Source organism: Humulus lupulus, chromosome 7 (assembly GCF_963169125.1).
Source record: "Humulus lupulus chromosome 7, drHumLupu1.1, whole genome shotgun sequence".
NCBI lineage: Eukaryota > Viridiplantae > Streptophyta > Magnoliopsida > Rosales > Cannabaceae > Humulus > Humulus lupulus.
This window is the reverse complement of record NC_084799.1, coordinates 3,812,647-3,884,735: the sequence shown is the minus strand read 5'-3', so window position 1 is coordinate 3,884,735 and position 72,089 is coordinate 3,812,647. Positions and strand designations below refer to the sequence as shown.

The following is a 72,089-nucleotide window of genomic DNA, read 5'->3' as shown; positions in this document are numbered from 1 at the left end:
AAAATGTTGGTAAGTACACATAAATTTTGACTTACCTTATTTCTTTTCCAGAAGTGATGTGCAAGAAAGAAGGGAAGGGAAGCTAACTCGTCTTTCGTTGCCAATCTATAGCCTTGCCATCTTATTCTACCAAATCTGTCAAGAAGGAATATATATCTGCAGTGTGGGCAACATTGACAATGGTATTTCTTAATATAATCATTTTGCTCTTTCATTAAAATCACTGAAGTGAGAAACAAGAGAATGGTGTTCTACCCGGTCAGAAGGTTAAGTATAAGAAGTTCTTTTTCGAAAGTAATAGTGATCACCAAAAGAATACACAAGCCGCCTCTTAAGTGCATCTTCACTTCCATCATCATTCGATTTCTTCATAATCCAAAGGAGAAGCTGCTTCATTGGAGTCTGGCGTAAGAGCCACGAGTCTATGAACGATACCTAAATACCAAAATGATTAGACAACATTAACTGCTGAATGGCAAAATTTGAATTGGGATGATGCCTCCTAAATAGAGAACCAAATAAGTTCTTCTGACAATAAAGGGTGTTAAACAAATTTAGAGGCTCTTGCAGGTTCCGTTCGTGAGCTGCAACTAAGCGCATAAAAGTACTTTACCTCGTACAGATTGAAACCCGTTGAGCTACGAAAAGTATCAAGAAAAGGTAGACTCCACGAACTAATCGTAGACTGTCAAGAAAAAAGAGCATTACATTATTCAAAGGTTTTCTTAATATGCTGAAATGAATTTAACAAAAATTAGATAACCAAAAGGCTATTAGCAAATGGTTCTGAATCTTATACTAATTTCTTCCCTATAATCTGTTTAAATATAAATCCTGTTACAGCTTAATATAACAAAGCACAACAACTTAGAATTTTGGTTATCTAAGCACAACATCTGTTATATATCAAAACAAATCTACCCATAACAATTGACAAAATCTACTTCAGCCCATGATATATCAGCTAACGATAAACAAACTATCAGAACAATTAAAATAGCTCAGCTTTTCTCAATCGTTTCCACTATGAATATTGCATATAAAATCATCAACTCATCCAAGTAAAGGGAACACATCTCAAAAATTACCAAAAACCCATAATTAAACATACATAAGCAACCATTTCTATACACAGTAAAAGTAGCCCAAAACAAACAGATTGGAGTGCGTATGAAGTATATGATGAGTAAATATACCTGCTTATTAAGCTTCACACCAATAGTGCGCTTGGTGATGTTCCACACACGCCCAGTGCAGCTATGGTAGAACTTATGGGGCATACCCTTGTGAATGGCGCCACATACGCCCAGTGCAGCCATGGTAGAACTTGTAGGGCATACCCTTGTGAATGGTGCCATATACACCCTGTGCAACCATGTTTTTAGAAAAGAATGAAACCCATTAAGATCCCTATGGCCATGTTTTAGGAAAAGAACAAAACCCATTAAGATCCCTATCTCTCGTATCAATGGCACTGGTTCAGGACTCAAAGCTTTATTATTCCATTGATACCAACTAAGATTTTTGCATTAAAATAAACAGAGGGTTTCTTTCTTTTCCTGAAACATGGCCTGAGCTCTACACTGCAGCCTTGCAACAATTTCCAAAATCTTCATTCAAGAGCTTCAGCTTATGATCACAATCATATATAAGATTTTTACAGAGATAATCATTTATCTACATCCACTGTATGTAGCAATGTACATGATTTCAGCAGTCTATACCATTAGATAATGAAATGCAATGAATGAACTTGGAACCAACAATGAAAATTAGAGTGGAATTTTGCATACTAATACACATGAGATACTGAATATCTTTTTCCCATAACTTAGGCGAAGAGAAAAAACCTAGCCATGTCTTAGTTTACTGGAAATTTCTTCCCTCCTTAACAGCCATTAATGGTTGGAGAAATATGAATATAAATATATTTACATAATTACTGTTCTAGAAGCCGAGGAACCTTTGGGAAGAAGAGTAGTAATGTGATTCGAGTTCTTTGAGGGCAGCGGCAGCGTCGTCCCCAATTCGAGCAAGCAAACGATCAGTGTTTTGAGCTTGCTGGTTGAACTCAGCAGTTCTCTGATCGACATGGTCGTTGAGTGAAGCAAAGCCTGCGAAGATAGCCGTTTGCTTGAGCTCCGAAACAAGTTTGAGCAGAGAATCGGCAGCCATGACCATCCTTGCAGCCCGCATTTCAGCCATGAAAGCTTCTTGGGTGTTCCTGACAGTTGGTTCGTTGACCCTAGAGACATTGACTAAGTGACTGAAATTGTCGACAATGTGGCCTATGTCCGTTTCCACTCTCTGCATCAACGCTTTCTGCTTTTGAGCCGCCGCAGCCGCAGCAGCCGCTGTGGGTCCGCTTCCTCCAACACCTCCTGCTCCGCCACCTGCCCCTCCACTGCCTCCCGCTTTATTCATCTCTTTCTATTGTTCAGGTCAAGTCTGCTTGAAAAATAGTAACAACTAATTAGCTAAGGAATTTGTATTTTTAAAAATGTTTTTTCAGTGTTTTTGTTAAGTTTTTTTTTCAGTGTTTCACTCGCATAGAAAATTCTCTTTATAATATGTACCAATAGATATAACCCAAGCACATCATTCTATTTTTCACTTTTTAAAAAAAAAAAAAAAGTTGTACCCCAAGCTCAAATTCAAAATAAAGGACGGTCATATTATAAACTCATTTTCTAACACTTTTGATGAAATCCCGAAAGATATAGTATAAAAGTATAATAGTGTATGCAATGAGCCACAATTTGATCTACAACCCTAAATAGAAATAATTCTCCACAGAGAAAATAGAATCTGTAAAAAAAAACATGTACTTATTAAACAGAATTAAGTAGTTTTCATTGAAAAAATGGAAGTGAACCAGGAAAGAATGTGCCATTGAAGAAAAGATAAAAGAATATGAACAAGAAACATAACCCTACAATCCAAGGACATCCCTCATAACACATTCAGGCCTCTTTACAAAACCAACAAAGCAGAGCAAATAGAACAACACACTATACTACTACTGCAATCCAAAGTTTTTCAGCCCCAAAAAAGTTGCCCTTACCCTCTACCAAAACCAACATTAAACTCAGAAATGAATGACCCGTATGATCAAAAACATCAAAAAAACTTGTTCATTTTACGAACAACACTAGCATACCACAACTAACACACATACAAAGAAAACAAAAATTGGTCTTAAAAAACAAAATTAAGCATACCCATTTGTACTAAAATCATGATAAGAGCCAGCCTGATTAAGAACAACAAAAGCAGATCAAAACATGCACAAAAATACATAAGCAAACCCCTTACACTTTTCCGATAAACAGAAACATCAGCCATGAGTAAAAAATATCAAACAAACAGTACAGTCCAAGAACAGCGAAACCCTTGACAGAGGAAACAGCCAATTACCCTGTCTAAAGTAGAACACACCACCACCGGAGACACGCCACGCACACCAAAGGCGAGCAAGAGTACTTTGAAAAACCAAGGTGGTTCACTATCTGATAGGACAGTGATAAAAACAAAAGGAAACGAAGAGATAGAGGATGCCACAGACCGAGTGAGGACGACAGCGAGATGGAGAGAGTAGCGGAGTCAGGAGAACGGCAAGATAAAGATGGTTCAGGAGTAAGGGAGATGGTGGAAAAGAAAGGGTGGCCGATTGAGATCTGATTTTTTTTTTGGAGAAATGGCCGTGTAAGAGAAATGGTGTTAAAAGAATCCCTAATAAAATGTGGGCTTCGGCTTAGCATTGTTTTGGTACTCCACTAAATTTTTTATTTTTTTTTGCTGAAGTGAACCCGTACAAGTCAGGGACACACTGAGTATATTGAAACCAATTAAAAGTCACAAGAAGACCATGGACAATTACAGCAACAACATAGAGAAAAACACCAAACAACTGAAACATAACAACACAGCTGATAAGTCCTAAGGAGCAACTTAAAACGGTGGTGCATCACACCACCAACACCACTCCAGAAAGGAAAAAAAAAACTATGAAAATATACCCAAATTAGTGAAATTTCTTCAAGAGACAATTTATCAAACACTTTGCAACCAAATTTATTTGAGACTTTTAAGAACAAGCAATACATTCTGAAAAGAAAATCAGAGATAAAAAAAAATTGTTCTTAACTGAAAGTGCAATAATAATTGCGAAGTCAAAGAACAAAATCATAAAACAACTCATGTGTAATAAATCTACACAAACCCAGAAATCACACACCAAAAAAGAAAAGGCAAAAAGAAATAAAGAAAGAGCGAATGAATGAATGTTTAGAAGAAAACAAACATACAGAAAGAGAACTCATACCTTTGAGCGATAATGAATCAAGCCATAAACCTTGCAGGAGAATAATTGATAGAAAAAAGAGAGAGAAACTTACATCGTTCAATTGAAAGAGAGAACAAACAATAGAGAAGAGAAAAAAAAAAGAATATTTATTTAAAAAGTTAATCGAGTATTAAGTTATTCAGATATAGGTATAGTTTTTATCATTGATTAGTTCATTAAATTTTTGTATAATATTAATTTTAAAAATTATTTATATGTACCAAAAAATAAAAACTAATAAACAATAAGAGAAATCAATCACCTTTGTTAGAGAATGAACATTAAACTCATATTAGTCTTGATCATAAGCATTTTATTTCGACAATGGACAAAAACCATAGAAACTTCGATGAGAATGACAAATTTTCTAAACAATTTCAATTCAATAGAGATCAAACCCAAATAATTGATTAGAATTAATTCCACTCTATCGTCCTAAATCTTCAAAACTCGAAAAACTAAACCCAAAAAAATTAAAGCAATTGAACCAAATTGAACGAGCCCAAACAATAAATAAACCTCAATTTCACAACTTCATATCCAAATTACACTGCCAGAAACCAGTTCAAAAGAAATCGAAACAAAAGAAGTTTAAAAAAAAAAATCAAACTTTTTCCACCACACTTGGGAGATAAAAAAAACTGAAAAGCACACATACCCAACTCAAGGAGAAGCGCAGATCGCGGCGGAGGGAAGACAAATCACGACGGAGAAGAGGAAAGTGAAGAGAGAGATATGACGTCTTAATATTAAAATTACATATCACACAAAAAAGTAATTAATATTATATTTAGCTTAATATTTAAAATTATGATATAATGTATAAGATGTAAATTAATTAAAAAAAATAACAATTTCTTTAATAATTATTGATAATATACAAAATGTAATATTTTTTCATTTTTTATTGTAAAAAAAATAAATAAATAAGTAATATAATTAGTCACTAATTATTAATTAATAAGTTATAATAATTAATATTAATATGGTAAATAAAACAATCATATATATTATTGTGCTAAATTTGACATACTTTTTATAACATCATTAAAGTAATTATTTTGGTAAAATGTGATAAATATAGCAATGAACTACTTTTTTATATATATATATATTTTATTGGATATTCTCCAATAAAAGTTATATAATTATAAAAAAAAGATAAATGCGACAAAATTACCTAAAATTTAACAAAACTTGTGATTTACTACCCAATTCTTTTTTTGTGTGTGTCCATTGGCACACTTCCATTAAATGTTGATTGGGTATATATACATAGACATAAGTGGTCCACTTCATTATATTTTTAAAAAATTAGATTAAATTCAACTTATACTTTTTTGTATTATATATAAATTATTTATTTTAAAAAAGCTAAAAAAAAATACAAAAATAAATTATAAGCTCAAACCGTAGCAAATCTTGATCTTTTTTTTTTACAATGAAACATTTCATTGAAAATAATCAGAGTGCAACACATTAAATAAGAATGATGGAAAGTCATCCAACCATGCAAGTTCACTGTCCACCCTGAGTGCTTACGCCACTAATTCACGAGCGGCCTTATTAGTCGAACGACGAACGTGAATTAGGGATGCCTCATGAAAATTGGATAATAGACTTGATATATCCTCTAACAAATATCATAACTCCAATATAGCACTGCTACTGCTTCTGTCAGAATGATAGAAAAACTTCCTACATAAAACAATATAGCACTCTATAAGAGCATGCAACTGAACGAGAACCACAGGCAAGAAACAAGAATAATGGACAAGACCAATGAACCAAAAGCTTAAGAATCTTTCCCATTAAACTTGAAGAAACTCGTATTAATTAATTTTTTTATCCCATTTCAAATAAATTTAAAATCAAAATTTGAGTCTACTATTAGCAAAAAGGCATCGGTTTTCTTTTTTTTGATTTAAAATATATCATAAAACAAAATGGGAAGAATAAACTTTCTTCTTCTCTAACAACACCATGACCAATGACCAATGAATGCTAAGATTTATTTTCCACGAACTTCTGGTAGAAAGCCTCTAGGGCCTTGGCAATGCTCTCACGAATGGCATATATTTGAGAGGTGTGACCTCCTCCCTTTATTTGGATCCTCACGTCCACACCGGAGAAACAATGTTTTTCAACAATAGGAATGTAGGATCGACTCCACCACCTTGAACCTTAGGATCTTTGGTTCCACTAGATTGATTGGGCAATCATCGATCTTGATTCAGACCCATAGTAGGTTACTGCCATTATCATCTTCTTACGCCCGAAGCATCGCACAGACTCCTTTGGGTTTGGAAATGGGTTTGTTCTCTCCGAGGGTTCTAGCTTTGGAAACGAGTTTGTTCTCTTGAGGAGCTTTTTGGAATTGAAAAGGTTATTGACGTCAAATTCATAATTAGATTATGAATTAACTTTCACTAGTAAAGTTAATAGTACACTAGGAATCAAGATATAATTAAAATGGTAAAACGGTAATTTTATTATCACTTAATTATGAATCATCAATAGATGGTTAATTTATATATAATGATTATATCAATGGAAATTTTATGGTTACAATAAAGTACTCACTAAATATATGTCTTTAATTATCAAGTGTGTAGTCTCATATTTATAGTGGAGTAATTATGCATGCGATTAATAAATATGATTATCAAATCAAAGAGTTTTGGTTAATAATTTTTTATTTATTGGAGTTTGGAATTATTGGTCCATAGATCCCCGAGGCGACTCTATCAATACTATTTAAGGTAAGAGTTGATACAATGGTCAAACTGTGAATGTGTTATGTGAGAGAATATTTATTCTTCGGGATAAATATGCAATTATGTGATAATTGAAGTCACACAATTTATTACTGCAATTTTCGAAATTGTGTAGAAATAAAAGAAGTTGTTTTTAATCAATTATTTTATTTAAGTGATAAATGATAAAATATGAATAGTCAAAATTGATTTTGATTATTATATTTATTTAATTAATAATAAGATGATAATGGATATTCAAATTTTGAATTTTAAAATTTAGGTTGTTATCTTTTCCTTAAAAATATGATACCTTATTTGAATTTCTAATTATTAATTAATTAAAATAAAAATGCATGAAAAATAAAATCCAATTTTTCAGGGAAGTGCTCCACACATAGGGTTTCTTGGACTGCCATATGCGTGTACTACTACTGATGGTGATCAGTTATTAGTTTTTTATTTTTATTTAATTAATTAATAAAACATTTTGAAAATGTTTTTTATAATGGAATGTAATACTTTGTCTTTAATTATCATTTATTTATTATTATTAAGATGATCAATTTTATTATTATTATGATAATAATATCTATATATTCTATATGATAGAAAATAAGGAGATAACAATTTTACAATAGAAATCAGAAGAGAAAAGCTGATCATCTTTTTTTCACAAAAGATAAGTCTTTCTCTCTAGCCTATAATCAGAAGTCTCATGTGTTGAGAATACTTTTGATTCACAATATTGATTCTTGTTCTCTATGTGCCCACCCACATCTTGAGGTGTAGAGAACGTCTTGAAAGATCTAGGTGTGAGTACTCTAGCGAGTATAAGAATATCGAAATATATACGAAAATATTAAATGATTATTGATAGACTACAAGAGGTATATCGTTTCGTATTATTTTTACATATACATATTATATTGATTAACATATTGTCTATTAAATGATCCTCGTATAAATTTGTTAATATGAAATTTTTTTGTTGTATACGATACTACCATTACCGCAATTTTCGCTGCGCACTAGGAACTATTCCTAACAAATGCCACATAGCCTCCTATGTAACAAAAATTAAGTCAAAGTCCCCATTTGTCTCCTCCTTAGGGGCCGAGCCCTATTCATAATCACATTAACACAACAGATAACTAATTACTGATAAACATACTTGAGATAATACATGTATGCATAATCACATTAACACAACAGATAACCAGTTACTGATAAACATACTTCAGATAATACATGTATGCATACAAATTAATCATATATCTCAGCCAACTAAATACAAACACAGTAATGACCATGTTCCTTAACGGGGCCGAGCCTTAACCACACAGATAATCACATTTAACACGTATTTGGTGTAGTTTTCTTACCTTAGGTCTGAGTGCAATGTATAATAAGAACAACCCTCGAGCACGATCTCGGTTCCGAGCCCCTATTGATAACCTAGTCACAACCATAATATAGAATCTTGTCAATAAAAAGCGAATAAAGGCTTACGAATCGAGTCCTAGCCTCCGGGACGTCGAATTCTACTAAACCGGGTAGTAGAATCGATCCCAAGCCCTTAGGTTTGAGTTCCCGCACTCAAGACCTTCCCGGGGCTCAAAAGCCCTTAAAGCGCTGCAGCCCGCCTCAAGTCAGAGAGCCCAAGGGCTCTCCTCTAGACCACACGCGCTGCGACCTGCCCCTTTAAGCGCCGCAACCCAATTGGAGGTTCAACACCTCCTTCTCCCTGTCGTTCATGAGAGCCGCCAATCGACACAAAAACCTAGTTTTTTCCCTCGTTTCTTTAAGACAAATATCACCAACAACCTATCCAAACATAGCCAAACCCCTAAAACAAAGTTCCCAATCAACTCAGCACTTAAACACCAACAAAACCCAAGCTTAAACTTGGCCAAAATCTCATCAAATATCCAAATTCAAATTGAGTTTTCAAAACTCTAAAACTTAACTAAAACCAGGGAAAATATTGGGAATCAAGGCTAGAAATTAATACCTCTGCTGCCCAAATTGATGTTAAGCCTTTCCCCAAGTAATCCCGAGCCTAAGCTAGCTTCGTTTCCCCTTAGATCGCAAGAAATTCCCAAGGAATTGAGAGGGAGAGTATACACGAGAGAGAGAGAGTGTGTTTGCTGAGTGTTTCTCCTTTGTTTTTCTATTTTGTGTGGTTTACTTAGGGTTCAAGTAACATTAAGCAAATCCCGAGGCTTGGGGTACCAAAACGTCCCCGAAGGTAAAATGGTCAAAATCCCCGGACTTCCCTCATAATCTCACTAACTTTGAATATATCATCAAATATTTATTCCCATTACTCGATGTCCAGGTAATGCGCTAAATACCCAAAATACCCCTTGACTCACCCCGAGTCGAGTATTTGGTCCCGTTGTGACTCTCCCGCTAACTTGCTCCCTAGAATCGCCTCGTGCCAAGTAACCCAAATATATCTACATAATAATGTGGTCTCAAACATATATCACATATATTCCAAATATACGCATAACATGCCAAATTATGAAAATTGTCATTATAATAAGAAACGAACCCACATGCATATTTAATACACCTTAACATGCATATCTAGTCATATTATAATATAACTCACATAATCATATAATGATACACATATATATAACATAAACACATATTTCATAATTAAATCACATAATTTTCCATCCTAGCCCCATAATCAAGGCCTTGGGACGTTACAAGTAATATTGAGTTTGTTTGGAAAAAAAATATACTCACCCTAACATGTTAATAAGTTCAAGATATTCAAAGAAATTAAGATCCTATAATATTAATTTATTTTGGTCGTGTTATGATATATCTTTTGTGTTAATCATATAAGAGAAAAGAGAAAAAAAAATGAAATTATGATACTTTATATAGTTCTTCATTTTTATAATGTAAAATTTATAAAAAAATATTAATAGATTGAAAAAAAAAATTGAAACAACATTAAATGGTGATCTAATTTATTAGAATATACACGAAAATTATAATTTTCTATTATTATAAAAAAATTATAACTTTCTTACTCATATTATATATATATATTAAATATTATAAAATAATCAAATAAATATAATTTTGTATTATTATAAAACCGCACAAAGTGCGACTATATTTTTTAGTTATAATATAATGTTCATATATTTTATAATAATGATGCGATAAGTGTATTAATAAATCTATAATATGTTAGAATTTTATATGGACTAATATAATTACAAGCATAATTCCATTATCACAATCATTTTCTAGAGTGCCTACGAATAGTTAAAGACCATAAGGGGATGGTTAATATTAATTTAATCGCAATTGAGGCACATGGTAGCACCCTAAATACTATAGGTTGGCCCATTAAACCATAGTGCACCATATCTGATAATATAGGCCCAATATACCCCTTAGGGTAAGAGGGCATATGAGACATATATATTGAACATATATGTTGTTGGGAAAAGACTGACAGATGTGATTTGGTAAGGGGCTGCTCTCCATAATTTCTCTCTTGCATTGTTCTTCTAATATTTTTTATATAGATCATGAGAGATTCAAAGATGAACATTGATAACTCAATGTCAGGTATGTTTTCATCTATATATATTCAATTCAATGCTCTAAATAAAATGTGTTCCTGGATTATTGTTTGAGCATGTAATGTTATTTTGAATCTGATTTATTGATAATGCTCATAGTATTGTTTATTAAATTCAGCATAATATGGTTCCATAAGATAAAAATGAATTAATTTTTTTAATATACGAAGCTATTTATTTTGTAGGAACATAGAAAATGAAAATAAAAATAAAAATTTTAACCATATATTAAAAGCAATAGGAATAAATTATCAATAAATTTGTTTAGAAGATTCAAATTCATGTAAATTCAAAGAAATTGACTGAGAACAATTAAATATTTAAATGTCTTGTCTCTTGAGGCAAAAAAAAAAAAAAAGAGAAGAAAAAAAATGGCTCATCATTTTAGAATCAAAATTATCTCATAAATGTAAATAACTAAGAGCACTCGCAATGAATGTTCTACTCTATTTTTTCAAATATATTATCAAAACCTTACTTTTTTTTTTATTTTACATCAAATATTTACATTACACCATACATCAACTTCTCTATATTTTCTCTACATCATTTAAATATATTTTTATTTATTAACATACTAAAAAAGGAGAGAGAAAGAAACAAAATAAAATAAAATATATTTAATATAAAAAGAGAAAGAAAGAAAAAAATAATAAAATATTTTTAACTAATGAATAGTTGTAGAGTAATGCTATTCATTAAGGTAAAAAAAATGTTAAATAGTTCAAATTTAGCTCACCCAGTGGAAGCTCATTTTTACTATTTTTCAATATTTTATAGAAAATTAGCTAGTTTACCTCATTCGTTGTGAGTGTTCTAAGGACTCATTCCGTAACTCATTTTTAAACAATTTTCTAATTAAATAATTAAAAATATGAAAATAAAGTCAAAAAAATGCGTTCGATAAATCTACTTTTACTTTTTATTACTTTAAATTTTAATTAAAATTACAAAATTAAAAAGAAGCATGATATATTTATTGAATAATTGATATCTTTCCTCCACTATATAATATATACTTTAGTTAAATCAATGCATATACCTAAAAATTACTAGACCGAGAGTTAATGTAGCGGTACACGTCTCCTTAACACAAACACATCAGTGATATTTTAATTTTTTTATATATTTATTTTTGGCAAAATTCAACGATGTCTTATAAACTATACTTCACTTTTTATGATTGTACGAATTAACAAAAGGGAAATATATATGGAAAAATTACACTCACAATTCTAAATTTAAAAAAAAATTGAAAAATACGGAATTTTACAAAAATTAAAAAAATACAGATAATAGTTATGTAATCGCTTGTTACAATTTTCTATTTAGTCTGTAAATGTTGATCGTTATAAATTTGTAAATTTTGATTACAAATTTGTAAACTTTGGTTATAAAAAAACTGTATTGTTATAAATTTGTAAACTTTATTTAAAAAAAAATTATATATTTACAATTATGTCACTCCGTATTTTTGTAATTTTTCACGGAATCCGTATTTTTAGTATTTTTTTTTCAAACTGTAGGTATTTTTGTGAATTTCCCTATATATATAATATAATTTAATTCCAAAAATATCTTAGAAAAACTTAACTGCACGAATATTGTGTCACATCAGCAAGGATACCGAATTTTGAAAAAGAATAGAAAATTCCCACTTCCCAATTTTGTTTTGTTTTTCTGGGTTGTAAAAAGTTACATTTTGTTGCTTACGATCCTAATTGATTACTTCTTTTTTTTTTAATAAAAAAACTTTATTTTTAGATCATAAAATTTGAGATACATTTTGGTTACCTACAAAACTTATTTATAGATATCATAATATACCAATTAGTTATTTTTAAGTTATATTATGGTATCTTATTATTTAAGATACTTTTTGATAACCTTCAAGCGTATTTAAGAAGCTAATAAATTGTCATATAGTATAACAAATTACCATATTTAGTAAATGGTTCTATTTAATATACTACATAATAGCTTTTTTTTTAAAATACAATAGACGTTTTAGTTACCATGTTTTTTACATGTGAATTATAGAAGTATTCTTATTAACCAAGCAAAAAAGAAAGTTACAAGTTACTTTAAAATCATAGCAAAATAATGCACATTTTTGGTTACTTACAATGTCAATAAGATCACGATTGGTTATTTTTTCATAAAAGCTTAATTTTTAGACCATATTAATTTATATACATTCTGGTTATCTCCAAATCTTATTTGTAGATATCTTAACATACTGATTAGTTATTTTTAAGTTATATTATGATATCTTATTATTTAAGATATATTTGGCAACCCTCCAAGCCTATATTACAAACTACTTAGTTAACATGTAGTATACAAAGTTGCCATATTTAGTAAATGGTTTACATTTTAGTCACTCATGTTTTTTCATATGAATTATAGAGATCTACTGATTAACCAAGCAAAAAACTTACAAGTTATTTTAAAATTATAGCAAATAATGCACATCTTGGGACTCTTTAATTTAACTTTTACTTAAATAAATTAAAAAACAACTACAAATTTACTTTTCATTAATACAAACTATCAATCAAGTTCCAAAATTAAGCTTGGAATTAATTAACCAAAATAAAGTATTTTGTAGAAGGGTAACTTTAATGCCCCAAAATCCCTAAAAAGGTTTAGGATCTTGATTAGGAGGCCGGAGGTGCCATAATTGATTTATTATGTCATTAAATGATTATATGCATGTTTATGTGAATTATATTATAATATGATGATAAATGCATGCATATGGGTCCATTTTTAATTATAAGGGCATTTTGGTAATTTTGCCCGTTGATGGCGTAATTGTGTATTTTCATGCATGTTGATGAATTATGAATAATACCACATTATATGTGGATTTGTTCGAGTCATTCGGCATGATGATCTTTGAATGTAAGTTATCGGTCTGGTCATAACGGGATTAGTTTCAGGGCTCGGGGTCAGTCTCGGGATAATTTGGTAATTAGAACATTGCCGGGAATTAAAGGGTACTGTGATATGATTTATTAGCATTTGAGAATATTGAGAATAACGGGAATTGGAGGGTGTTAATTATGATTAACGAAATAGACAAGAAATGACAATTTTGCCCTTGGTGGCTGTTAAGGGTTTTAATTAGGCTTAGGGGCAATAATGTCTTTTCACCCTAAGGTTATATTTAGCTATTTGAAGGCCGTAGAAGCTTAGCCAAAACAAAGTAAGTTCTTTCTCTCCCGTACATCTTTCCTCCTTATTTTCCTTATCTTTTCTTCTTGGATTTTTGAGCTTGTTTTGAGGAACCAAGCTAGGGAGTCAAGTCTTGATAAGCTAGGGTTGTGTTCCACCATTGAAGAGGGTGTAATTCTGAGCTTGGGGAAACTTTTTAACCATAGAATCTCTTGTTCTTTCTCTATTTCCATTTGATTTTCAGTTTGGTTCTTGAGTTGGAAAGTTGAGAATTCAATGGGGTTTTTGGCAAAGGTTACTTGGGTTATGATGCCTAGGTCATGTGTAGATGGTTTTTGGGTTCAATTGGGGGTTTAAATGGAGTTTGGAAGCTTGTTTTCCAAGTTGGGAAAAGAGGAGTCGAAGGAGGGAAGAACCAGGGAAATTCTGCCTGGTCCTAGCGCTACATCGCCCAAAGGGTGGCGCTACAACGCTAGCCAGGGAAAATTTCCCCTGGTTGTAGCACTAGGGCGCTAGGGGGGCAGCGCTGTAGTGCTTCCTTATTTTTCCTGATGCATATTTTGGGCACTTTGAGGGTTTTTGGCACAGAGTTTCAATTCTTAAGGCTCGGGATCGAATCTACCCACCGTTTGGGTACAATTCGGGGTCCTGGGAGTGAGGTTTAGGTCAAGACCCTTTTATTGTTGATTTTCATTAATGGAAGTTATAATTGGTTATGACTAGGTGACCGCTAAGGGATCAAATGATCGATCGTTCTCAAGGGTCGTTCAATTATTATTTCTCGCTCGAACCAAAGGTAAGAAAACTGCACCCAATATGTGATGCATGAGCAACATGTGATTAGGGCATGCCGTGAATGTTGAATATGAGATTGATCAGAGCTTGAGTCTCTGTGTTTGTGCATGATCCTAATTATGCTAGCAATTGTTAAGTAAGCATGCTGAATGCCCTACATTTGTATATTTGACATATGATATATGCCTGGTTGCATTGCTTACTTGTGCGTGGCACTAACTCACTAGTCAGAATTGGCAATGGTGTCGGTATTAACTGTGAAGCTGTGACTCACTAGTCAAGTTTGGCAGTAGTACTGAGCACTGATCATATGGTATTGACTAATAAGTTAAGAACGGTTTTAGCGTGTTTAACGCAAGCCGAAAAAGATAAGATCTAATCGACATTTGCATTGAATGACTCATCATGAGCATTAATGCCGGACCGACCTCAAGTTTGATGAAAACTAAAAGCGCTTGTCTAGCCTATGGCTAGTCACTTATAGCCAGGGCCAGAAAGCCCAGGTGACTGCATCATCACATGGCTGTGGGTGCTGAGCCCCGTAGTGACTTGCTCATTAGTCACTCATCTGGTTTAAGTTAGTGACTTGCTCATCAGTCACTCATTATGGTTAACAGAACCTCAAAGTGTTAAATCACCCATCTGATTAGAGCTATATGCTCCATTATGGTTAACAAAACCTCAAGTGTAAATTACTCATCTGATTAGAGCTATACGCTCCATCATGGTTAACAAAACCTCAAAGTGTTAAATCACTCATCTGATTAGGATTGACTTGATAGTCATCCATTTAGGACAGGATCCCCCATCATTATCTGAACTTATTTGCATGCATGAATAGAGCTATCATTGCTAGGCATGCTTGATATGATTTTGTAACAAGTTATTACTGTTCATGAGCATATTGAGTTTTCTTGCTGGGCTTCGGCTCACGGGTGCTATGTGGTGCAGGTAAAGGAAAAAGAAAGCTGGACCATCCTTGAGTTGGAGAGCTTAGGTGACGGCGTGTACATATGTGGCTGCTCGACCGCCATGACCGAGGGTTGAAAGATGAACTAGGGTTAAACCCTATTTTGCCGCTTAGGTCGGCTGGTTGTAAATATTTTCTTGTAATTAACCTTTAAATTATATTTTTGGGATCCCAATGTATACAGTAAACATTTTAGTGAAATGTTATATCTTAATCAAAAATTTTAACCCTAAACCGCTAATCATACTTAGTTACACGATTATGGTCAAATGACTCGATTAGCGAGTTTAGCACTGTTTAAAATGCACACCGTAACGGTTTCTGGAGTTTAGGATGTTACAGTAACTAATTAGTTCTGATTGGTATCGTAAGCAATAAAATGATTGCTTTTGATTTTAGTGACAACGTGAAAACATATGATTCCCACATATCAAAATGATCACCTTGAAAAGTAGGTAGCGATAATACCACTCTTTAGCCCAAACGACTAGTAGTGTGACATCACTTTTATTTTAAAGTTGTGGAGAAGATAGAGAAAAGAGAGTGAAAGAAGTAACATAATGTTAAATTGTTTGCGAAAAACTACAAGAACAATGTTATTTTTTGAATTAAGATAGGCCAAGGTATTTTTGGAATTAAAATGATAAAAAATGTGCAAAATGTAAATTTTCCTTAACATAAACACCCTGTTAGCCCTTCATATTTTTCTAACCAATAAAACCTTGAAAATATAAAAAACAACAAAATGAATGGAAATTGTCACAAAAGAACATAATAAGCTCAACTCAAATGTTTTGATAGCTTTACAATTTTTGTGGCCTCTCTTAATCAAGAAACCTTAAAAAGCAGCTTTACATGGATATTTTAGTATGCATAGAAACAATGCTAGAGAAAGTGGTGTTCTAGTTTTCAAACCCAAAACAAAAAACAAAAGAAAAAAAGTGAGAGAGAAAGGACAACAATTGTTGAATGAAGCTTTACAATACCATACAAGTAATAGAGATACATGAAAAGATAGCATTTTTGAAGGTAAAGATGGTATTTGTTTGTTTGCATGAGGTTTTACAACTATTGACTATTATTGTTAGTAAAGGCTAGTAAAGGGTTTTCAATCAATGAGAAAAGAAAAGAAAAGAAAAGAAAATAAGGTCTTGAAAGAGGACAATTAATAAATCTTTTTAGCTGACCTTATATTATATATATATACAACATTATCAATATATATATATATATATGTCTTCTTCTTCTTCTCCTTTCTACTCAATAAGAAGAGCCATTATTTGTATTTCACATAGGTCAAAATATTAGGTGCATGGTGCTCCCTTGACATAAAATAAGTTAATAATATATTATTTATATAAATAATTTCTTTCCCTTAAGTAATAAAGACATATATAGTAAGTAAGTACTCTATATAATGTCATATAAAGCTACTCATAATTTAATTAATTGTATAAATAGTCATTGTCATGTACATGAGCATGGGGCTAATCATGGCCTTGGATTCCTCACCTACTATAAACTAATCCTTATGATAATGTCTAATTAAACATCTCATATATGTTCTTGGAAAAGACGTACGTAGGTGGCTCAACATGAGTGAGGATAAGATATGTTGATTTCCACCACCACCCCCTTTTTGTATTTAAATCAAAATTATTGGTCATTATCTCAACTTTCTTCAAAATGTTATGCTGTTTTTGTAACAATGATAAAAAAGGGTTTGTATTATTTTGGGTAATTGTTTTTTAGTTTAATTTTATAATACAATATATGTTTTAATTTGGGGTATTTTGATCTTATTCAAAAATATTATGACTAATTATTTGATAAAATAAAATATAATTACTATATTAATGTGTAATATTTTCGTGTATATTTTATGTGCAGATGGGGCGCAGAATTGGCGAAGAATGCTCGCCCCGTCCCCATCCCTACTTATTCCCAGTTAGGAACGGGGTGGGGAATCTATACGGGAAACAAATTTATTTAAAAAAAATCAATTTTAGATTAAAATTTCAAAATAAAAGTAGTAAATTATATCTAAATTAAAATATTATACAATATTTATGATTTAAAATGCTAAACATTATCAAAAATAAAATTTAAAATATTAAAAAAATTACTAATATACTACAATAACACGTAAAAAAATATATAATAATTTTAACGGACCATATCATAGCAGAGATGAAATTTAATATTTGAATATTGCAAATTATCTCTATCCCTGCCTTATTCTCCATTTAGATGAGAAAACTCATCCATTAAAAGCGGATTCTCAGGAGCCCTCCCTATAGAGAAAATATGCATCCTCAGTGCTCATACTATTACTCTGATAAGATATGAGTATTTGGCCATAAATTATGGAAATCCCAAATTCAAATTTCTCATCTTTAAAATTATTAAATAACATATAGAAATTAAATAATGATAATAATTATAATGAAATATTATCAGTACACTTTTTATGTTTCTATTTTACCAATGACACAATCCAATTTATTTACTGTTAAACTTTTTTAAAATATATATATATTTTTAGGAAAGAATTAAGAATCGATTCACCGAATCTTATATCTCTTCTATATAATAAGTGTGTAGATAACGAAATTTTATAGTTTAATGGTTTTTTATTTTTTTAATGTTAATTTTAACGAAATATTCTTATATTTAACAAAATATTATTATATTTAATGGTAGTTTGTAAACACTTAAGTTTAAATAAAATAAAATTAAAAATTAAAAAAATTAAAATATGATATTTTAAGATATTTTTGAGATATTTTACAATAATATTTATTTAAAAATAATAAAATCATACGTTTATAACTTAAATAAAATTTAATTAAACTTAAACTCACTTATTAGAATAATATCATATTAAACATATAATATAATATACTGTCAATTAACAACAAATTATTTTTTTAAACCAGCAAAAAACTTAAATTTATAATTCACGTAAACATTAAACATATAATATATTATTTTTTGTTGTTACTCTCAAATTAAAAAAATTAAAACAAATATAAACTTAAATCAAAATAAATAAATTATTTATTTAAAATTTATATGACATTAATATAAATTTAATAAATTCTCTAAATAAACTAAGCAAACTTGTAAATTTGTATCTAGTATATATAATATATATAAAAATATATACATTTCTCCAGTCTTTTCAAACGAACCGAATTTTCCGCCCCATAATTTTCGTAATTTATTGGGGAATCTTCATTAGTATCTAACCCATATTTAGACAAATAATTTCAAAGTATTAAATTTTTTGTCATATATCTATATTATTTGTGGTAACTATTCTTGTAGGTATTGTTATAAATTTTGTTTATAATAAAGAATAGCAACAATTTATTGATTCTGGTGATAAATGACAAAAGTTTAAATACATTGAATTTTCCTTTTATACAATACAAAACAAATAATTACAATAATTAATAGTATAAATTATCACTAGTATATCTGCACAAATATTAAATATTTGATTGCGTTAATACAAAACACAACTATACCTAGATCACTTAATATAAAAATTACCATCAAATTATTAATTTAAAACTCTACTATCTCATATTTCTTATTCAGCTATTTTTTAACAGTACTAAATTATAAAAATGAAATAAACCCAAATATTTATTTATTTAGAAATAAAATAAATTCCAGTTGAAGTTTGTGAAAACATAATTTTAAAGTACTACTAGTTGTGCAAATGATGCCACACTTCAAAACATAAGTAGAAATAAGATATATTCTTACAAAAAAAAATGTAATTTCGCTAAAAAATTACATTTTTACGGTCAAATATTTTTTTCTTCAAATTTATGGTTTTAAGGACATTTTTACATTTTTATGGTTTTATCTTTTGTAACGTCCTGGTTACTTCAAGACCGTTACGGTGATCTTTGAACCGTGCTTAACTCGCTAACCGAGTTCTTTGGTTATAAACGTGCATCTAGGTATTATTAATAGGTTAAGGTGAAAAACCAATCAAAAGGAAATAATATATTTGATTTAAAACATAAAATTGTTCATGGGCCCACAAAACATTTATAAGTTATTTACAATCCAAAACGGTCATTACAGTATAAAATTTACAACCCGCCGATCTAAGCGGCAAAAATAAGGTAAACCCCCTAGTTCCTCTGAGAACTCCTTGGCCGTGGTGGTCAAGCGGCTGCTGTAATGCCCCAGAATCCCTAATGCAGTTTAATGGCTGAATTAGAAGGCTGGGAGGGCCATAATTATTTAATTATGCCATTAATTGATAATGTGCATGATTATGTGAATAATATTATAATATGATGTTATATGCATGCATGTGCGTCTACATTTGATTATTATGATATTTTGGTAATTTGGCTCGTTGATGGTATAATTGTATATTTGTATGCATGTCGGTGACCTATTGTTGGGACCACATTATGATGTGGGGTTGTTCAAGCTATTCGGCATGAAACGATCATGGAATATTAATTAGCGGTCTAGTCATAACAAGCTTAAGTTCGGGGCTCGGGGTGATTTTAATGATTAGAGAGTTGCCGGGAATTAAAGGGTAACGAGATATGAATTATTGGTGTTTGAGATTATCGAAAATAGTGGGAATTGGAGAGCGTTAATTATGATTAACGAGATATGTGAGAAATACCAATTTTGCCCTTGGGAGCCTTTAGAAACCCTTAATAGACCTAGGGGTCTTTTAGTCTTTTTACCCCTAGGATAGATATAAACCATTTATGGCGGTAGAAAGGTGGAGAAAAACAGAGTAACTTCAAGAGCTTCCCCGTACCTATTTTCCTTCCTTGTTCTTTGTGATTTTTGAGCCATTCTTGAGGATTCAAGCTTAGGAAATAAGCCTTGGGAGTTTGGGAGAGTGTTCTATCATTGAATAGCATCATAATTTGAGTTTAAGGTAAGTTGCTAGCCATTGAATTCCCTAGTTTGCTTTGTTTTAGCTTTGGTTTTCAGTTGGGATTTCTAGGTTGGATGCTTGGTTTTGTTGGGAGTTTTGGCTAGGGTTCTTGTGATTATGATGCTTGGGGTATGTGATGATGGTTTTTAGGTTCATTTGGCACCAAAAATAAGGTTTGGAAGCATTGGAATCGAGTTGGAATTGAAGGAGTCAAAGAAGGAGGTTTCAGGGGAGAATCTGCCTGGGGTAGCGCTACAGCGCCCATCAAAGGGTGCTCTAGGGCTACACAGGATGTTTGTTGGGCGGTTAGGGGTCCTGAGTATAGCGCTGGGGCGCTATTGAGCAGCACTGTAGCGCTACTCTGTTCCTCCAAAATCCCATTTTGAGTGTTTTTAAGGGTTTTTGGCTCGGGATTTCAATCTTTAAGGCCCAGGATCGAATCTATTCACCGTGTGGGCACGTTTCGAGGTCCTGAGAGTGGGGTTTAGGTTAAGACCCTTTCATTGTTGATTTTCATTAATGGAGGTTATAATTGGTTATGATTAGGTAACCGCTAAGGAATCAAAAGGTCGATCGTTCTCAGGAGTCGTTCTTATTATATTTCTCGCTCGAACCGGAGGTAAGAAAACTGCACCCTGTGTATATGACATGCATGATTGTTGTTGAGGCATGTTGGTTGATAAATGTGGACATTGATTGCATATTAAATGCTAGCAGATGTTGTTTACTTATGTATGGCACTGATTAGTCAGGCACGGCACTGGTCGCATATTACTGACCTAAGAGTAAAAAAAGGCATAAGCGTCCTAAACGCAGGGTCGATTGAAGATTAGATCTAATCGATATCAGCATTGAATGACTATAGGACCTTAATGCTGGACCGACTCTAAGGTCGATGAATATTATAAGCGCTTGACTAGTCTAAGCTAGTTACTCAGAGCCCGGGACTAATACCTAGGTGACTGCTTGTCACATGGTTAGGGAGTAGAATCCCATGGTTATGACTTTATGGTCATGAGGTAGGTTATGTTGGTGACTAGTCATCATGCACCTAACTTGTCTAAGTTAGTGAAAGGTTTACTTATTTGTTAAGCCCCAGTGACCCTATCGTCATATGGCTAATGGGAGCTGAACCCACCTTAGTGACTTTTCAACTGTCACTTATCTGTTTTGGACTGAAAGTCCTGAATGATTATTATGATCATTGTTGATATTATATTCATGCTATATTGTGATATCTTACTGGGCTTTGGCTCATGGGTGCTATGTGGTGCAAGTAAAGGGAAAGAAAAGCTCACATAGCCTTGAGTAGAGAGCTTAGGTGGTGATGTGTACATATGCAGTCGCTTGACCACCACGGCCAAGGAGTTCTCAGAGGAACTAGGGGTTTACCCTATTTTTGTCGCTTAGGTCGGCGGGTTTGTAAATTTGAAACAGTAATGACCATTTTGAGTCATAGATAACTTGTAAATGTTTTTTGATAGGCCCATGAATAACTTATGTATTAAATAAAATATATCATTTCTTTTTTATTGGTTTTCCACCTTAGCCTGTTAATAACACTTAGAAGCACGTTTTTAACCAAAGGACTCGGGTAACAAGTTAAATTTCCGGTTCACCGTAACTGTTTTGGGGTAGCCAGGGCGTTACAGTCGCATATGTACACATCGCCACCTAAGCTCTCCACTCAAGGCTGGGTGAGCTTTTCTTTCCCTTTACCTGCACCACATAGCACTCATGAGCTAAAGCCCAACAAGAAAACTCAATACTGCATATATACAATATCAAACGATGATCATAAGAATCATCCAGGGCTTTTAGCCATAAGTAGAGGAGTGACAACTGTAAAAGTCACTAAGGTGGGTTCCGTTCCCTTTATGAATAAGTGATCAAGTCACTAGCTTAAACATGATAAGTGACTGATGAGCAAGTCACCAATATAAACAAACCGAGTGACCATAGAGTCACTAATGTGGGTTCCGTACCCTTAGCCATGTGACGATACGGTCACCTGGGCCTTTGGGCCTGGCTCTGAGTAACTAGTCATAAAACTAGGCAAGCGCTTTTAGTTTTCATCAAACTTGGGGTCGGTCCGACATTAATGCTCATAATGAATCATTCAATGAAGATGTCGATTAGATCTAATCTTTTATCAACTCTGTGTTCATGACGCTTATGCCGTTCCTGACTCTTAGGTCAATAACATACGACCAATGCTCAGTACGGCTGTCGAACTTGACTAGTAAGTCACAGCTTCACAGAAAGTCTGACACAATTGCCGATTCTGACTAGTAAGTCAGTGCCATTCACAAATAAAAAAGATTTGCTAAGCATTTAATATGCAATCAATGTCCACATTTAAACACTCAACATGCCTCAATAACAACCACGCATGTCATATATATAGGGTGCAGTTTTCTTACCTCTGGTTTGAGCGAGAATTAATAAAAGAACGACCCTTGAGAATGATCAACCTTTTAGTTCCTTGACAGTTACCTGGTCATAACCAATTAGGGGATTCCATCAATAAAATGAACAACAAAGGTTCCCGGACCAAAACCTAGCCTTCAAGACATCGAATCCTACTAAACTGGGTAGTAGAATCGATCCCGAGGCCTAAGGTTTGAATCCCCAAGCCAAAAACACAATTTGGGCCAAAATGCCACTAAGGGCCGCGACCCTCCCTCACCATGCCGCGAACCGCCTCCTCAACCAGAAGTGGCCGTACAACTTTTCCCCAGCAAGGGCCACAACCCTCCTTCTCCATGCCGCGGCCCAACAGCGTCTCCCTTCCTCTTCAATGAGCTTGGGCCGCGACGCTCAAAAACAGAGCCGCGACCCCACCTGAAACTCAGCCAAAAACCCCTGTTTTTCCCCTTCGAACTCATTTCAAAACCCCATAAAATCTCTCCCAGTATCACAAAGCAAAGCCACCAACTATTACCACAACTTATCTACCATATAAGCATCAAAACCTAAGCCTTACACCAACCAAAACTTCATCAAATTCCCCATTCAATGATCAAATCTCCAAACCTTAAAACCAGCACAAAAACAAAGCAAGACACTATAAAATGGAACTAGAACCTTACCTTAAGCTTGAATTAAAACCTCTTCAATGGTTGAACACTAGCCTAAGACCTCAAGCTTCAAACTCCAAGTTTGAATCCCCAAACTTGCTTCAAAACTCAAAGGTAGGAGAAGAGAAAGATGATGATCGTGAGGAAAGAAACAAGGCTCTCTTTTGGTTCTATTTTTACAGCCTTCAACCTATATATAGCCTAGGTCAAAAGACTAAAATACCCTCCATGCTTAAATCCTCTCTTAACAACCCCCAAGGGTAAAACCGTCATTTTCCACCTATCTCGTTAATCATATTTAACATTCTCCAATTCTCGCTATTCTCAAATACCAATAAAATTATATCCCATTATCCTTTTAATTCCCAGTAACGCTCTAATCATCAAACCACCCCGAGACTCACCCCAAGCTCCGAACTTAAACCTATTATGACCAAACCGATAATGTGAATTCAAAGATCGTCTTATGTCGAATAGCTCAAACAAATCAACATTATAATGTGGTCTCAACAACAGTTCACCGACATGCATACAAATATACAATTACGTCATCAACAGGCCAAATTACCAAAATACCCCTGAGATGAAATGTGGACCCACATGCATGCATTTAACATCATATTATAATATAATTCACATAAACATGCACGAAATAGTTTAATGATGTAATAAACTAGTTATGGCCCTCCCGGCCTACTAATCCGACCCTTAAACCTCATTAGGGATTTCAGGGCATTACATCTATTTTCTTCTTTTATGTTGTTTTAAAGTTGTCTTTTATGTTTTTTTTTTTGTTGATGTTTAGTTGTTCTGATATATATTATTTTTTAATTTATTTTGAGTTGATGCAATGAGTTGTTTTCAAGTTACTTTTTAATTGTTTTTTTTAAGACCATATTTTTGTAATTATGAAATTTTAAAAATAGTATTTTAAAAATTTAAGCTTGTACTTTTGAAAAAAAATAAGAACCATAAAAAAATTTAAAAAACTAAAATAATATGTATTTAAGAAAAAAAACCTAGAAATAAATCTAAATCTTAAAATTTATCAATTTTGAATCAACAACACCAAATTAACTATCTCTATATAATTAATTATATATATATATATCCTCAATTATATATGGTTGATTACAATGCTGAGTTGTCATCTTGTCATTGTTGTTGCCACATTTAGACTCCTAGTTCCTAACGAATCAACTATAATGAAATACTTAATAATTATATATAATGTTAAAAAAAAGTTAAAAGAGAATCATTCATACTTAATAATTAAAAATAATGTTAAAAGAGTATCATTGATACTTAATACTCACACTCGACATTAGTAGAAGATAAACCTAACTCCTAAACTATGATCATCATAGTGCAACAAACTCTTACTATTATTATTATAGCATTAGTTTTTTTTTTTGTTTTCTTTTAATTTTCAATACAAATATGTCAGCCCCTTTAATTATATTTTGTATGCGAATGTATATGTTTGTAACTTAATAATCTCTTTTGATTTTTTAGTGGTCTTTCAAGCAAAAGCTTATACTTTATTGGTGGGACTTATTTGGGCTCGAGTTCGGTTTTTTTGTTTAGGGAATTTTTCTCTATTTTAAAGTTTTTTTTTTTTTTTTGTCTAATTTTTCGGGAGAGCATCTCTATTTTTTGTTGGTTACTTTCCTTATAAAGCATTAATATATTAAGTTGCATGATGGAAATAATCTTTCCATTTTTTATTTTTTTAATCAACCTCGAGACAATATATATATATAGGAAATGACTACAACATATCTACTTTTTTGATAAAATTAGTGCATTCTTATTATATTTTCGAAACCTGGATAGATGTAATTCCAATTTTTTTTATATGACGGTATACATTGTAGCTATATAGAACATCTTCCAAATTTTCAAAAAATTCCGAATAAATTATGGTACTGAAAACAGGGTTCAAACAACTTGTTGCACACGTGCTTATTTTTTTGTATACTCTTGTAAAAAGTCAATTATTTGAACCTTGTTTTCGGCACTGTAAATTATTCCAAATTTCATAAAAATTTGCAGGGTGTCTTAAATGAATAAAATATACACTGTCATACAAATTTTTTTATCGAAGTGTAGAAAATACAAACTGGCTGTACTGGTGTTGTAAAAAAAGTAGAAGCGATATATAAAATGGTTATAATTTAAATAGTATATTTTCCAATAACATATTCATACATGATCTCACACTTTTATCTTTATGTTATAGTGAAGATGTAGTGCTTTAGGTAGTTTTGTCATTTAACCTTTGATATAAAATAATGAGTGTTATAGTATTATTATGGTAATATATAGATAGATACATAGATATAGAGGTACACTAGTACTCTCCATTATTTATTATTGTGGATGTTTATGGATAAATGAGATTTGTTATATATATACGTGTGTGTGTATGGGATAATAAACCCAAGAGATGAGGAATCCACCTTTACTTGGATCAAAACAACCAAAACAAGACAAAATCCAAATGTTATATATGAGAAGCAACACAATACCTTATCTTTCTACACTACACTCGATATAGAATCCCTAACCCTAACCCTAACCCTAGCTTCATCTCTATTATTCTCTCCTTGTGACTACTCGAGGGAGAAAGAGAAAGAAAGTGGTCCTCTTGTGATCAATATTTATATATACCTCTATATTCTGTTATCATCTACTATGGGGCCAAGTAGAATTTTATTTATTATTATATATATGGATAAATAAATAAATAAAACAACATAAAAAACTATGAATTTTTTTTACTCTAAGGTAATGATTTTTGATAGAGTACGATCTTAACCATTTATTTAAAGTGTACAACCTTGATGAGTAGTCGAGATTGTATTTTATCAGTGTAAAAATTAATCATTCTTTATACGATGAAATCATTAAAATCAAATTATTTACGATGAAGAATTCAAGAGAAGTTAAAACATAAAAAAAGAATTTATAATGAGAGCTAAATACACAATTTCTTAAAAGAATAAAGCTTATAATGAAAAAAAAATACTCTATAATTTATTTTTTCTAAATTTTGAGAGGGGAGAGGAAGGCTCCATTACCTCCCAAAATTTATTTTTAATACTTACATTCATTGTAGAATAATGATATGTGCACTAAAATTATGCACAAAAACATTACACCAGCTGATGTGACACTGCTATTTAAAACAATAGTTTTCTCCTGAAATAAATTTAATTGGTTAAATAAAACTATCACGTCAATTGGTGTAATATTTTGATGCACGTATTATTACTCTTTATTGTATTATTTTCTTACTAAGTTCTTCTAATTTACAGAGTAAGAGAAAGTGACACATTATAGAGCCTTTTTTCTCTTTCTCTCTTGTTACTTTCATTCAAAGCTGTAAGTGAAAATGATAGGGAATTGCACACACACACACAATAAACAAAAATTGCAAAACCAACCAAGCCAATTAAATTTGTTCGAACCTCTTCCCAATTCGAGATTCGCCTATATATATATATATTATAATATAATATTTTTTTTTGTACATTATTTATTATTAGATTTAGTAGATTTAGAAAGAGAAGGAATGAAGAATATATATTTATAACACATACTATATACATGTATATATATATTCAAAAGGTACTCAATAGTGAGTGATTGGCATGTGTCAATGTATATCATATTCAAAGTACATTGACATTTTTGTCGCTCACTTTAGTACGAAACTCTAATTTAGATTCTGTTTTTTCCAACTCTAAAAGCTTTCAAACAAAGATTATGAAAACATAATTATAACTTATATATTACAAATAAAATAAATAATGAATATTTGTACATTAAAAGTTTGTCTAAACCATTTTATTATAATAACCATTCTGCTGGCCCTTGTTAGGTAGCCATTAAAGACCAAAGTTTGTCCTTTTTTTTTGATTTTACCAAACCAAGAGTTAGAGAAAAGTTATTTCTATTAATTTTTTATTTTTTTTTAAAAAACCCAACAAACCAAACAATCACAATGTCAAGAATTCTTGAAATTGGTTTAATAAATTTGACCAAGTAATTGTTGTATCATAAAGTCTTCCTTCCTTGGTTGATTTGATTCAACAACTCTAACAAGTAATAACAAGTTTCTTATTAATTACTTGTTATTGTTGCTTAATTACTTTTCCCTAATTTGAAGTTGATGCTTGTAAGATTCAAGAAACTTTGAGACTCCCATTTTTTTGAAGGGTTTATACCTTTTTTGATATTGTGTTTTGTCTCATTATCTGGTTAGACTCTGTGTTTTGACAAATTATTTTTTGGATCCTATGTTTGTAAAATGGTTAAAATAGAACCCCAAATCTGATTTCGGTAAATGATTTCTCAACTAAAATTACAAATAATTTACCAAACTAACAATTCAGAACAAAAATAAAATCATTCTGCTTAAAAACTGTGTAGTTATATTCAATTTTTTCTTCATCAAAATTGAGTTCTATTTTAACAATTTTACAAAACATAGGGTCCAAAAAATAATTTGTCAAAATACATGGTCCAAACTGGTACTGAGACAAGAAACATAGTCCAAAAAAATATAAATATATATTTTTTTAATTTTATTTTTCATTAAACAAGGAAAAGTAACACTTTTTTGCATGTGGAGGTTGACAAACTTTACAACTTTTTTTTTCTTAGGGTGGTTGGCTCAGAAAGTTAATTATATAAATATAGTGATTTAATGAAAGTATCACAAACTTCATATTAAATATTTCATGAGTCCTAAATGGAATTCCACTACTAAATATAAAAAATATTATTATGTCTCCCAATATATACAATAATAGGGAAATTTGATAAATCATGCTTACATTAGCTTAATAATTAAAATTTGAACCAAAGTTAACCACCCTATGATACAAATGCTTATCTTTCATTTAATACCAAAAATACCCCTCTCATAACAAAATCCCATACCTTTCCTCTCTAAAATCTTGCAAAAAAGATACACATGGGTAAGTAATTTTCTTTGATTCTTGTTGTTGTTGGTTGTTTTTATGATTTAGATTGCTGTTTAGATGTTGGATCTGTAGTTTGTTGGTATTTTTTGCTGTTTTTTTGGTGAAAATCGTGGTCTGTGAAAATCTGCGTTTTTTTGGGTTCCTTGAATTTTTTTTCTAAATGCCCGATAGTGTCCGATATAGGCCCGATGCAGGGACGATAGTTGTTGGGTTTCAAGGTTAGTGATGAGGTCCGATGGCCACCCGATGCTTGCCCGATATGTTTTGGTTACCCGATGGTCATTAAGGTTCGATGGCTACCCGATGGTTGCCCGATATTTATTTTCATTCTACAAACCCTTTAAGTACGATAATGGATCGATACGAGTCCGATGCATGCCCGATAGTTGTTATTAAGTTAATGCAGACCTATTAGTACGATTGTACACGATGGTACCCGATAAGTGCCCGATGCTTTCCCAATAGTATGATGGTACACGATTGTACCCGATGGTACACGATAGTGATAAAAAAACTTGATAAAAACCGTACCTTTCGGCTTTTCCCCTGCCCATTTCCCGTTCCCTCCCAAATCCCAACTCTTCACTCCCACAAAACCATCGAGCAACATAAGTACTCACACCCGACGCTTCTCTCTCCCTCACCCACCATCACCCGACGCTGCTCTCTCCCTCACCCGACGGTCGGAAAAACCCCCACCGGAGACGTAGAAAAACCAAGCCCCAACCCCCACTGGAGACGAAGAAAAACCAAGCCCCAACCCCCACCGGAGACGAAGAAAAACCAAGCTCCAACCCCTCACCGGAGAAGAAAAACCGACACCCCATTGCGCAAAAATGTCTAGGGTATGTGTTTTTTTTAATCTCTTCTCCATTAAAAAATGTTATAGTATGTATTGTTGAATTTGACTGTGTTAAATCTGACTGTGTGACATCTGATAAACCGTAAAATTTTGAAAAAAATTTCTGGGTTTTTTTAGAGGTACGATAAGGTACGATAGTGGGTCGATATGGGTACGATAGTATTTGTGTTTCTCATAACTTCAGGTTGAAGATGAGTGTACGATAGGGGTACGATAGTGGTTCGATGGTGGTACGATAGGTTGTGTTTTCTGATAACTTGAGGTTGAAGATGGAGGTACGATAGGGTACGATGTTGGGTACGATGTGTGCCCGATAGTGGGAACAAATTGTTGTGTATGTTATAATACGATGGTGTACGATGTTAGGTACGATTGTGCACGATAATGTTATAGTTCCAGTTTTCCATTGGTGTCCGATATGGTGCGATAGATTCCGATAGTTGCTCGATAGTATATTGCAGAATATAAAATTTGATGTTTTTTTTTGTTATTCTATTTAATTGGGTATTTATTTGTTTTATGCAGAACTTAAGACCTCCACAACTGATAGTTCCAGTAGAGGAACATTTTACGGGACGTATCACTTGGCGCGGCAGTTGGTACTTTCCAAAGATTAAAGCAAAATTTATACAGTGTGGTTTATTGGATAGGGTGAAGGAATCCCCTTTCAAACAGTTCTTCATGGCGGAACCATTAAATTTTTCTGGTGCCTTAGTCCATCAATTGTTGTTGCACAAATTCAGAGGGGAGAAGACTGACGAAGTCCAGTTTTATATTGGGAAAAAAAGATGTAGATTTAGCCAATTGGAGTTCGCTTTAGTTACTGGTTTAAATTTTGAGGCCGGACCGTCTGAAGCTGAGATTAAAGCGAAGACCACTTCGGATCGGTTGATTCTTGAGTACTTCAATGGTCATTCCCCAGTGAGCATAGGGCAACTGCGCAGAACTTTTGAGAGTTGTCAAATAGTTGATGATGTGTACAAGATGGGTTTGTGCTTATTAGTTGAGGGTGTTTTGAAAGGTCGTGAGGAGAAGTTGATGGTTTGGACTGACATGCTGAAGATGGTAGACGACGTTGACTTCTTTTTCCAGTACCCGTGGGGGAAGATATCATACCAGAAGTTGTTACAAACTTGTCAAAAAGACTTTGTTGAAATGAAGAAGCATTTACAGAAGAAGATTGAGAAAGGAAAGACTCAAAAGGAGGCCAAGTACTCTATTTATGGGTATGCTGCAGCATTGCAGTATTGGGCTTTTGAGTCCATCATTGAGTTGGGTCAGGATCATGCTGTGAGATTGGGCCAAGGCATACCAAGAATGATCAACTGGCAGAGCAAGGAGAAAGTAGAGATACACAAAGAGCAACTTATTAAGTTGTTTGCCAAAAAGGTGAGCTTTTACTTTACTTTTGAATGTTCTATATTTTTTTCTAGATATGCAATTTTATGGGTACTGCACGATAGTAATACGATAGAGTACGATTTGAGTACGATTATGGGGTTATTTTGTGGTTTTTTGTCAACTGTTTGAAAACTGACTAAGTGGTACGATTTGGTACGATGATGGTCCGATGGGGGTACGATATGTATTCTTTGTTAATGTAGTAGTAGTGGTACGATATTGGTACGATGTTGTACGATGATGGTACGATAGTTAGCAAGCAATTCTCACTTACGGGTACGATATTGTTATGTTATGGGTACGATATGGGTACGATAATTGCATGATATGGGTCCGATGGCCACCCGATGCTTGCCCGATATGTTTTGGTTACCCGATGGTCATTAAGGTTCGATGGCTACCCGATGGTTGCCCGATATTTATTTTCATTCTACAAACCCTTTAAGTACGATAATGGATCGATACGAGTCCGATGCATGCCCGATAGTTGTTATTAAGTTAATGCAGACCTATTAGTACGATTGTACACGATGGTACCCGATAAGTGCCCGATGCTTTCCCAATAGTATGATGGTACACGATTGTACCCGATGGTACACGATAGTGATAAAAAAACTTGATAAAAACCGTACCTTTCGGCTTTTCCCCTGCCCATTTCCCGTTCCCTCCCAAATCCCAACTCTTCACTCCCACAAAACCATCGAGCAACATAAGTACTCACACCCGACGCTTCTCTCTCCCTCACCCACCATCACCCGACGCTGCTCTCTCCCTCACCCGACGGTCGGAAAAACCCCCACCGGAGACGTAGAAAAACCAAGCCCCAACCCCCACTGGAGACGAAGAAAAACCAAGCCCCAACCCCCACCGGAGACGAAGAAAAACCAAGCTCCAACCCCTCACCGGAGAAGAAAAACCGACACCCCATTGCGCAAAAATGTCTAGGGTATGTGTTTTTTTTAATCTCTTCTCCATTAAAAAATGTTATAGTATGTATTGTTGAATTTGACTGTGTTAAATCTGACTGTGTGACATCTGATAAACCGTAAAATTTTGAAAAAAATTTCTGGGTTTTTTTAGAGGTACGATAAGGTACGATAGTGGGTCGATATGGGTACGATAGTATTTGTGTTTCTCATAACTTCAGGTTGAAGATGAGTGTACGATAGGGGTACGATAGTGGTTCGATGGTGGTACGATAGGTTGTGTTTTCTGATAACTTGAGGTTGAAGATGGAGGTACGATAGGGTACGATGTTGGGTACGATGTGTGCCCGATAGTGGGAACAAATTGTTGTGTATGTTATAATACGATGGTGTACGATGTTAGGTACGATTGTGCACGATAATGTTATAGTTCCAGTTTTCCATTGGTGTCCGATATGGTGCGATAGATTCCGATAGTTGCTCGATAGTATATTGCAGAATATAAAATTTGATGTTTTTTTTTGTTATTCTATTTAATTGGGTATTTATTTGTTTTATGCAGAACTTAAGACCTCCACAACTGATAGTTCCAGTAGAGGAACATTTTACGGGACGTATCACTTGGCGCGGCAGTTGGTACTTTCCAAAGATTAAAGCAAAATTTATACAGTGTGGTTTATTGGATAGGGTGAAGGAATCCCCTTTCAAACAGTTCTTCATGGCGGAACCATTAAATTTTTCTGGTGCCTTAGTCCATCAATTGTTGTTGCACAAATTCAGAGGGGAGAAGACTGACGAAGTCCAGTTTTATATTGGGAAAAAAAGATGTAGATTTAGCCAATTGGAGTTCGCTTTAGTTACTGGTTTAAATTTTGAGGCCGGACCGTCTGAAGCTGAGATTAAAGCGAAGACCACTTCGGATCGGTTGATTCTTGAGTACTTCAATGGTCATTCCCCAGTGAGCATAGGGCAACTGCGCAGAACTTTTGAGAGTTGTCAAATAGTTGATGATGTGTACAAGATGGGTTTGTGCTTATTAGTTGAGGGTGTTTTGAAAGGTCGTGAGGAGAAGTTGATGGTTTGGACTGACATGCTGAAGATGGTAGACGACGTTGACTTCTTTTTCCAGTACCCGTGGGGGAAGATATCATACCAGAAGTTGTTACAAACTTGTCAAAAAGACTTTGTTGAAATGAAGAAGCATTTACAGAAGAAGATTGAGAAAGGAAAGACTCAAAAGGAGGCCAAGTACTCTATTTATGGGTATGCTGCAGCATTGCAGTATTGGGCTTTTGAGTCCATCATTGAGTTGGGTCAGGATCATGCTGTGAGATTGGGCCAAGGCATACCAAGAATGATCAACTGGCAGAGCAAGGAGAAAGTAGAGATACACAAAGAGCAACTTATTAAGTTGTTTGCCAAAAAGGTGAGCTTTTACTTTACTTTTGAATGTTCTATATTTTTTTCTAGATATGCAATTTTATGGGTACTGCACGATAGTAATACGATAGAGTACGATTTGAGTACGATTATGGGGTTATTTTGTGGTTTTTTGTCAACTGTTTGAAAACTGACTAAGTGGTACGATTTGGTACGATGATGGTCCGATGGGGGTACGATATGTATTCTTTGTTAATGTAGTAGTAGTGGTACGATATTGGTACGATGTTGTACGATGATGGTACGATAGTTAGCAAGCAATTCTCACTTACGGGTACGATATTGTTATGTTATGGGTACGATATGGGTACGATAATTGCATGATATGGGTACGATATGGGTACGATTGGGGTACGATAGTTTACCAATTGACATGATATATTGTTTTACTTTCCAATCTAAATATGCATTGTTTTTTGTGGCAGTTGACAGTATACCCCTACCTGTGTGCCCGACCTGCTGAAGAACAGTATGTGAGGACCCTTACAGACAATGAAGCCCCATTGTATGTGGACATGGGGTTAGAGGAACTAGAGGTGGGTCCCGATGGACAGCCTACACAGGAAGCCTTACAGAGCCAGGCTGAAAAGCTTGCTGAAAAGTTAGCTGAGCAAGCAGAAGCAGCAAATATTTTTAAGGAGGTTCCACCAGCTCAACCTGAGGCACCTGAGGTTCCCCCATCAACACCTCATGCCAGCACCTCCTCCCAAGCTGAGCAACCAGGCTACTCTATGATTTTGGCCAGGTTGGAAAAGGTTGAAGGGCAACAAAGTGCCCTTATTAAAGGTCAGTCCGAGATCTTGGGTCAATTGCAGAAGCTTATGACAATGATGGAAGATCTTAGTAGGCCAGTTCCAGATCCACACCCTCAGTCCACTGAAGAAGGCCCTCAGTCTCCTGTAGATGAAGACATTCTCCCTAACGATTACAGACCTGATGATGTAGATGATCACATTTTTCGCACACCAGAGGATATGCAAATTACTGTAATCGGAGATACTGAAGATTCTGAAGTACAATTCTTAAACATAGCTCCACCAGCACCGGAGAAGAGGAGAGAAAGAAAGAGGCCTAGGTGGTTCGATGAGTACACTGCAATGAGGAAAAGGAATAAGAAATCGAAGATAGCAGTGAATGTGGATCCATTGAGGGTTGTTGATGGTAAATTACTTATGACCTTTCACAAGTGGTTGCTTGGCACCATTGGGAATAAATATCCGAGGGAATGCTTCTCAGGGACACACGATGCTGCTTGGTTCCTGAAACTGCATACTCCGAGGACATGGCTTTCTGACTCTGTAAGTTTTCTATAACTTCATAATTAAATAATGTTGAAAATTTATTTAAATGTTTCTATATATAGTGGTACGATATGGGTACGATATGGTACGAAAGTAGTACGATAATTATAAGTGTCAAATTATAAACTGTTTATGTCAATGGTACGATGGTGGTACGACATTAGCACGATAGTGGTACGATATAATTTGTTAAGTAGTTACTATTACCATCATAAATTTAGAATTTGTAGTGGGACAATTTAGGTACGATGGTAGTACGATAATGTACGATGATGGTACGACAGTGGGACGCTAGTGGGTACGATGGTGTATAATACTAGTTTTTGCCATAAAGGTACGATGATGGTACGACATTAACACGATATTGGTACGATAGAAGGTTTTATTGTTAATATATTCATGTACGATTGGGGTACGATAATGGTACGATTGGGGTACGATAGTTACTATATTCATGTCTGATAGTTTTTTTGTTTGTTTATTTTGGTACGATATTGTGGTTACTGACTTAATTTTCCTTTAATGTAGCATTTAGATGCAGCATTTCATCTCATGAGGAGGCGTCTAGAATTTTATCCTAACGTGTACCCTCAGAAATGTGTTGTTATGCCTACAATTTTTCCCGAATCATTGAAGGGTCGGTGGGACGCTTTTCCAGGTTCTGACTACTCTAGATTTAGTTGGGATGACAGTATATTGGACCTGGTTAGGGGTGATGCAGTCCAGTTCTTACCGAGTTGGCAGAACAAGGAGTTCATTTATTTTGCCCTCTTCTTGAAAGACCAAATGCATTGGGTAGCTGTAGAGGCAGACCTGAATGGGTGGATGCTCAACATCTTTGACTCCAGTATTGGATCAATTTCCGAAAACGATTTGATCAGCTTGATGGTTGACTGGTGTACCATTTTCCCGTCGGTCTTGCGACAGTCCGGTTTATTTGAGAACCATGACGTTATACTCGCGCCTCAGTTGACAGCATCAGAGAGTCAGGTCAGACCCTTCGATTGGAAACTCATTCCACGTGAATTCGTACCGCAAACAAAATCCAGGTGAACTTTATTAAATATCACATATTAATTATTATTTCTTAATTACAAAACTTTATTAAATTATTGTTTATTTTCTAATGCAGTGGCGATTGCGGATGTTACGTAATTGAGCATATTGAACATAAGCTTCTACAACTACCATTTGATAATGTAACTGACAATAATATGAAACTTTTTAGGCAAAGGTGGTGTGTAGACTTATTCTACCAAAACTTATGTTGAACGGTCTTAATTTTTTTGAATTGTATAATTTTTTTGATTGCTCTTTTTGTAATTACTACATTTTAATGTGCTTAATCTTTGCATCGTACTATCATCGATCACTATCGTACTCTATCGTACCCTCACTTGCCTCACAAATTTCACGAACAGTCCTGAAACCATACCATCGTACCATTATCGGACAAATATCGTACATTATCGTACCCTAATGTCGTACATTAACTATCGTACTACATCGAGCAACGTCGTACCATATTGTAAGATACATTTAAATAATCCTACAACAAACAATATCGTGCATTGTCGTACCGGCATCGTGCACTATCGAACCAACACTGGATTATTACATATTTAAGAGTTTCATAATGGAGAAAAAAATAGAAAAAAACCTGCAAAATCCAGCACATAACAAATATTACTAGTTCAAGCAGAAATAAAACATAATAGGTCAACTAGAATACAAACAAAACAAGTTAACCTCGGTACTTGCAAGACGCTTTGTTGTGCCCTTTACCACCACACTTGCTACAACATCGTTGTATCACAACCTTGTCTCCATTAGAAGGATATCGATTTTTCCTAATTCGTCCGACCTTTTGCTTCTTCGGTCGGCCTACAGGTTTCTTCTCAATCGGTACTCCAACTTGGATGTTCTTAATGTCTTCAGGCAATTCCCAATCATCCTCATCACCAACTGGCATAATTGTCCCCTCATATGTGCTCTTCCAACTCTCTCTTGTGTAATATTGAGAGCACAATGCGTACATGCTAATATTTCGTTCTTGAGCAGCAGCACATGCATGTGGACAAGGAATCTTCATGATTTGGAATAGGCCGCAACTGCATTGTCGTGCCTCCAAATCAACTATACCACCGCTCTGAACTGTTCCTCCGGGGTGGACATTAAATGTATAAGGTCCAGCTCTGTCGACGCTTAAGAACCGAGATTTCTCAAATTGACATGACAAGTCCCCCTCCATAACTGGTGATAGAGTCGTGCTACACTTTTCAGCGTTTTCCTTTCGAGTAGCAAACCATGTTTGAATAGTAAACCTGATGAATTCAACAAAAGCAGTGATCGGGAAGGCTCTTGCGTCCTTAGTTTTGCTGTTGAAACTTTCAGCCCAATTACTTGTCATTACATTGTAACGGTCCCCTGGAAAGTACGCACGAACCCATCTTTCAAATCCAATGCCCTCAAGATATAGTGCAACTCGAACATCCATTGCTTTTATCTTTTCAAATTCTCTTTCAAAATCTGTCTTCTTATACGAGTATGCACAACTGTAAATATGATCCGTGAAGCAATCAGTCTTGAACTTGCTAGCCACGTTCATAATAATGTGGTGGTAGCATGCGCCATGGGGTGCATCAGGGAAGACAAGTTCCAAAGCATGAACAATGCTTTGATGCCTATCCGATACGAATGCTAAGTTCTCAACATCACCAATCGCTTGTTTCAACTTCCTCATGAAATAGGTCCAAGAGTCGTGGTTCTCACTGTCAACCATTGCGAAAGCAATCGGAAATATGTGGCTGTCTGAATCCAATGCCACGGCACACAACATTTGGCCACCATACCTAGTTTTCAAGAAGGACCCATCAATACATATAACAGGTCGACAAAACTTGAATCCCCGCCTACAAGCACCCAGAGAAAAAAAGCAATACTTGAAGCGACCCTCGTCTACCTTGAAATCAGTAATGGAATCGGGATTGTTCAACCGCAGCATGTGCAAGTACCCAGGTAACTTCGAATATGAAGCTTCAGGCGTACCCCTAACTATGTGGAGTGCTTTCTCTCTGCATCTCCAAGCCTTCTCATAACTCATTTCGATCCCGAAAGAATTCTTCATATCTTCTCTTATTTTGGAGGCTAAATAATCTGAACCGTTAACTGAGAATTTATCCTTGATCAGTTCGGCAACTACCAAAGGTGATGCTTGACGGTTATCTTTTTTTCGAACATCGAGGGAACATGTGTGTACATTTTCAAATGCTGTCACCTCGAACATGTTAGAAAGTTGCTTCTTCTTCCCTCTTAACCTCCACCCACAATCAGGATCCTTGCATGTAATATACCAAACATCAGTACCAGACTTCTTAACTATAAAGTCGAATCCCTTCTTCATTGCAAACAAGCCAGCAACCTTTTTTAAATGTTCCTTGTCTCTGAAAAACTTTCCTAAATGAATCTCCCCGCCCGATGTGCCACCCATAGATATATAGTGACTATTATCCTCAATGTCTTCTCTTGTAAACATCTGAGCTTTGAATTTACTATAATATGTCGAAGAAGAGAGTGGATCACTAAATTCTCTAGCATCATTTGTTCCGTCTGGACGACTACTACTAGTACCAGGTGTTTGGCGATCTTCTCTACGGGGTCTACTTCTACATGTTGTTTGCCTCGGTATTTGGTACGACAGTGGACTCAGGCTCAAAGCTTGAGAACGGACCTCTGTTTCTTGGTCGTCATTGCCCTCAAAATCATTTTCAGGGTCAGGACAATCAGGAAAATCATCATGAAATGGCATCTGTGCTACATGGTCAACTGTTGGTATGAAAGGGTTTGATTCAGGTACAGCAGTGGCTACCAGCACCTCCGGATTTGTTTCTGGAACATAAGTCCCAACCTCACTACGAGTATCCTTAACAGTACTTGGTGGAGGATTACGATAAACAATGATATTCTTCTCCACCAAAGTCACAAAAAGGGGAACAAATTCATCTGGCTTCTTCAAAAGCATTGACAAATATAAGCTTACACCCTTGTCATTCCTTATAAGTTCAGGCCGATACATTAACCCTTTCATGTACTTATAATTCACTTCTAATTTCAGGTCATACTGCACTTTGTCAACCTCCAGCTCTGAGTACAGAAGTTCAACAAGTTGTGAGTAAGTTATGTCCTTCTCCAACTCGAACGTTAAATTTTCGGCTCCATTAAAAACCCAATCTCTACCTTCACGCTCCCAAACACCATTATACATTAAGTACGCGAACAAAGTTGACCCTATCATGTACAAAGAAAAAAAATCAGTAAATGGCAACAAAATGTCGAAATTTAGTTCAAATGTTTGGGAATCGTACCAGTATCGGGCCATATCGGGCGGTATCGGGCAAAGTTTTATTTATGTTTTTTGATCACTTAAAACACTAATATCGGGCAAGTATCGGGTAACATCGAGTACCATCGTACTATTAGGTCAGCAGTAACTTAATAATAACTATCGGGCATATATCGGACTACTATCGATCTATTATCGTACTTAAAAGGATGTGTAGATTTAAAATAATAATCGGGGCAACCATCGGGTAGCCATCGTACCCTTATAACCATCGGGTAACCAAACTATCGGGCAACCATCGGGTTGCCATCGGACCTTCATCCCTAACCTTGAAACTCAACAAATATCGTGCCTGTATCGGGTCTCTATCGGACACTATCGGGCATTTAGAAAAAAACTCAGGGAACCCAAGAAAACGCAGATTTTCACATGACACGATTTTCACCCAAAAAAACAGCAAAAAATACCAACAAACTATAGATCCAACATATAAACAGCATTATGAATCATAAAAGCAACCAACAACAACAAGAATCAAAGAAAATCACTTACCCATTTAATATCTTCACTATGAGCAAAAATAACACAAAGCTTGGTGTTTCTCCTCAAACAATCCACAATGTCCGAATGTGTATCTTTCTTGCAAGATTTTAGTATAAAAATTTTGTGTGTAAAACGTATGGTGAAGAGAGAGTGAGAGAGAATGTATGGTGAAGAGAGGTATGGTGAAGAGAGGTAGAGAGGAAGAGGGAGAATAGAGAGGAAAGGTGTTATGAGAGGGGTATTTTTGGTATTAAATGAAAGATAAGCATTTGTATCATAGGGTGGTTAACTTTGGTTCAAATTTTAATTATTAAGCTAATGTAAGCATGATTTATCAAATTTCCCCAATAATAATACTAAGTAATATTTAAAAAAAAAAATATATTGTTAGAAAGAAAGAAATAGTGTAAAATTAAGAAGAAGAAGTAATCATCGAAGGAAAAGACTGATTGGTCCCCACAGGCCAGTGGAGTGCATCCCACCACCATGTTCCAATTTCCATGCTTTTGTATTGTAAGATACAATTCAATGGTTAATAAAAAGGCAATTGGATGGTTGGAGAATTTTGGAAATTTTTTGGACCCCACTTTTCTTTCTTTCTTTTGGCAAAATATTATATATATATATATATTTTTAAAATAAAATAAAATAAAATAAAATTTTAATGGACAGCACACATTCATTACATTGACCAAATTACCCTTCTCTCATGAAATTATCCTCATCTTTTTTGTAGCATTTATCTTTATTTACTAACATGATTTTGGATGTGGTAAACAACAAGGACTAATCTTGTTTACATAATTATGTTTATATATTTTGGGAAATTCTATTATAGGGCTTCAAAAACAGCCTCACCGGTGGGGTTCTTGGGTATTTTCGACTAGTGAATAGTTTTCGGCTTAGTTTTTTTTATGATTGTGTATTTTGTAGTTCTTTAGAGCTTCCTACTTGCAAATTTTCAGAAAACTTTCGAATAATTTACAGTGCCGAAAATTAAGTTTAAATATGTTGTTTTCCACGTGTATAAAAAAATTATTCACACGTGCAACAGTCTGTTTTGAATTTAGTTTTAAGCACTATAAATGACTACAAAAAACACGGTCATAAAAAAATTGCAAAATTGTTCACGGCTCAAGATTACACAAGAGCCCTACCGGTGGGACTCTTTTTGGATGTGTTTTTATAATGACATATTTGATTTGATTTTAATAAAATATTGTAATAAAATAAATACATATACATTTATTTGGAAATTAGTTCAAGCACTTTTTGAAAACACCTTTGTGTTACATCATGGTACATGACTTATGACCCATTAGAACACATGGTACATGGTACAAGATAATAGTTACTAAACTTTTCCACCCATAACTTTTTCAAGTTACTTTTTTTTAGTGTGTATGGAAAAGAGCAATTCCTTTACAAGAAAATTTAAGACAAAAAAGCCTAATCTTTTGCACTTTCAAGGTTGAATTTTTAACAAGTTTAAAAAAGTAACAACATTTACTAATCAATACATGCATATAAAAATACAATCTTTAACTGATCATCCATCCAATTTAAGATATATTAGACATGTTGATTACTTCTTCTTTCAATTCAAAACAAAAAATTAGTAACTTTAGTTGGATTATCAACCGTTATGATTACTTGAAGTGTTGTTCTTCCTCACTATTGAAAATCAATAATGTCAGCCCTTGAAACTACTAATATGGTAGTGGAAAATCTTATGATATTATCTATATTTGCAATCATAGTAAATAGTAGCACCACCACAGCACCCCATGCAAAAGGGTATTTTAGTAATTTCAACTCTCATCTACTTACTCCAAAGCCATGCCTTTGTCTGCCTAGTTAGAGTAAATACTACTACTATTTCTTCTTCACATGCTTTCATTTGATAAAAAAAATCATCTTTGAACGAAGACAAAACCAAAAAAAAGCTCTCTTTGATCTTCCATTTTGTGTCACCTCCACACCTTGAATTCTCTTTCTCTCTCTAACCCCATTTATGTTTTTCTGGTTCTCAAAAGATTCTACAGTGGATAGCATCTCCTTCTCTGCAAATAAAATCTAACCGTTGGATTGGGTAATACACCCAAAATGTTTAATCGAATTCTAAACCTCTTCTGTGCTGTGTCCAAATTTTGAGAGATTTTGTTGGACTCTCTGGCTTTACATTTGTCCATGGCTACTGTGACAACTGACACCAGATTTATCCAACACCATACCGGTAATGAGGTTAACAGACATGAGATTCAAGCTGCCATTGCCAAAGCTGTCGAGCTCAGAGCTCTTCATGCTGCTCTGATGCATACTAATACAAATAGTCCTTCTAATTTCAAGCTTCCTTCTTCTTCTTCTCCTGCTTCACTTACTAATCCTCAGTTCTCTGCTCAAGATTATCCTGTGTTTACCCCAGTGAGTACTAATCTCTCTCTCTCCTTAACTTTTTTTATTATTAGTTTATTTCTTGTCAATCTTATGTTGATTTCAAACAAATTATGGCCTTGCAGAGCTTTTTTTCTTTTCTTTTTCTATAATTGGATTCTAAAGTAAAGGAAACATCTTTTTTGTAGAGTTATGAAGATGAACCATTATCTGGGTATCAACAAAATGAGCCAAAAAGTAGAACATTATCTGAAATTTGGGATGAGTATGGGCTAGGAGGAGGAGGAGGAGGAACTGGGGATGAAACAGTTTTATCAGACTATAGAAAGGAGAATTCTTGTTCAAGAAAAGGGTTGCATTGTGATATGACCAACTTAGAGTCTCATACTTGTGCAGCTGAGGACCAAAAATCTGTGATAGGTTCTTGTGCAAACCATATCACAGTGCTGCAAACCTCTCCTGTCCACAATGATTTGTTCAAGTCAAGAAGGAGAAAGAGTTTGGGAGATTTCAAAACGGTGTCGTCTTGTAATAGATGCAGGCCTGCAACTATAACTTCAGAATCTGATAGTGGAGCCAGGAACAGGAGGACTTCCAACATTGTTGTTCCATTGACAGACTCTCATTCATCGATTCAATCACAACCCAAGAACCGTGGTGTGATGTCTTGGTTGTTCCCTCGGTTTAAGAAGAAGAACAAACACGAAAACTCTCCGAATCGAACTGAGTCTGAAGATGTGTCTCAAATTTTTAGGGAGTCTGGGATTATGTCAATTGAGGCACTTAGAAAAGAGCTCATAGAAGCACATGAGAATAGAGATGCAGCCTTAATGGAAGTCTCTGGTATGAAATCTTCTCTTGGGGAGCTGAGGCAGAAGCTTGAGTGTTTGGAAACTTACTGTGAAGAGTTGAAGAGAGCTTTGAGACAAGCAACACAAGCTAAGTACTCCCCAACCCCTGAAAATCTCAGAAACTTTCCCCAGAGAGGAAAATCTGTAGAGGGTAATGCTGAAAACTTGATGCCTGTTAGTGAGGAAGTAATGGTGGAAGGTTTCTTACAGATTGTATCAGAAGCAAGATTATCAGTAAAACAATTCTGTAAGACCCTTGTAATTCAGATTGAAGAAACTGATACTATGCTTGTGGATAATCTCAACTTGCTTCTTCAACCATATAAACTTTCCCTCAATTCAAAATATTCAAAGGCAGTTCTTTACCATGTAGAAGCCACTATAAACCAGTCACTATACCAAGACTTTGAGAACTGTGTGTTTCAGAAGAATGGCTCACCAAAGATTCTGGACCCTTATCAAGATAGGCAAGCTCAGTTCGCATCATTCGTCGCACTAAGGAACTTGAGCTGGAATGAAGTGTTGAGGAAAGGCACCAAGTATTACAGTGAAGAGTTCAGTAAGTTTTGTGATCAGAAGATGAGCCATATCATAACCACACTGAATTGGACTCGACCTTGGTCTGAACAGCTTCTTCAAGCTTTTTTTGTTGCTGCCAAATGCATTTGGTTGCTTCATTTGCTAGCCTTTTCGTTTAACCCTCCACTGGGAATACTGAGGGTGGAAGAGAACAGCAACTTTGACTCACATTACATGGAAGATGTGTTAATGGAAAGGCAGAGATCAAATGGTCCTAGCCGTGTTAAGATCATGGTTATGCCTGGTTTTTATGTTCAGGACCGGGTTTTGAGGTGTAAGGTTCTTTGTAGGTACAAATCTGTAACATGAAATAATTTGGAAACCCTCTGGTTTTCCTAAGGTTTACCTTTGATTAGTGAAGTTTGTAGCTTTAAAGTGTTTATATGTTGATTAAATGCTCAGCTGAATTTCTTATTAAAAACACGTGTAGCTAAACTCACTGGTCTCTAAACTTTCATTTCTTCAGAAGAAAGATCGAAATTTCCTACTTTGTTTTTCCTTTCGCACTTGGTTTTATTCGTTACTTTCTTCTACTAACTATTGATAATAGTTATCTCTAGTGTCCACTCTTTTCCACTTGTTTTGTTTTCAACATTTAGTAGAGGAAAATACAAATTTGATATCTTTAGGACAAAAGAATGCATGCACTAATAGCTGAAGTATTTCAGTATTTAACAGCTGGTTTTTTTTAACTTCAAGTACCAGCTAATCCACAAGATTAGGTACACATATATATATATATATATAAGGAATAAATTAAGCAAAGGTTGCAAATATGAGGCATATATATATATGTATGTTAGTTTTAGAAACACACTATTCAAGATTATAGAATCACATATAATATTTAACAACAATGATTGATGCGCATCTAAAAACCACTATCACATTTTATACAGGACATTAATTGCACAATGATAAACATAGCTCCTAAGCTTGACATTGAGTCTCATCTTGATCACTCTCAATTTGTCCAAAACAACAACAATGCACAAGATCAAATGCAAAATGCAAGAGAGCTTATGGAGAGCAAACTAGGGGTGCACACGAGTCGGATTTTTGGGTTTCGAGTGCATCAGGTTCGGGTTTTGCGGGTTTCAGGTGGAGGAAAGTGGTACCGAATCTGGTCCGAAATTTTCAGGTTTTGGGGTGATTTCGGGTTTGGTTGGGTTTCAGGTAGGATTGGTCAAAAAATGGGCTTTGGGCCGAAAATGGGCCTTGGTAATTTTTTTTTGAAAATACCATTTTTGGACATTTTTTAATTTTTTTAAAACTTTTCACATGTTTTTTTTACTTTGTTGTTAGTTTGGTAATGTTGATATTTTACAAATTGGGCCTTAGTAATTTTTTTTTTAATTATGTTCGGGTTCGGGAGTAACTCGAACCTGTGTGTCCTTACTTTCAAAACCCGAACCCGACTCGAACTATGTCGGGTTCGGACCGAATTTCACCCGAATTTGACAGATTTTGCAAAAAATCAAGTTTTCGGGTTGCGGGTTAGGTGAATTTGTGGATTTTTTGGGTTAAATGTTCACCCCTAGAGCAAATCCTTACTAAGAATCACATGGTTTATCCAACTACACATATGTACTATATGTGTCTTATGCCTTTCTACTTTGAGGGGTAATATTGGGCCTATTGGGTTCATATTGTTAAAGATGATAGATTATAGCATAACGAGTCAACCTATAGTAATTAAAGTGTTATTATGTATCTCAAACGCAATTAGTAAGTGTTTATTAACAAATAGGAGACACATATGAACAATTATCACTCCACACAGCAGCATATATATATATATTTAGAGAGAGAGAGAGAGAGAGCTTAGCCCAATACTTGAGCAGTGGGACAACTTTTCTTAACTGAAGTACAGCACAATCCTCAGCCCAATATTCAAACTCAGTTCAAACAACATAGGACCCCTTACTTTGCATATATATATATATATATATATATATATATTTATACAAAGAAAAACGGAGCTTAAATAAAATATTGGTGTAACCATTGTTGATTGATATAATTACATCAAAATTGCCAGTGATCTTTAACAATTTTAGAGGCTACTGAGTCAGCTATATATAGCATTAAAAACGAAAAGAAAAAGGAATTAAAAGCAAAACCTCATAAAAAAAAGAAAAGGGCAACTTCCTTTAAAAACGACAAATTTTATTGAAAAAACGACAATTTATTTCAAAAACGACAACTTTCGTATAAAACGACAAATTTATTTTTAAACGACATGTTTATTTAAAAAACGAATTTCTTAAAAACGACTTATTTCTTGAAAAACGACACTTCCCTGTAGAAACGACAATATAATTAAAAACGACCGGTTTGTTAAAAACTTTATTAGTCAAGCAAGACCGCAATAAGTTTTTTTTTTCTTTAATAGCAAAAACTACAATAAGTTAAAACAACAAACACGCATATACAAGCAACGTGCAATATGTGTGTTTTGTTAGTTTTATTTATAAAATTTATTAATTATTTTTATTAAATTTATATTAATATTATAAATTTTTAAATAAATATTTTATTTTAATTAAATAATTTATTTATTTTTGTTTAAGTTTATATTTGTTGTGGTTTTTGAATTTAACAGTGGTAACAAAATATTGTATATTATATGTTTAATGTAATATTAAATATTATACATGGATTTTAAATTTAAGTTTATTCCTAGTTTTTTTTTTTTAAAAAGCAATTTGTTGCTAATTCACAGTCGATTATTTATATGTTTAATATGATATTATTGTAATAAGTGAGTTTAAGATTAATTAAATTTTATTTAAGTTATAAAACGTATGCTTTTATTATTTTTAAATAATAATTATTAAAATATCTAAAAGATATCATATTTTAATTTGTTTAATTATTTATTATATTAAAATAATTATCATTGTAAAATATCTGAAAAATATCATATTTTAATTTGTTTAATTATTTATTATTTTTAAATAATTTTTATTGTAAAATATCTGAAAAATATCATATTTTAATTTTTTTAATTATTTATTTTATTTTATTTAAGTTGAAGTGTTTACAAACTACCATTAAATATAAGAATATTCTGTTAAATGTAAGAATATTCCGTTAAAGTTAACATTAAAAAAAATAAAAAATCGTTAAAACAAAAAATTTCTGTTATCTACACACTTATTATATAGAATAGATATATTTTTAAACCGACATTAAGCTGTAAAAATAACAATATAATGGCAAACTCAAATGATCACATTATATGGAATCGAAATATAAATAGTATTAGAACTCCGATTCGGTTCGGAGGCTAGGACTCGGTCCGGAAGCCTTTATTCACTCATTGTTGATGAAATTCTTATTCATGGTTGTGACTAGGTCAACGATAGAGGCTCAGATTAGGGATCGTACTCAAGAGTCGTTCATTAGTAGCTCGCACTTGGACCAAAGGTAAACAAACTGTACCCAATGTGTAATGTACATGATTAGGGCTTGGCCCGAATGTTGAATGTAATCTTGATTTGGGCGTTAGGCCTGTGAATGCGCATGATTATGATTACGCCTATGTATGGTTGATTGAGTGTGTTATAATACGTTGTATCTGTTTAAATGTATGATAAATGAAATATGTGATTGTTTGCTGAGACTAGGGAGCTCAGTTTATGAACCAGGAAGTTGATGTGATGTCTATTTAGAGATCGACTTATTAGTCGAAGGCATATATGATTTGAGGGACTCGACTTATAAGTCGAGGGTCTTAAAGCTTCGACTTATAAGTCGAAGGCATGTGAGGCTTGACAAATAAGTCAATGATTAGTAGGACTCAGCTTATGAGCTGAGATTGACATTACGCACGTGGAGTGCAGGCCACCATGGTTAGGCCACCCTGGGGGTGCACCAAGCACCTGACTGGCTCGAATGCCAAACAAATTGAAAGGGAGTGCGACACACACTTGTACAACTCTATGGTTGCTGAATTGTGTAAAGTTTATACTAGATTCAGTTATTACTATTAGTCCAATATACTACTCCGTGAATTGTTTAATATGTTTTCTTGCTGAGTCTTTTGGCTCATGGGTGCTTCGTGGTGTAAGTAAAGGTAAAGAGAAGCTGGGCTAGCCAAGAGTTGGAGAGCATTAGCAGTGACATGTACATATGCAGTCTGCTCAACCGCCATGACCGAGATACTCAAGGAAGCTAGGGTTGAACCCAACTTTTGCCGCTTAGGTCGGCTTGTTATGTAACCTGAATGTTGTACCAACTTTTAAACTGATGTTTTTGGGATCCCGTGTAAAGAACAAGGTGTTTACAGAGATTTTCGGCAACTATAATTATGAAAGATAAGAGAGCTTAAAAAGAAAGGATTTTGAAAATGCAAATTGGATTTTACGTGGTTGGGGCGTTAATGAGCCTTAGTCCACGAGTCAGTTGTATTAGAGCTTAGAGAGCTTTTTTTACAATGGAGATTTTTGCCAGTTTTTGTAGAATAACTATGCACAGCCAAAGAACCCTCCCCAGTGCTCTGTCACATGTATTTATAGGCTCACAAGAACACTGGGCTTGGACCGAGCTGACCTGGGCCCAATAAAGATACAAATATTATTGGCCTCTCTATAAGAAGCCCAATACCAAGGGTAAAAACATAAAAGACGAATATTAACCAGAGCCCACGGGGGCAGCCCAAAGCCTATCTATCACCCGACAAATTGGGGGCTTTCGGTCTGCGCATTTCGAGTTACGAGGCAGACCTAGAGGACAAGACCAGTCGGAGTAGGGACAGCACAGGTCTGAAACGGCGGCGCACGACCCCGAGGCAGACTTGTCAGTAGGTGAAAAGTGACAACCCCCACATGTCATGGGGCGACTTCAAGGTCACGGATCCCTTTTCCTGCCAACCTGGAGGGCATGGCCCGGGTTCGTTTACCTCGGTCTCTCTTCGTTTACCACAGGCCCGGACCGTTTACCAGGCTCCGGGATCGTTTTGCACACTCCTCGATCGTATCCCCAACTGGCCATGCGCCTCTCGGGCAACTGTCACGGACGATCTTCCTGGACACCATCTGGTGGTTCAGAATCACGCTTGGGCCATCGTCCTTGGTTACTCCTGTGCTACGCGGGCCTGGGCTGGGCCCCTATCCAATCAACCAGACCATGGGCCTGGACCATTGTCCCGGGCCCACAGCAGGAAATGGGGATAACATTTACCCCTCAAGCCTTCGCCTAGGTCCGCGAGGTGGAGGCTTGCCTTGATCCCGGATGTTCCACGGTTGCCTTCCCAGTTCCTGCTTGGAATCGTGGGTCCGGGGCAAAGGGCAGTGATGCTGGCCGCCTGATGAGCCTGTTGGGTTTTATGCCCTTAATAAAACCATATTTCTTATGTAACACATTATTATTATCAATAAAATAAGTAGAAATCGTTTTGTTTATTCAATTGCATTGTTCGCTTATTTTATTACATGCTTATTCAATTAATACAAACATTCATAAAATCTTGAACATATGGATAGTTACAATTATAGTGACTAGGTCACAGTGGATTATAGTTGTAATTATATGTTCAAAAGAACGAGTCCTAGATTAGATCAGTGCATTGGATTTTCACTAATTAGGAAATCTACGATATGATCTACTTACACATTAGGAGTGTGATGTTTTATCCAAGGCATTGATCAAGTAGATATGATCGGATGTATTTGGTTACATCGGACTAGGACCGATATTGATTATTGATTGATAAATAAGTATCGTTGTTATCAAATCTAATCAATGTCACAACGTTGACCATAGGTTAAGTCGATCTTAATTCTGAGTGATAATATTCTGCTAATTATATTATTTAAATCTTTTGACTTATTCGTTACCAGCTTACCCTACGGTCTAGCCCATACTTGCATGTTGGAGATTTAGTAATGTAATTGAGTGGGGGTATTATTCATAGATATGAAATCTATAACTTCTGTATGAGAAGTGAAAATATGATTTCCTTAATTGCTTTGTTCAAAATGTTAAATGATTGAGATCTCATTTCTCTGATTTAAGTTCACGGAAATATCATTTATAAGGAACTTAGTGGGAGTTAAGGAAAAAATACTGATGAGGGGTAAAACGGTAATTTTCACCCAGCTTATTAGTAAGTCATCGATAGAGGATTGACTAACTGTAATGATTATAGCAATGAATAACGTATTTATGGTTTGGAAAATACGTTCTATGAATTCAAGAGTTCAATTCCAAGTCTATAGTGGAGTCACGAGGAATTAATAAGGTAGTGAAATTATTCGTAAATAAATTCACGGTAACTTTTTGGAGCTTGATTTCATGGATCCATGGTCCCCGCATCACCTTTGAGTAAATCATCTAGAATGTCTCAATTAATTGATTTAATTATCAATTAGGATTTTTTAAAGTTGACTAGGTCAATTTTGGAAAATTTATTGAGATATGAGATTTAGAGAATAAAAGAGAATTTTTGGGTAAATTTATTAATATTGATAAATTGGTGTCAATATAAATAAATAAAATTAAATCAAGTTTCAAATTATAATTAGTTAATTTGAATAATGATTTAATTAATTAATTAAAATAAATAAATAAATAAAAAGTTTTGAATTTAGACACAATTGGGATTTAAATTCAAAATAAAAGTATTGGGCCCAAGTCCATTTGTGGGAGCCTAAGACTTTTATCTTTTTTTTTTATTATTTTAATTAATTCAAAATTTAAATTTAAATAAAGCCCATTAAATTGTCTATACAAGGAATATGATATATAGGATTTTCACAAGTCAGTCTCAGTTGATTCATTGGGTAAGTGAAAATCTAGACACTCTAATCCTTTCTTAGCCACAATCTTTTCTTCTTTTCTAGATCTCTATCTCATGTGTTGAGAACCAGCCCACACTAATTCTAGGTTGATCAAAGGCTTGGTGAGGAAGACTGTGTTGCTGATCAAGTTCAATCTCTTGATAATACTCTGCTACAGAAATGAATCAATGGTTAGAGAGATTGAAGGAATGAGTTGTTCCAGTTCCGCTGCGTATTCGTAAGCTTTACATCATTGTGCTTATGTTAATTTACGAATCTAATGTTCATATGTATGTCATGTTATTCTATGTTTCTATTATGTGTTTGAAAAAAAAAAATAATAGGAAGCATGCATCTAGATTTAAATTCCAAGATCCTACAATTGGCCTCAGAGCCTAGGTTGCCTAGATTTAGATATTAAGAATGCATGATTATATATGTTTGTTGACATGTTTAATTTTAAAAGTTTAATTGGATGGTACATGAAATTTGATATGAATGTTTTGAATGTTTATGTGTCATATTGCTAATTTAAGTTGTCATTTTTTTTCATGCATTTTCAGATCTTAATTAATGCTTGATAAAATGCTTATTGAAAAATTGTACAATTTTTTGTTTTTTAATAGTTGGCAATCCCTTTTTTTTAATATAAATATTTATATATATATTAAAAAAAAAAACCCCATAGGTTTTTCTTGGTTCAAAACCGTATATTTATATATTTTATATATATGTTTATATATATATTTAAAATAACAGTATATATATATAATTTTAAAAAAAACAAAAAATCTTAACTTAATATATATATATAGCCGTATATATGTTTATATATATATTTATATATAATATAAAAATTGGTTAGTATATATATATATATTTTTTGTGCTAAAGAAATATCTAAGTATCCAATTTTAAAATTTTGAGATATTTTCTTTAATGACAATTAAATTAATTTTATGTTTAATTAATTATGTGGTAAGTTTTCAATTAGGAAAAATTTTATGGTAATTAATTAATAAATTAATTAATTTTGATAACTCAATTAATTGTTCTAAATATTGATTGATTTATTTATTTTAGCAATTAATTTATTTATTTTGGTGATAAATGTAATGATTCATAAAGATGTGTAACGTGTCATATAAGTTTTTATGTTAGACCCATCCAATTAATAAGAAAATTAACATATCTAGTATCATTATTAAGTTATTTTTTGCATTTGAGCTTTAAATATAAGTATAATGATGACCCATTTTTTGTTTTGAAAAATGTGGGAAAAATCAAATAAAACTTTCATAAAATGTTAGGTTTTATTTGGGCCCAATTGAACATGTAAAGTTTAAATTCCTCTCTTGTGGGTGGTTCCACTTGTGAAAGCCCATTTGTTTTACATTACTAGATTGGGCTTAATAAGTTGAATAATAATTAATAAAACGAATGTTCAAATTCCTGTCTTTTTGGGCTTTGTGTGGAAGTTAGGAAGCCTTAGTAGTGGGTCCGACATACTGAACCCAGCTCTCCTCCATGCAAGCTCGAATTGTTAAGACCTATTTACCTAAGTTGGACTTAATTGTATTAGGTAATTCCTTTTAGTTGGACCTAATAATTGATTAGAAACAAATTAATTCTAATTTTTAGATTAATTTTCAATGGGTATTTTTAGAATTAATGGGAAAATTATAAACTATGGTTTATTGATTATTTAATAATTTGGCAAACCTAAGTTGGTAATTTTCAAAAGAATAAAATACTAAATCGAAAAAAATTAACTAATGAGTTTTTTAAATTTTGAATTCGATCTCCACGGTTGATTTAACGAGGTTAGAGTTTAGTGGGGCCTAATGACGCTTTGATTTCGTCTCCCTACGGAAGGTGTTCACTAGACTCTTAACATGGTTAAATTTCTTAGGATAGATGGTTATAGATGGACCTTCTATAGACTCATCTCTACTGTGACTTTAGGAATTAAGTCTATAATAATCAAAATCATGGGTCAAACTCATAAAGTAAGAAATATTTGTTAATCTCGCCTATCGGGACACATGTGTTTTCATTACTTTGATCGAATGGATAAGTTATTAATAAAACGTCCTAGACTTTTATTAATAAAAGTCTAGGATGTTTTATTAATTGAGTTGTTTCTCTATTTGACTAAGTGAATATTTATGACTCTCGCCTACTGGGACACATAGGTTCACGGCTAGTTGAAAAACCTAAGAAATAGAAAGATAAGTTTTTAGTATTTACTTATCTTTAAACATTGTTTATATGTTATGCTATTTCTAAAACTTGTATGAATGAATGTTTGTCGAACAATGTGATGATTTATCCTTTATTGATAATTGTAGCTCTATGGCCTCCAACCCCATTATCTCTCTTCTGTCAAAGGAGTTGTTAACCGGCGAGAACTTCATGAAATGGAAATCTAATATCACATAGTGTTGATCGGTGACAACTCAAAATTCGTGATGACTGAAACTGAACCTGACTTTCCTGGAGAGAACGCCTCGAAGGTAGTGAGGGAGAAGTATGATCATTGGACTGCTGCTGCCAACAACAAGGCCAAGGCCTATATGCTCGCCAGCATGTCAGAAACGCTAAGGACTAAGATGGAAGATATTGAAACTGCTTACGACATCATGGAGCAACTCCAAGAAATGTTTGGGCACAAGTCAGCGCAAGCTAGTTTCGAGGCTACCAAGAAGTATGTGAACTGTAGGATGGCACCTGGCCAACATGTTTGTGATCATTTTATTAAGATGACGAACTACTTCCAAGAAGCTGAGTGCATGGAGCAACAGTAGATGAGAAGACTCAAGTTGGAATCATTCTCAACAGCCTTGCACCTAGTTTCCTTACGTTCACCACGAACTATTTTCTTAACAAGTTGGACTATGGAATGACTCAGTTATTGAATGAGCTCCAGATGTATGAAGGAATAAATGGTGGACCGAGTAAAAGACCTGAGAATAAGACTGTCACTACCGGGGGTGCTCAGGGTGAGGCTAACCTAGCCTCTTCCTCGAAGAGCAAGAAGAGAAAGGCAAGGAAGGACAAAAAGAAGGCTAAGAAGCAAGCAACTGGAAAGGCACCGACAACTGAAAAGCCTGCTGGAGCAAAGCCAACTAGCAAGAAGGCTAAAGGACAATGTTTCCACTGCAAGGAGGAGGGGCATTGGAAGCGTAATTGCCCCGCCCTCAAGGCAACTGGAACCTAAGGTTATAATAAATTATTAGTCTTGGATGCATGTGTTTTAGAGGATGATTCTTCTGTTTGGATAGTTGATTTAGGATCCACTAATCATGTGTGTATTTCTTTGCAGCTACTTAGCAACTGGAAAACGGTGAAGGAGGGCGAGTTAAAACTTAGAGTTGGAAATGGTCATATTAACTATGATAGGATTAACAGACTTACAAAGGCTGGGCCTTTGAAGGAACTCACAATGGGTGACTTACCTGTCTGCGAATCTTGTCTGGAAGGTAAAATGACCAAGCGTCCATTCTCTGCAAAAGGAGAAAGGGCCAAAGTACCCCTAGGGCTCGTTCATACTGATGTCTGTGGACCGATTAATGTTTAGGCAAGAGGTGGTAATGAATATTTCGTCACTTTCATTGATGATTATTCTCGATATTCATGTCTTTACCTAATGCAAAGAAAATCTAAAACTTTTGACAAGTTTAAAGAATTTTTAGCAATGGCCCAAAACCAATTAGGTAAAACTTTAAAGATCTTGAGATCTGATAGGGGTGGAGAATATTTGGATAATCGGTTCCAAGATCATCTTACTGAATGTGGGATTCTGTCTCAACTCACTACCCCAGGAACTTCGCAACAAAATGGTGTTGCTGAGCGTCGGAACCGAACGTTGTTAGAAATGGTGAGGTCAATGATTAGTTATTCAACTCTATCACCGTCTTTCTGGGGGTATGCCATTCAGACCGCTAACGACATTTTAAATGTTGTACCGTCTAAGGCTATCTCCAAAACGCCTCTAGAACTATGGAATGGATGTGAACTTAGTCTACGCCATTATAGAATTTGGGGGTGTCCTGCTCATGTCCTGAGGAAAAAGGAAGGAAAGATAGAATCGCGAACTGAGGTTTGCTTGTTTGTAGGCTATCCTAAAGGTACTCGGGATGGTCTGTTTTATAGTCCAGTTGACAAGAAAGTGTTTGTTTCCACAAACACTACTTTTCTAGAAAACGACTACATGTAAAACTTCAAACCTCGGAGTAAAATATTGTTGGAAGAAATGCAATCAGTAGGAAATGTTCAACCTATACCAATGAAAATCAACAAGAACGTTGAAGAAGAACAGACAGCTGGTCCAAGTCAGACAGTTACGGTGCCTCATCGTAGTGGAAGGGTTTCTCGGAACCCGGAATGCTACAGGATGGATGGTGAAACCAATATGGTAGTAACTGACACTCGTGATGATGATCCATTGTCCTTTAAACAGGCAATGGTTAGTTCTGAAAAGGATTTGTGGCTCGAAGCCATGAACCAGGAAATGGAGTCCATGTACTCCAATTCCGTCTGGGATCTTGTAGAAGCGCCGATGGATTTTAGGCCCATTGGATGCAAGTAGATCTACAAGAAGAAAATAGGAGCTGATGGAAATGTTGAGACATATAAGGCTCGACTTGTGGCTATGAGGAAACTTTCTCTCCAGTGGACATGGTAAAATCCATTCACATACTTTTATCCATAGCTGCAGCTCTTGATTATGAGATTTGGCAGATGGACGTCAAGACAGCATTTCTAAATGGCTTTCTTGATGAGACCATTTATATGGATCAACCAGAAGGATTTGTAGTAGTTGGACAGGAAAAGAAAGTATGCAAGCTCAATAGGTCCATTTATGGTCTTAAACAAGCTTCACGCTCCTGGAACTTAAGGTTTAATGAAATAATTAAAACCTATGGTTTTGAGCAGAACGTCGATGAACCCTGTGTTTACCAAATGAGGGAAAATGATGTGAAAGTGTTCTTGGTACTTTATGTAGATGATATTTTGCTCATTGGCAACAATGTCAAGAAATTATCAAACATAAAGAACTGGCTCGGGACCAAATTTCAGATGAAAGATTTGGGTGAAGCTAGTTACGTTCTCGATATCCAGATCATTCGGGATAGGAAGAACAAGATGTTGGCGCTATCTCTAGCAGCATACATAGATAAGGTACTTGAACATTTCTCTATGAAAAACTCGAAGAAGGGACTGTTGCCATCCCGACATGGAGTTTATCTTTCTAAGAAGCAGCCTCCACAGACTCCTCAAGAGGAAGAAGAGATGAAACATATTCCCTATGCATCTGCAGTTGGAAGTCTTATGTATGCTATGTTATGCACTAGACCGGACATTTGCTATGCAGTGGGAGTTGTAAGCAGGTACCAGTCAAATCCTGGCAGACAACATTGGGCAGCAGTCAAGCACATACTGAAGTATCTACGAAGAACAAAGGATTATATGCTGGTCTATTCGGGAGGTTCACTAGACCCAGAAGGCTACACTGATTCTGATTTTCAAACGAATGTCGATGATAGGAAGTCTACTTCTGGAATGGTGTTTACTCTTGGGGGTGGAGCTGTGATTTGGAGAAGCGTTAAGCAGTTTGCCATTTTAGATTCCACCATGGAGGCTGAGTACATAGCTGCGTCTGAAGTGGCTAAGGAAATAGTCTGACTGAAGAAGTTCTACACGGATCTCGGTGTTATTCCAGGAATGGATAAACCACTCATATTGTACTGTGACAATAATGGGGCTATAGCGAATTCGAAAGAACCTCGAAGTCATAAAAGAGCAAAGCATATAGAGAGGAAATACCACATCATTAGGGAATATGTGTCCACGGGTGACGTCAAGGTGATGAAGATAGCGTCGGAAGACAATCTGGCGGATCCTTTTACCAAGACTTTGGTTGAGAGTGTTTTCGTGAAGCATGTAGTGGGAATGGGTTTGAAAAACATGTCTCATCTGCTTTAAAAGGGCAAGTGGGAGTTTGTTGGGTTTTATACCCTTAATAAAACCATATTTCTTATGTAACACATTATTATTATCAATAAAATAAGTAGAAATCGTTTTGTTTATTCAATTGCATTGTTCACTTGTTTTATTACATGTTTATTCAATTAATACAAACATTCATAAAATCCTGAACATATGGATAGTTACAATTATAGTGACTAGGTCACAATGGGTTATAGTTGTAATTATATGTTCAAAAGAACGAGTCCTAGATTAGATCAGTGCATTGGATTTTCACTGATTAGGAAATCTACGATATGATCTACTTACACATTAGGAGTGTGATGTCTTGTCCAAGGTGTTTACCGAGATTTTCGGAAACTACACTAATGAATATTATCTAAGAATAATGATATGGAAAGTAAAAGATTAACACAGGATTTTTACGTGGTTGGGGCGTTAATGAGCCTTAGTCCACGAGTCAGTTGTATTAGAGCTTGGAAAGTCTTTTACAATGGAGTTTCTCTCTATTTTTTGACAGAGTAACGATATATCAGTCAAAGAGAGATCCTTTTCCCAGTGTTTTATCGCCTGTATTTATAGGCTTATGGGTACACTGGGTCTGGGCCGGGTATGACCTGGTCCCATCAGAGATATCTTTTAATGGTGGAAGCCCAATATAAAAGATAAAACATACATAGATTCATGACTAATTAAGGCCCAATAGGGTGGCCCAAGAACTATATTTCGCCCGACAAAATGATGCTTTTGGTCTGGGCACTTCGAGTTACGAGGCAGATTCAGGGGACAAGACCAGTCAGAGTACTTGGCAGCGCAGATCTGAAACAGCAGTGTGCAATCCCGAGGTAGCCTTTTCTGCAGGTGAAAAGTGGGGACAACCCCCACGAGGAGTGGGGCGGCTTCAGGGTCACGGACGCTTTTCCTTACCAACCGGGGACGACCTAATCCGGGTTCGTTTACCTTTGTCCCTCTTCATTTACCATAGGCCCGGACCGTTGCCAGGCTCCGGGACCGTTTTACGTATACTTCAACGGGATTCCGAGCTCTGTACATCTCCCGGACAACTGTCCTGGATCACTATCCCGGACACCGTCCGGGCCCCGAAGTGCACTGGGCCGTGCCCCTTGGATATTCCTGTACCAAGCGGGCTTGGGCTGGGCCCACATTCGAATGCCCAGTCCATGGGCCTAAACCGCCGTCCCGGGCCCACGTCAAGAAATGGGGATAACACAAGGCATTGACCAAGTAGATATGATCAGATGTATTTGGTTACATCGGACTAGGACCGATATTGATTGATAAATAAGTATCGTTGTTATCAAATCTAATCAATGTCACAACGTTGACCATAGGTTAAGTCGATCTTAATTCTGAGTGATAATATTATGCTAATTATATTATTTAAATCTTTTGACTTATTCGTTACCAGCTTACCCTACGGTCTAGCCCATACTTGCATGTTGGAGATTTAGTAATGTAATTGAGTGGGGGTATTATTCATAGATATGAAATCTATAACTTCTGTATGAGAAGTGAAAATATGATTTCCTTAATTGCTCTGTAACGCCCCAAACTCCAGGGACCGTTACGGTGTGCCTTGCAAATAGTGCTAAACCCGCTAATTGAGTCATTTGGCCAAAATCGTGAACTAAGTATGATTAGCGGTTTAGGGATTAAAAACTTTGGTTAAGATGTAACGATTCACTAGAACGTTTAATATATACATTGGGATCCCAAAAATATAATTTCAGAGTTTATTACAGAAAATATTTACAACAGGCCGTTCTAAGCGGCAAAACAAGGTTCGACCCTAGTTCCACTTTAAACCTCGGCCGTGGCGGACGAGCAGCTGCATATGTACACGTCATCACCTAAGCTCTCCAACTCAAGGATGGTCTAGCTTCCTCTTGCCTTTACCTGCACCACGTAGCACCCGTGAGCCGAAGCCCAACAAGAAAACACCATATAACATGATATAATATCAACAGATAACATGATGTAATATCATCAGGTAACATGATATAATATCAACAGATAACATGATGTAATATCATCAGGTAACATGATATAATATCAACAGTAATTGTAACAGCCATTCAGGACCAACGGTCCAAAACAGGTAGGTGACAATAGCCAAAAGTCACAGAAGTGGGTACAGTACTCTCTCCAGCCATGTGACGATAGGGTCACCAGGGCTTAATCGGTAGGTGGTCCATTCACAAGCTTGATCAGGATAGGTGCATGGTGATAGGTCACCAACATAATCATCCTCCCGACTCTAGAGTTGTAACTAAGGACAGCGTCCCCCAGCCATGTGACGATAGGGTCACCAGGGCCATGATCATCTGGTCTTAGACCAGGCAAGCGCTTATAAGTTCTTCGACCTTAGGGTCGGTCTCGCATTAATGCCATAGAGCCATTCAATGCGTGTTCATCGACCTTGGGGTCGGTCCAGCATTATTGCCATAGAGCCATTCAATGCATGATTCTCTACTTTAGGGTCAGTCCTTGACCAGTCAGTGCCATACACAAGTAAGTCATGCCACCAATTATCTATCACATGTCCAATACTCATAAACAAGGTGTTCAGCATGCTTACTAAACAGATACTAGTACAATTAGGACCATGCACAACCACAGAGGCACAAGCTCTGAACAATATCATACCCAGTATACAAAGCATGTCCTAAACACACGTTTCTCATGCATCATATGCAATATAAATCCAACAATCCAACATGCACCAATAACAGCCATGCATGTCACGTTTAATAGTCAGTCAACATGCATCAAGGGTAGCCATGCATGTCACACATTATAATCAACCGACATGCATCAATAATAACCATGCATGTCATACTCAATAATCAACTAACATGCATCGATCATAGCCATGCAGGTCACAGATACACAGGGTGCAGTTTTCTTACCTCAGATTCGAGCTAGAACCAATATAAGAACGACCCTTGAGAACGATCAACCTTTAAGTCCCTTAGCAGTCACCTAGTCATAACCAAATATAAAACCTCATCAAAATGAGTAATTAAATACTTCCAAACCCAACCCTAGCCTCCGGAACATCGAATCCCACTCAACTAAGTAGTAGGATCGATTCTAGGCCCTTAGAGTTAAGTTTCCATCACAAAAACACATTTTTGGGCAATTTTTCCCTTAAGGGTTGCGGCCCTACATGGACCATGCCACGGCCCGCCCCCCTGACAGAGCCTCCTCCACCTTCTTCAAGCTAGGGCCGCGGCGCCCAAGAACAAGGACGCGGCCCAACTTCGCACCAGCCATTTTTCTTCGTTTTTCCACTTTTACAACCTTCCAAAAACCCATCTAAACATCTCCAAATCACCAAATCAAAGTTACCAAACTTCCCAATGGTCCAAAACCACCAAAACCTTAAGCTCAAACCAACCAAAAACTCAGCAATTGCCAAAGTCCAATTCTAAGCGTAAAAACTTAAGAAACTCAAAACTTAACTCAAAAACAGAGCGCACCATAAAATACAAGACTGGAACTCACCTCAAACACAATTTGAATCCCCTTTAATGGCTGAGACAAGTTCCCTAGCTTCCCCCTTTGATCTCCAAGCTTAACTCCTCAAGGTGGCTCTCAAAATCCAAAGAAAAGAATGAAGGAAGACTTGCACGGGAGAGAAAGAGAAGTGATGAGGATAGGCTCTGTTTTAGTTCTGTTTCCACAGCCTTCCAAACCCCCAAGAACTGATATAAATCCTTAAGGTCAAAAGACCATAATGCCCTTAAGCCAAATAAATCCCTCTAAGAGCTTCCGAGGGTAAAATCGTCCTTTCCCGCCTATCTCGTTAATTATAATTAACGCTCTCCAATTCCCGCTATTCTCAATATTCCCAAATACCAACAAATCATATCCCATTACCCTTTAATTCCCGGTAATGTTCTAATCATTAAATTCACCCCGAGACTCACCCTGAGCTCCGGACTTAAACCCGTTATGACTAGACCGAACACTTACATCTCATGATCGTCTCATGCCGAATAGCTCGAACCAAGCCACCTTATAATGTGGCTATATTAATTAATCACAACCATGCACCCAAAATATACAATTACGCCCACAGTGGCCAAATTACCAAAATACCCTTATAATAATAAATACTCCCATATGCATGCATTTACCATCATATAATAATATAATTCACATGAACATGCATATAATTATTAAATACTATAATAAATCAATTATGGCCCTCCCGGCCTCCTAATCAAGGTCCTAAACTTTATTAGGAAATTTGGGGCATTACATGCTCTGTTCAAAATGTTAAATGATTGAGATCTCATTTCTGTGATTAAGTTCACAGAAATATCATTTATAAGGAACTTAGTGGGAATTAAGGATAAAATACTGATGAGGGGTAAAACGGTAATTTTCACCCAACTTGTTAGTAAGTCATCGATAGAGGATTGACTAATTGTAATGGTTATAGCAATGGATAACGTATTTATGGTTTGGAAAATACGTTCTATGAATTCAAGAGTTCAATTCTAAGTCTATAGTGGAGTCACGATGAATTAATAAGGTAGTGAAATTATTCGTAAATAAATTCACGGTAACTTATTGGAGCTTGATTTCATGGATCCATGGTCCCCGCATCACATTTGAGTAAATCATCAAGAATGTCTCAATTAATTGATTTAATTATCAATTAGGATTTTTTAAAGTTGACTAGGTCAATTTTGGAAAATTTATAGAGATATGAGATTTAGAGAATAAATGAGAATCTTTGGGTAAATTTATTAATATTGATAAATTGGTGTCAATATAAATAAATAAAATTAAATTAAGTTTCAAATTATAATTAGTTAATTTGAATAATGATTTAATTAATTAATTAAAATAAATAAATAAAATGTTTTGAATTTAGACACAATTGAGATTTAAATTCAAAATAAAAGTATTGGGCCCAAGTCCATTTGTGGGAGCCTAAGGCTTTTATCTTTTTGTTTATTATTTTACTTAATTCAAAATTTAAATTTAAATAAAGCCCATTAAGTTGTTTATATAAGGAATATGATATCTAGAGTTTTCACAAGTCAGTCTCAGTTGATTCATTAGGTAAGTGAAAACCTAGACACTCTAATCCTTTCTTAGCCACAATCTCTTATTCTTTTCTAGATCTCTATCTCATGTGTTGAGAACCAGCCCACACTAGTTCTAGGTTGATCAAAGGCTTGGTGAGGAAGACTGTGTTGCTGATCAAGTTCAATCTCTTGATAATACTCTGCTACAGAAACGAATCAAGGGTTAGAGAGATTGAAGGAAGGAGTTGTTCCAGTTCCGCTGTGTATTCGTAAGTTTTACATCATTGTGTTTATGTTAATTTACGAATCTAATGTTCATATGTATGTCATGTTATTCTATGTTTCTATTATGTGTTTGAAAAATAATAATAATAGGAAGCATGCATCTAGATTTAAATTCCAAGATCCTACAGAGCCCAGACCATTTACCAGTGTCCGGGTACGTTTACCCAAGTCCTGCTTCGTGGTGAGGGAGACACGTGTCACCAAACGACTGCTGCTGCGATGGAACTTGACCTCGAAGGGTCATCTAGCCAGCTCAAGGGGTGCTAGGCCTAGGCTAGTGCGTCAGCACGGATTCCGAAGCGTCCCATCCGCACTGGGGTCCTTCATTAATGTTCCTGTGCTGATATGGACCGTCGGATGGGGCGACCTTTGACATTCGCCTCTCCTGAGCCGTTAGATCTGAAATGGCGAGGATCCAGCTTTAGAGTGCTCATAAATGCCCATGCACGATCTTGGACCGTTCGATGGGGAGATTTCTATCCGTTGGATCAGAGGCAAGGATTTGGGCCTTTATAAATACTCCTCAGATACTCATTTGCCATTTTTACACTCTCGAGTCATTTCAAGAACTGATAAGCTTTGCATGTCCGATATCACCGACGACATCCTTCATCGCCTGCTTACTCTATGCCGTCGTTTATTTCCGACAGTCTTAGCGTCTGCCCATCCGCCTGAGAGCACGTCTTGGGTCTGCCTATCGACGAGTTATTGAACCGCCTTTACCAGTTCAAGAACGAAGTTCTGCCGTTCTTACTGTCGGACAACCACCATCCTCTACGGCCAACAACTCACAGTAAGCCTTTCTGACCTTCTTGGTGAATACATGAACATAGGCTGTTCTTTAGTTCATATGCTTAGGTTGCTAGAATTTGCTTACGCTTAGGAACATTGTTAGGAAGGTCGCCTGGTCCGGGTTGCTCCGGGTCCGGATGCTTCCTGGACAGACGGTGGGGCCTATATAGTAGCCCATTTTTCGTTCTCGATCTGGGTCTCGTGGTTCCCTGGTGAACCCGGCCCTGATCAGGTGGGGACTCCAAGCAGTCCGTAGGAGGCTCCCCATACCTTAACCGACTTTCTTGGGTTTTGGTATTGACTGCTTGGTTCTTTTCTTTGTTCCCAGATCATTAACCATGACCACGGGCGTCGCCCTTCATTCGGAGGAGGAAGTCAATAGGGCCCCCGTCACCCTCTCTGGGTCTCGGACCCCCACGGGCAACAGATGGGAAATGGACGTGCTGCCCAACCTGTTCCGGAACTACCGGATGATGCTAATCTTGGAGAGGCGCATGGGCATAGAGTCCACTCCCGGACTATTCCACAACCGCATGGCCAGGATAGAGGAGTGGGCACACACTTCGGTAGAAGGGTTTGGGGCCTGGAGCGCTGGCCACATCAGTGCGGGAGCCACGCTCCCGCTTCACGAATACTTTGTGCGATTCCTGACGTACGTGGGGATCGCATCGTTCCAGCTCCTGCCACAAGCCTACCGACTGCTCACGGGATGGTGAATATTCTGCATCGCGAAGGAGATCGCGGAGCCGACCCCTGCGAAAATCTTGTATTTCTACAAGATGGAGCCGCAGGTCAACGCCAAGGACAAGACCTTGGACGACTTCTACAGACTGAAGTCGCGAGGTAGCTACCCCACTCCCACCAGCTCTTGGAAGCATCCCCCGGACGTCCGTCACTACTGGTTCATGACGTCTGGGTTCCTCGTGGAGAAGAACCCCACGCTGCTGCTGGACTTCCAGCGAGTGGGTAAGTGCTTCCCCGATCTGTTTCCTCTTTTATTTTTTCTTTCTTTTTCTTTGTTTCTCATCATGTTACTTCGGGTGGCAGGACCTTTTGCTCAGACACCTCTCACCCAGTTCATCCTGGAACAGAGGATGTTAGGAAAAATAATATTGCCTCAATGAAAAGGTAAGATAATGTTACAACTCTATGCAAAATATTACAATGGACAAGATTGATTAAATAAAGTGTTACAACTCTATAACTGAAAATACAAATAAAACAAAGGAAATGAAGAAGATGATGAAGAAGAAGAGAATAGTAAAGTACAACTCAAAACAAAAGTTACAAGTAAAATAAAGTGTTTGGACCAAATGAAGAGATTACAACTCTTAAACAAAATATACAAGTAAATAAAACAAGGGAATAAGAAGAAGAACAATGGAATAAAAGGAAGAACATAAACCACAAACAAACTCTCACTTACACAACCTAAGTGAAGAGGATTGGGGATCACCAACTTGAACAAGGTTTAAAACCTTTGTCCAAAAGCTTATTTCCCCCTAACTCAAGCACTAAGGGATCTCTCTCAGATTTTGGAAATGCTTTCTGGAATAATCAAGCCTCAAGGTGTTTCTAGCCAAGTGCTCTAGTGGATAGAAAATGGTGTGTCTTACAAGTGAGCATTAGGCTCCTATTTATAGAGTTTAGAGACACCCTTTGAATTTCAAATTCCACCAACCCCCATGGCTGTTACCAATGATAAATTGGGTGTTTTATGGAATTAAAATAGAGAGTTGGGAGTTACTTGGCTGTTGGAAACGTTCAAAATTGGATAAAAATCGACTTAGTATGAATCTGTCAGCCACTAGCGCCGCGGCGCTTGTTTCAAGCGCCGCGGCCCTTGGTCAGTTTCAGCAACCAATTTTTTTAAGTTTTTTCCAAAACGTTCCAATTTATTCCCACTTGATTTTGTAACTTCCATACACAATATGAGAGTTAAAATCACATCTCTATCAGCCATTTCTCATATGGCTTTAAGAAATTCATCTCAATATTGTGTAACAACAAATCTACACAATAATGGGTGATATTTAGGAGTTACAAATTTGTGATGAATTTGTAACACCAAATATGTTACATGTTTGGATATTTCACATATATCCAAATAATGTAACTCTCTATTATATGTTACAATATGTGACACTCCATGTCACATTTATTTAATCTAAAACATTATATTATAAAATAATATAATATTACATTATATTATAAAATAATATAACATTCCCCCACTAGATTAAATAGTCATCTATTGTAACACTTATTTAATCAATCATTATATTTAAAATATAACATATCCCCCACTTGATTAAATAAGAACTCTCTCTTATAGGAGTTATTGCATTGATGCATAAAGTAAAGTATTTTTCAACTTGAACTTTACTATAGTGTAATTGTCACAAAATTTGTCGAAAATTTGGTTGCACTAGGCATTGAACCACCTTTTCATGATGACAAATCGGTGATAATACACACACCTTTGCGATGTTCACTTGAGACCTCTATGTCTCGCTTTGCACCGTTAATGGCCATGTGCACTTTCCATTCATGGACTTTCTTGAGAATACTCCCAATTCTCATGAGAGGCGGCACCACCCCTAGGTCCATATAGGTAGAATTCTTACAGTATTTTGTTACCAAAAATACTTGTCTTTACAAGACTGAATTCTATTAAAAAACCTTTCGGTTTTAACCCTCCTCTTGGTAACACACAAGTACTCAATATCTCATATGGGACTTGTTTTGAGTACAACTAATATTCACTTGATTGACTTGTTATTATCTATTGAACCTAACACTAGTTGAATAACTAGTGTTAAGATAGGTTACCATCAATCGTGAATCTCTTTAGGGAGTTTAAGTCCCATTCCTCGAGATGATGCAGCCACTAAATCCCTCGTTAGTGGCTTAGTGAAAGGATCCGCCAGATTTTCATTTGTTCTCACATAGGATATTGAGATGACTCCTCTTTGAATCAATTCTCTTACATATCCATGTCTTAGACTAATATGTCTAGACTTCCCATTATACACTCCGATGTATGCTCTAGCCAATGTTGCTTGGCTATCACAATGTATCGATATAGTAGATACATTATCTTTGATTAGGGGAATCTCTATCAACAGATCCCTTAACCATTCGGCCTCTTTGCCAGTAGCAGCTAGAGCTATGAACTCTGCTTCCATAGTGGAATGAGATATACAGGTTTGTTTCTTGGAACCCCAAGAAATTGCACCTCCACCAAGTGTAAATACCCAACCAGTTGTGGACAAGTTGTCCCCAAGATTGGATATCCAACTTGCATCTGTATATCCTTCTAATATCGAAGGAAATTTGGAGTAGTGAAGGCTTAGTCCTTTGGTTTTCTTGAGATAACCTAGGACCCTTCCAATTGCTTTCCAGTGATCCACACTTGGATTACTTGTAAACCTACTAAGTTTACTTACCGCAAATGCTATATCAGGTCTAGTACACTGGGCAGCGTACATTAGACTCCCTATAGCACTAGCGTACTCCAATTGAGTCACCGCTCTTCCTTCATTCTTCTCTAGTTTTACACTATGATCGAATGGAGTATTGGCATCTTTAACCTTGAGATGGTTAAATTTGTTCAATACTTTCTCAACATAATGGGATTGCCCTAATGCAAAACCCCCACTATGTTTCTTTACTTTGATACCGAGTATGGTATCAACTTCTCCAAGATCTTTCATCATGAAGGTTGATGATAGAAACCTCTTCGTTTCTTCTATCCCTTTCATGCTATTACTTAGAATAAGCATGTCATCCACATATAAGCAAAAAATGATCACATATCCCTTACAACTTTTGGAATACAAACACTTGTCTCCATTGTTATGTCTAAACCCATTAGACATGATGGCTTGATCAAATTTCTCATGCCATTGCTTAGGAGCTTGTTTCAATCCATATAAGGATTTTACAAGTCTACAAACTTTATGTTCATATTTTGGTAGGACAAACCCTTCGGGTTGTTCCATATAGACCTCCTCATTGAGGTCACCATTAAGGAATGCCGTTTTGACATCCATTTGATGAACATACAAGTTGTGTATAGAAGCTAAGGCGAACAAAATTCTTATAGAAGTTGTTCTTGCAACAGGCGCATAGGTATCGAAATAATCGATACCCTCTTTTTGCCTAAACCCTTTAGCTACTAATCTAGCTTTAAAGGTTTGGATAGTGCCATCAGTGTGATATTTTCTCCTAAATACCCACTTACACCCAATTGGCTTAGACCCCGGTGGGAGGTCTACCAATTCTCAAGTGTTATTGGAAAGAATGGAATCCATCTCATCATTGATGGCTTCTTTCCAAAATGCACTATCTCTCGATTGCATAGCTTCTCTATAAGTCTTAGGATCATCATCAACGAGAAGTACAATAGGAATTTTCCTAATGACTTCCTCTCTATTTCCTTCTACCATGTAGAATGAAATTCGTTGAGAATCTATCTTATCCACTACTAGACTTTTGTGATTTTTAAGCCTTTGACTTCTTCTAGGTTCAAAGGGTTGCTTTACATCCTTTTGAGAATTCTCCTCTTGAGAATCAACTTTGGATGTAGAAGCTTGAGAGTTGTTCTCATATAACAAATTCTCCTTTAGAGATGTTGAAGCTTGAGAATTGTTGTCACATAACATATTCTCAAAGAATTCAATTTCTCTAGATTCAATCACAATATTAGACTCTAAGTCTAATAGCCTATAAGCTTTACTATTGTTGGCATAACCAACAAAAGCACACTTTATGGCTCTTGAACCTAACTTTGTTCTATTAGGTTCAGTTTTCTTGCAATATGCAAGACACCCCCACACTTTGAAGTACCCTATGTTGGGTTTTCTTCCTTTCCATAACTCATATGGAGATATCTCATTTTTCTTCATCGGTATTCGATTAAGAATGTGACAAGCGGTTAAAAGCGCTTCACCCCATAGGTTGAAGTTCAACTTAGAAAACACCAACATAGAATTTATCATCTCTAGATAAGTCCTATTTTTCCTTTCGGCAACACCATTATGTTGTGGTGTATAAGGTGCAGTGCACTCATGAATTATACCATTTTCTTCACAAAATGTATTGAATTCATTAGAGAAGTACTCTCCTCCTCTATCACTTCTTAGCACCTTAATCTTTTTATTTAGTTGGTTTTCAACTTCTAATTTATACAATTTAAAAGCATCAAAAGTCTCATCTTTATGCTTTAAAAGAAACACATAGGTATATCTACTAAAATCATCTATAAAAGTAAGAAAATACCTTTTACCACCTCTAGTTAAAACACCATTTAATTCACAAAGATCACTATGGATTAAATCTAGTAAATTAGATGATCTTTCTACACTAGGAAATGGTTTCTTAATCATTTTTGCCTTAACACATGTTTCAGATTTACCATAGTTTTTAATATTGCATGCAATCATACCACATTTTACTACTCTTTTCATGGTTGAAAAACCTATATGCGATAGTCTAAGATGCCACAAAAATAAAGAATCATACTCAACAATATAGGCGGAATTAGCATTTTTATTGATAACATTGAAAGTTACATCATTGATGCACAATTTAACCATACCCTCACAAGAGTACCCCTTTCCCAAAAATACATTTGATTTGGTAAGTATAAGTTTACCGGACTCAAAAACGGCTTTAATGCCGGGCTTGCCAAGCAAATCACCACTTACCAAGTTTCTACTCATTTCGGGAACATAAAGTACATTCACTAATGTAACTTTCTTGCCGGAGGTGAAGTAGACATCAATAGTACCTTTGCCAAGTACCTTGGATTTGCCCTCATTGCCCATTTGTATCTCATGGTTGCCCTTTGACTCTTCAAAGGTCTTGAACAATGATTTGTCATAGGTGACATGGACGGTGGCACATGTGTCATACCACCACCCTTTCACCTTGCCTTGGACCGCATTCACCTCACTAAGGGTAGCAACTATGTTTTCCTCTTGAGTTGCGTTCACCTTAGGTCCTTGTTGGTCTTTTCTATGTCTACACTCTCTAGCATAGTGACCATTTTTCCCACACACAAAGCAAGGACCTTTCTCGCCCTTAAACTTGTTTGGGTTGGTTTTTGGACCCAAAGGTTTCTCATTACCCTTTTTCCCTTTGTTTTTGGGATGTTTTGGTTGTGAAACCGCATTTGCTTTGGAAGTCTCTCCATTAGACCCCTCCACAAGTTTATCTCTACATATCGATTCCTCTTCGATTCGAATATGTTTTTGGATCTCCTCCAAAGAATAATCCTCATTTTTATGAAGGATTCTTTTCCTATAGCTCTTCCAAGTTGGGGGTAATTTAGCCACTATAGCACCAACTTGAAAGGCCTCGGGAAGCTCAATCTTTAACACTTTCAATTTATTAACAATAATTTGCAATTCATGAATTTGAGGAAGAATGGGTTTATCACCAAAAAATTTGAAATCGAAGTATTGAGATATCAAAAACTTTTTGGTACCTTCCTCTTCCGCCTTAAACTTTTTCTCAAGTGCATCCCATATCTCCTTTGCCGATTTGGTCTCGGTGTAGAGGTCATAGAGCCTATCGGATAGAGCGTTGAGGATATGACCCCTACAAAGAAGATTGTCCTCCTCCCTCTTCCTTCTCTTCTCCACCTCCTCGGGAGTGTCTTTGTCGGATGGCTCGGCTAGAGGTGCCAAGGAAGACTCAAGGATGTAGGCGATTTTGAGAGTGGTTAAAAGAAACCTCACCTTGTCTTGCCACCTAGTAAAATTGGATCCATCAAACCTATCCAATCTCACTAGGTCTTGGTTCATGATTTTGATTGTCTCCCCTTCCATTGAAACAAAAAGGGATAAGCTTTTGAATGTTAGAAAAATAATATTGCCTCAATGAAAAGGTAAGATAATGTTACAACTCTATGCAAAATATTACAATGGACAAGATTGATTAAATAAAGTGTTACAACTCTATAACTGAAAATACAAATAAAACAAAAGAAATGAAGAAGATGATGAAGAAGAAGAGAATAGTAAAGTACAACTCAAAACAAAAGTTACAAGTAAAATAAAGTGTTTGGACCAAATGAAGAGATTACAACTCTTAAACAAAATATACAAGTAAATAAAACAAGGGAATAAGAAGAAGAACAATGGAATAAAAGGAAGAACATAAACCACAAACAAACTCTCACTTACACAACCTAAGTGAAGAGGATTGGGGATCACCAACTTGAACAAGGTTTAAAACCTTTGTCCAAAAGCTTATTTCCCCCTAACTCAAGCACTAAGGGATCTCTCTCAGATTTTGGAAATGCTTTCTGGAATAATCAAGCCTCAAGGTGTTTCTAGCCAAGTGCTCTAGTGGATAGAAAATGGTGTGTCTTACAAGTGAGCATTAGGCTCCTATTTATAGAGTTTAGAGACACCCTTTGAATTTCAAATTCCACCAACCCCCATGGCTGTTACCAATGATAAATTGGGTGTTTTATGGAATTAAAATAGAGAGTTGGGAGTTACTTGGCTGTTGGAAACGTTCAAAATTGGATAAAAATCGACTTAGTATGAATCTGTCAGCCACTAGCGCCGCGGCGCTTGTTTCAAGCGCCGCGGCCCTTGGTCAGTTTCAGCAACCAATTTTTTTAAGTTTTTTCCAAAACGTTCCAATTTATTCCCACTTGATTTTGTAACTTCCATACACAATATGAGAGTTAAAATCACATCTCTATCAGCCATTTCTCATATGGCTTTAAGAAATTCATCTCAATATTGTGTAACAACAAATCTACACAATAATGGGTGATATTTAGGAGTTACAAATTTGTGATGAATTTGTAACACCAAATATGTTACATGTTTGGATATTTCACATATATCCAAATAATGTAACTCTCTATTATATGTTACAATATGTGACACTCCATGTCACATTTATTTAATCTAAAACATTATATTATAAAATAATATAATATTACATTATATTATAAAATAATATAACAGAGGAGGTATTACTCCGGGCTGAGCGCGGATGACTTGGATGTAGGAGGCTACGTCACTACAGACAACCTCCGACTGGTCGGGATGCTCGCGCCCCACCAGACTATCGTCATTGCGAACCTTCGGGGAATTCAATGCGAGAATAATGCAGTTGTCCGGGAGCAGCTGGCCCTGGACCACATCGCGGAAGTGGAGAAGGCGGCGCGAGCCGACGCAGCCAAGCGAAAAAGGGACCTAGCCCAGACGGAGGCGGCCACTTCGGAGGAGCTGGAAGAGCTCTTCGAGGATGCCCTACCAAACACGGGGACCCCTGGGGCTAGTGTATCGGGGCGAGGTAACTCCCCTTTAATCTTAACTTATGCTCCCCAAGTCGGGGACTTGGTTAGGGATAGGCTAGCACTCCGAGGCCCCACGTTCGGGGCTGACGGGGAGACGAAACCTTCGTCTCCCGTCCCCGTAAGCTCGGAAGTTCTTATGTTCTTGTCCGGGTTCCTTCAGTACGAGAATTTCTTGAACCCGGACGACATTGGGGATCGAGTCAATTCCTTTTCTTTAGATGAGTTGAGTCACGCCCAAGGCTTAGATGAGGGTTCGTCCCGGGTCACTCTTAGTTTTTATTTTGGTTGTTTTGGTTAGTCGTACTAACTCTTTTTTGTGTTTTTGCAGGAGACTCCGGCATGTCTACCCCCGCGAGCGAACTGAAGCAAATCCTCAAGGACCGGGCGGCCTGGAAGGCTGCCAAGAAGGCAACCGAAGCGGTAGGCCTGGACCCACCCCTCGACAAGGAGGCGCCAAGGGCGGAACCTCAACCCGTTGTCCCCATCCAAGCCGTAGACCCGGCCGCAGTCCCTGGCTCTGCCCAACACCCGGTGATCGATCTGGAGATGGGAACCGCGGCAAGCCGAAGCTCCGAGAAAAGGGGCTCTGACGCGGGCGTTGAGGGGGCCAGCATCGGGAAGAAGAGGCCCCGGACGGGGCGGGCTAGCTCGGCTGACGAGTCGCATGGCGAGAGTCAGCTCGCCACCAAGGAGATTCCCGCATTACCGGCCCTCTCCATACGTCCGGCACTACTCGAGGAGGGGGAGGCCGTCGTGCGGGACGAGCAGTCCCGGCTGATTGCCCGGACCTAGGAGAATGGCCAGGCATGAAGGGACGAGACGTACAAGGCCCTGACAATCCATCGCCAGGTCGAGTTCGCTGAGCATCCGGCGGAGTTTAGCGCCCTCCAGCTGATTATGAATCGGCCCGCTGCCGAGACAGGCTTTCGCCCTAAGCTTGGGCAGGACACGACCCCCTTGGCGGCGGACCTGTTGGACCAGGTGAGGAACATCATGTCCAACCTCCAACTCAAGCGGTACGCCACGATAGCCAACCCGGACGTGCTGTTCATTTCCCAGGCTCTCCGCCATCAAGCCACCGCAGTAAGTTTACTTCGAATCTTTTTCTTCCCTCTTCTTATTCGTTTATAAAGATTCCTTTTAACTTTGCTTCGTTCCAGGTTGATTTGCTGTCTCATCGGAGTGCCGACCTGGTGGCCGAGTTGGCCATGAAGATGGAGACGATCCAGCTGGAGCTGGAGGCGGCTGTGAACCAGAGGGAGGCCGCCAAGGAGGCCCTGGCCAGGGAGACGGCCCAGGCTCGGGAGGACCGTGCAGAGTTCGACCGTGTCAAGGCCGGGCTGGAAGAGGCCTTGTCCTGGAAGGAAACCGAGGCCAACGAGAGGGCAGGTGATAACTCTACAAAATAGAGTTATTTTACCACTTTTTATGTGCTAATTGTTGCTTAATTCTTGAGTTTTTAATTGATTTATTAAGTTTTTAAATAATTTTGAATTTATTAGTCTTCTTTTGATTTTATATATTTTTGCGTG

The 72,089-nt window shown here is 35.9% G+C and overlaps 3 protein-coding genes and 1 pseudogene across 4 annotated transcripts; 2 read left to right on the top strand and 2 right to left on the bottom strand.

Annotated features, from left to right (window-relative positions):
* The window catches only part of LOC133790373 (uncharacterized), a 2,124-nt pseudogene extending 560 nt beyond the window's left edge, over window positions 1–1,564 (bottom strand).
* Window positions 1,565–1,748: 184 nt separating this feature from the next.
* On the bottom strand, window positions 1,749–5,138 carry LOC133790374 (mediator of RNA polymerase II transcription subunit 22a-like). Of its 2 annotated transcripts, none has more exons than XM_062227986.1 (2): window positions 5,004–5,138; window positions 1,749–2,448 (listed from the first exon to the last, which is right to left on the bottom strand). In XM_062227986.1, the coding sequence occupies exon 2, from the start codon at window positions 2,422–2,424 to the stop codon at window positions 1,948–1,950; it is 477 nt and encodes a 158-aa protein (XP_062083970.1). In that variant the 5' UTR covers window positions 2,425–2,448; window positions 5,004–5,138; the 3' UTR covers window positions 1,749–1,947. The 2 variants fall into 2 exon arrangements, with proteins under 2 accessions (XP_062083970.1, XP_062083971.1); XM_062227987.1 differs by having other exon boundaries at window positions 1,749–2,451; window positions 5,004–5,094.
* Window positions 5,139–34,435: 29,297 nt separating this feature from the next.
* Window positions 34,436–36,093, top strand: LOC133790372 (uncharacterized). Its single transcript, XM_062227984.1, has 2 exons — window positions 34,436–34,597; window positions 35,129–36,093. Exons 1-2 carry the CDS (start codon window positions 34,472–34,474, stop codon window positions 35,651–35,653), a joined length of 651 nt encoding a protein of 216 aa, XP_062083968.1. The 5' UTR covers window positions 34,436–34,471; the 3' UTR covers window positions 35,654–36,093.
* Window positions 36,094–41,377: 5,284 nt separating this feature from the next.
* On the top strand, window positions 41,378–43,691 carry LOC133790371 (IRK-interacting protein). The gene is made up of 2 exons (XM_062227983.1): window positions 41,378–41,909; window positions 42,068–43,691. The coding sequence occupies exons 1-2, from the start codon at window positions 41,676–41,678 to the stop codon at window positions 43,616–43,618; spliced, it is 1,785 nt and encodes a 594-aa protein (XP_062083967.1). The 5' UTR covers window positions 41,378–41,675; the 3' UTR covers window positions 43,619–43,691.
* Window positions 43,692–72,089: the final 28,398 nt, after the last annotated feature.

Coding starts and splice junctions, on each gene's coding strand:
- LOC133790371 (XM_062227983.1), top strand. CDS start 41,676: ATGGCTACTGTGACAACTGACACCAGATTTATCCAACACCATACCGGT. Junction 41,910..42,067: donor ATTATCCTGTGTTTACCCCA/GTGAGTACTAAT, acceptor TCTTTTTTGTAG/AGTTATGAAGATGAACCATT.
- LOC133790374 (XM_062227986.1), bottom strand. CDS start 2,424: ATGAATAAAGCGGGAGGCAGTGGAGGGGCAGGTGGCGGAGCAGGAGGT.
- LOC133790372 (XM_062227984.1), top strand. CDS start 34,472: ATGACCTTTCACAAGTGGTTGCTTGGCACCATTGGGAATAAATATCCG. Junction 34,598..35,128: donor GGACATGGCTTTCTGACTCT/GTAAGTTTTCTA, acceptor CCTTTAATGTAG/CATTTAGATGCAGCATTTCA.